This window comes from Nanorana parkeri, unplaced genomic scaffold (assembly GCF_000935625.1).
Source record: "Nanorana parkeri isolate BGI_ZX_2015 unplaced genomic scaffold, ASM93562v1 scaffold1134, whole genome shotgun sequence".
Taxonomy (NCBI): domain Eukaryota; kingdom Metazoa; phylum Chordata; class Amphibia; order Anura; family Dicroglossidae; genus Nanorana; species Nanorana parkeri.
The window spans coordinates 260,513-313,353 of NW_017307402.1; the positions used below are offsets into that span (position 1 = coordinate 260,513).

General features: G+C 44.0%; 2 protein-coding genes across 2 annotated transcripts; one reads left to right on the forward strand and one right to left on the reverse strand.

Annotated features, from left to right (window-relative positions):
* Positions 1-10,351: 10,351 nt before the first annotated feature.
* Positions 10,352-27,669, reverse strand: LYAR (Ly1 antibody reactive). Its single transcript, XM_018568070.1, is given in 8 exon segments — positions 10,352-10,519; positions 12,851-13,063; positions 18,245-18,558; positions 18,644-18,731; positions 21,006-21,113; positions 23,831-23,945; positions 25,014-25,174; positions 27,636-27,669. Coding segments are annotated over 7 exon segments (1,095 nt in total). The 5' UTR covers positions 25,136-25,174; positions 27,636-27,669; the 3' UTR covers positions 10,352-10,384.
* Positions 27,670-27,750: 81 nt separating this feature from the next.
* Positions 27,751-50,716, forward strand: ZBTB49 (zinc finger and BTB domain containing 49). The gene is made up of 8 exons (XM_018568065.1): positions 27,751-27,799; positions 34,754-34,927; positions 38,089-39,137; positions 40,044-40,090; positions 46,969-47,042; positions 47,890-47,972; positions 48,054-48,215; positions 50,057-50,716. The coding sequence occupies exons 2-8, from the start codon at positions 34,776-34,778 to the stop codon at positions 50,695-50,697; spliced, it is 2,208 nt and encodes a 735-aa protein (XP_018423567.1). The 5' UTR covers positions 27,751-27,799; positions 34,754-34,775; the 3' UTR covers positions 50,698-50,716.
* The last annotated feature ends 2,125 nt before the right edge of the window (positions 50,717-52,841 follow it).

Here is a 52,841-nt window from a genome sequence, read left to right on the forward strand (position 1 = left end):
ATATATATATATTCGGGTAAACCATTAAGTTCTTGTAGAATCTAAATTGATTTGAGATAATTTTTAACTGCAGTAGAAAATTGTGTCTGTCAATTTGGGGAGATATAAATAGATACAATTGTTATATACATTTGTATTATCTCCAAGAAACTGATTTCAGTTTCTAGTCAATGGTTTAGTCTGATATATATTGAATTAAAAATGGTGGTAATTTTTCTCTACTTTGACTGGTCTGGGATTATTGCCAGCCCTGTGCATGATGGGATAAATATCGCCCATGCGCTGTGAAAGTTAGAGTTGGTGAATATCTGTGCCGAGAGAAGTCACATGTCAATTCTGAGCCTTTCGTTTTCTTATTCTGTGAGATACTGAAAAGACACCCATTACATTTAAAAAGTTGTTTTATCTTGGTTACATTTATCTGTTGAATTAATATCCAGTGGTTACATTTTATGCATTACTTGTGTTATCAAATTGATTGATATTATCTGATCCATATTCTTTGTTTGTCACCAATTATATTTCATTATTATTTTGCACTGATTTTTGATAAATAAATATCTATATTTTGTATACTTTTGGTATTCCTCTTGTCTTCGAAGTCAGCGCAAATGAAAGAACTCGCGTAAATCTTGAATTATGGAAATACATTGGGAATCTCCTTAATCATAGATTTTCATTTGTTTCCATAAACAGTACTGTATATCAGAGCAGTATAAACATTCTGACACGCCTTACAAATTTGCTTCGGAGTGGCACCTGCCCTCTCAGCCCAGGATGTGGCCACTGCACTGGTGGCATGAGCATTAACTACGATAGGTGAAGAAACCCCCATCAATCCATAAACTGCTGCAATAGCTAGCCTAATCCATCTGGCAATCGATGCCTTAGATGCCCCACAACCCTTCGTTTTACCTGAAAAGAGTACGAACAAAACATCTGACTGTCTAAAGTCCCTGGTAGCCTCCAGGTAAGCTAAAACACAACACCGCACGTCTAGGCAGTGAAAAGATTCCTCCCCCTTATTCGAAGGATGGAACAAAAGGAAGGAACCACGATTTCCTGTGATCTGTGAAAATTCAAAGGGACCTTAGGTAGAAAAGCTGGGTCGGTCCTCAGTACACTTCTAACCAGAAAAAAGCTTTCTTCTCTAATAGAAAGCACCTGCAACTCACTCACCCTACGGGCGGATGTCACCGCCAACAACATAATTGTTTTAAATGTTAAGTTTTTTAATGAAGCTGAAGAAAGTGGCTCAAAAGGGGCTTTTAGAAGACCCTGCAAAACTATCAACAGGTCCCATTTGGGACAAGTGTTATTTCGCACTGGCCTCCCCCTAGACAAAGCTTTAAAGATTTTGGAAATTAGGGCATGTGTAGCAAGTGGAAAATCTAAGTATACCATGAGGGCTGCCACCTGCACTTTGAGGGAACTCACTGACAACCCCTTATCCGCCCCATCCTGTAAAAAATCTAGAATGACCGGTAAATCCTGCGTTCTGGATTTTGTCTCAAGCCAGGAGTTAAAAACCTTCCAAACCTTTGCATATATTTTCCTGGTTACTGGTTTCCTACTGCTTAGAAGCATGGAAATCACCCTGGAGGAAAGACCTTTAGATCTCAACATGTCTTCCTCAGATAAAAGGCTGTGAATCTGAATATCCCTATGTGAGGATGATGTACCGGGCCCTGGTGTACCAGATCCGATCTCTCTGGAAGGGGCCAGGGTGTCCGCACTGATAAGGACAGGAGGAGGGAAAACCAGATCCGCCTTGGCCAATAAGGGGCCACGAGGATCAACTCTGTCTCCTCCTGCAGGAACTTCTGGAGCACTCTCGGGCAGGAGCGGAATTGGAGGGAAAGCATAACAAAGCCGAAAAGGCCAGGGATTCGCCAATGCGTCTAACCCTACACCCAGATCTGCTGGATCCAGGGAATTGGTGATGGTAGCGAATAAGTCCACTTCTGGAAGCCCCCACCTGTTCACAATTAGAGAAAACACCTCGGCATTCAGGCACCATTCTTGCTGGCAAACCCGATGCCGGCTTAAAAAATCTGCCAGGACATTCTGAGTGCCCTTCAGGTGGACTGCCGACAGAGGCCAAATCCGTCTCCGCCAAATAAATAAATCTCTGCCGCCAGCTGCTGGAGGAGCGTGCTCCGAGTACCCCCTGCCTGTTTATGTAGGCTACCACCGTAGCATTGTCCGTGAGAATCTGAAGATGCACCCCCTGGACAGCTACCTGAAACGGGCCCAGGGAACAAAGGACTGCTCTGAGCTCCCTCCAACCCCTGCCTACTGTGGAAGGACGTCCGTCAACATCCCCCCCACCCGAAGCTGAGGGTCACAGGGGAATGGAGGGTTTAGATGGTGGGTTAAAGAGCACGCCCCCTCTACCCTTGCCTTTGTAACCCGTCCAGTGCTTCTTGGGGTGAACCTGTCCTGCCTCCTGACCCCTATCCTTGGGGGCCCAAAAAAAACGATTAAACTTTCTTTTTATCCGCTGTCCATTCCAGAGCAGACATTAACTCTGGACCGAAAAGCAGATCCCCTGTGAATGGTAAACCAGAGCTTCAGCGTGGAGGCTACATCCCCCCTCCCAAGCTTTAAGCCACAAAGCCCGACGGGATGAATTCATAAGGGCTGACGATCTAGCTGACATCTTCACTGATTCAGCCGATGCATCTGCAATGAACCCGACTGCTCTAAACAGTACAGGAATAGCATACAACAATTGATCTCTCGAGGTGCCTGCTAAAAGATGAGCCTTGAGCTGTGCAAGCCAAAACTGCAGGTTCCTAGCCAAGCATGTAGTTGCTAAGGCTGGCCTAATATTTGAAAGAGCTGAATCCCTAGCCCGCTTGAGATGCACATCCATTTTACGGTCTATTAGATCCTTTAGGTTGCCCATGTAATCAAATGCTAAATCTGATTTTTTTGAGATTTTTGCCAAGGGTGCATCTAACTTCGGATTTTTATACCTCCACATCTCACATGCTGTCCTGGTAGACCGGGAGGGAAAGCTAGTCTTGTAAACAGCCTCATATGAGAGCTTTACCATACGGTTTTCCAGCACCAAATGGAATGCCCTGGAGAGGAATAGAGACCAGACTGAAAGCACCTTAATATTCATATTTGTTATTTTCTCAAAAGTCCAACTAAAAATTGCTCACGTATCTGCCTGATATAAATGGGAACAATACCTGTTTCCTGAGCTGTCAGTACAAGGATGATGCCAGTGGTAATTCAACATACCAGCTGTTCTCTGGTTACAGGTTCAAATGATCATGAACAATTATTTCTAGTTGTGTCCAGGTGTATAAGCAGAACATTTAGGTGTACAAAGGGCCTGAGAATGTGACCTGACCCTTCCTGTCAACATTTACAATATTTTACAGTAACTGTGTACAGAGATTACATTACTGTTACTGATTATTCCTGGATTATTGTTTTCCATGTAACTGTGTTGCATAATTTGTAATACGTTAATGCCAATAATAAATAGCACAGCGGTTGTGAAAGATTCACAATGTTCTTCTAACAGATTAGATTGCAAAACAGAAGAGATTAAAATGTAATAATGGCTAGGTACACATTCAAACTTTGTTTAGGGTGTTTCAATGCTAAACGCGATGCATGTAGTAAGTCTTGATCCAGTGCAAGAAGGAGCTTATTAGCTGTCCTTATACTCGACTTGCACATACTTGATTCAAGTCATTTGGGCTGATTTACACAATAAATTGTGTTACTCTTCACTTCAATTATCCAATCGTGTGAAAAGCAAATTCCTTTTTACTTTGAATACCAATCATGTGCAGGTTAAATAAGTAAACATGAAATTACTTTTCACATGATTGGATAATATGAAGTGAAAATTAACACAATTTATTGTATGAAGATTCTCAACTTCTTTAGTAAATGAGCTTCATTGCTTAAGTAGTGAAGAAAGGGGTAAAGTTGACAATCATGGAGCATGCACTTATAAACAAGTCAACAATGTAAGCTCCCTTATTATCTCAGGTAGTCATGTAAATATGAAATATTGCATATAAATTTTCAGTCAGGAGGTGGAGGCACTGCTCTTTTCATGTCTACCTGTCTATTCTCAGCTGCTCTGCTGAAAAAAAAAAAAGAAGGTTGATGGAACTAAACAGTTTAAATTTAAGAAACTACGTGAGGCAGATAATCTGAACCTTCCCTATCTGGGCATGGAGCGTGTAAAGTTCAATGAGAGGGAGTCTAAGGGCGCATTCACACTTCAGTGTTCCCTTGTAGTGTGCACGTTAACATGCATAGTGTTATTAAGACAGCCCTCTAATTATAAATTGGCTGCCAAGACACTGCAATGGAAAATAAAAATGCAGTGTACCACAACGCACTGCATGTGTAGTGGCTGCTACTGTACAGTGTGTTGCCTGGCAGTTGCAAAGAATAGCACCTTAATGCATAGCAGATAGAGCCATGTGTTGCATTTTTGCAGGGTAAAAACACCTCTATATAGGACTTTACGCCTGAAGCTTGCATCAGATGAGGCTGCAACATCTACTTGGTTCAACTTCGAGAACATGTAAACAGACCAGGTGCCAGCAATGCAAATCTGGGAAACATGCTGGATACTGGAATTTCCAAGAATCACTTACAGATCTAGCAGTTTGCCCTGATAGGAAAGAGTGAAACCCGATCCTTCGAGACTGAATAAGGAACTGTCTCAGCCAGCTAAAGATGGTGGAACAAGAAGCCAGAGCACCCTTAAGGGGTCCATTTGGGATTACACAAACGGAATTTGTCTTCCTGAAAGAAGCAGTGGCTGAAAGAAACTCTAACAACCCTAATAGTAAATAAAAGTAATTCACCGGCACACACTTGAAGGGTTTTTAAAGTATTGATATGTTTATTCAATATCCAATGTCACATACTGTCATACGGTGCTGTATGACAGTATGTGACATTGGGTATTGAATAAACATATCAATACTTTAAAAACCTTTCAAGTGTGTGCCGGTGAATTACTTTTATTTACTATTCGTGTTTTGCACGGCGCCATCCGTGTGGTCACCTGGGCACCACATATACCTTGTGGTTTTGAGACCGTGGCAGTGCGAATGGGATTTGGACTTTACGCTAACAACCCTAACAACATCCAGACAATAGAGGGAAACTACCTTTCGGTGAATTGGAGCTGGGCAGATGGACAGAAGAACCATGTCCTGGTTTAGGTTAAAGGCAAGAACTACCTTAGGCAAAAAGGAAGTCATGGGCTTCAACACCACTTTGTCCCTATGCAAGACCGAAAAGAGTTCCTTGCAGGATGTTATGCTTTGCAAATAATTACAGATATTTGTTTATCTGATTCTTGTAGTAAAGTCAAGGAAACTGACCCAGTAGTATTTAATGCACTTTTACTATACAGTAAAATGAACTTTGCACGATATTCTAATTATTCGAGTTTCACATGTACAGGCTGCTAATACACATACACACACACACACACACTTCTCTAGCACATGCAATGGTTTCTAAGAGGATACACTAAAAAGTCACTTAGCTTCGGTTGTTGCTGGGAATCAGTGGTTCCTGCGGGTCCCGGCAGGGGTCCAGCCTGGAACCACCGGCTGCCTCTGACATCTGGCATACAAAACTAAGCCTGGGAGCTGTAATTAATACATACAAGTCACACTAATGTGATTATGTTAATTAGCACACTTTGATCATTATATTTTGGGGTACATATATGGGACTGCGCAAACTATGTTTGGAAAAATTAACCAAATTTAACAGTATTTATTCCCAATAAAAAAACAGGAAGTAAAGATATATGTATCGAAATATGCTACCAAAAAAATAAAACCGTACCCCGGCAAAAAAAAAAGATGTATAATACGTTAGGGTGAAGGGTACAAATGGGTGAAAGATAAAATATGCAGAAAACGCTCTGGGTCTCAGGGGGATTTAGGGAGAAAAAGGCCTCAAGTGGTTAACAGATAAGGAGAGAGACTTAAATCGTCTGTTCCTTGGCTTCTTCCACTGAAAAGGGCTTTTACCACTTATCGGTTGTATCCTTAAAGACAGGTGCTTCCTCTACTGGAACAGTATGTGCCCTGTTAGGGCAAGACACTGCTGGATCCACAGTGGGACTAGTCCATTTTTGCTCAAAATTCTCACTAAATGTATACAAAGCTAATGAGAGTACGGGGAGGGAGGGGAGAAACAGCTTGTTGGGATGTTTCTAATCTCCATTACGAAATAGTTGGAAAAGCAGGTCCAAAAGGGAAGCTCTTAAGAGTTTTAAATGATCCAAGACTGGAAGAAGCACCGGAAGAATCAACAGGTTTATCCAGGCTAATGCTCACATGTCCAGTCTAGCGAGTTCCAGATGTTGTACTCCAAAACCCAGGCTGATGGTGACCTTGCTGGAAAGCTGCATTTGAAGAATGCAGTCCTGGTACATAGGGATTGTCTGTCCAGAATCAGACATGTTGCAACCACATAGCCTTAAGACAATGTATAGACATAGGGTAGGAGACAAGGCTCTTTGCAAGCAGTAACAGCAGCAGGGAGATGCTTCAACTCTGACAGGAATGCACATGTGACACTCTACCCAGCAAGTGTTAAACCCTTCCATGCCAAAATCAGTAGAAAGGGGGAATAAAGGAACCCAGTGACCTAAGTGACTGAAGTATCCCGATGCTTGTCTCGACTGGCCTACTCACTAAATCTTCCGAGACAGGGCAACCTCTGATGCAATGCCAATACTTCTTGGCCTGGAAAGTGATCCACAGCTAACTAGGCAGCAGTACAACCTAAAAAATTTAAGACTGGCAGTGTCCATTAATAGATGAGACAAAATGAAGCCATTTGCGTTTAAGACCTAATCTCCTTCAAGCTCGTACAGACTGGTTTGCAACGTTCGGCCATTGTTACAGTGGAGTTTTGAATGTACACAGGTCTCTAGATATAAGCTGTTAAAGACTTCGGCAGATTAAGAGAAGAGTCATTACATTTTAGCTTGCATACAATGCAGAAGCAGAAAAGCAAAAGCAAAAATGATTCTAATGACAACCTAAAGTAAAACTCCAGATGCCACAATCTTTTAAATTTGTTTTATTTAAAAACATTATCACTTGTTATCCAAATGTTTACATCTTGACATTTTACACTGAAAACAACGATGCCCAAGAGTCATTCAGTATACATCCCCAGGAACATACAGAATACAATCCAGGCTTCTAAAACAGCTTATAGAATTTCAAACTCCCTGGCATCAAACCGTATGAGACAAGTGAAGTGATTTCAATGGAAAATGATTGATTTCACCTTAATGTTAATAAAACAAACATTTTCACTTTGCTAAACAGGTAAATCCCAGTTTTAATTTCGCCGACATTAACTCAAATTATTAGAGGATAACTTTTCCAACTTAGCTCATGCCTAATAAACCACAATATGCATCAACGCAGGCAACCAATCCAAAGCTTTGAGGAGAGTCATTGTTATAATTCATTGAAAGCTGAGATTTTTCTGAGCAATGCATTTTTCTGGACATCACGTCACTGATTCCGCCACTGATTTATACTGTCCAATTAGCATGGCTGATATCCAGAAGATATGCTTCATCAAGATGATAACTTTTTATTAGAACATTTATGTTGTTCGATAGCGTGGTCACTAGAAGAGAATGCTTAGGCTAGTTTTTAAAATGTGTCCGGAGTTGGCCAGAAGTAAAAAACTGGAATGCTGAAGACTAGCAAAACACACATGTGGACTTTTTCAATAAGAGTGTAGTAGCCAATAGTAAATCTTGTATTAGTCGCTCTCTGCAAAGTGAATTTTGATTGGTTGTTACTGGCTATTGTGCATAAGAGTAAGAATTTGTTACTGAACGAGGATGAAGATCGGATAACCATTGGCCTTGTCCATTAACATTTTCTAGGAAGTCTTTACAGACCACTGAAACTTTGGTAACACTATGGCAATAGACAGGCTTTCGTAGGTTTTGCGTCTAGTATGGTAAGGTGTTTTGCTATACTAGAGCAAAACGTGTACTTTACCATTGCAGTCAACAACAAAATAATCTGTCAGTTAACGTAGGTCGAACTAAATGGACCTGAGTATTTATTCAACCTTACCTACTATATAACATGTAGGAAACAGATCTAATTAAACCTGGGGGCATGTGCTGCATATTGTCAATGAATATCAATTTTAAAGGACACCCTCCCCCTATAGTAATAGGTAAAGCAGCAATCAAAAATGAGTTCTAGTAAAATAAGCGTGGTGGGGAACATCATGCACACCATACAGTTATCTTGGCACAATTATCTAGCGTGCATGCAGTCCTATGTACTTATTTCACATGAAGAGCAGCCATTCACCAGATAAGTAGACTATTAGCTATAAATATAGTGTTCAGTGACAATGTAAATATTACATACGGCTTCACTGCACTTACACTACGTACATCACAAATATTAGGAAATGTCCTTATTATTGTGATGCAACAATTACCTCAGTAAAAGTCTAAATGTTATGAAAATAACCACCGTTTCCTGCTGAATTTCAACAGCCCAGGTTTGTCATTACTTTCACAGAGCATACAATCAGGAATGAAAAAACAAAAGGACTGTGTTTAATGGCATAGATGTGGCTCTGCACACAAAGAATGTTGAGAAGGGAACTGACGGAAGCAAGCTAAATAAAAGATGAAACCCAGTTTGAATCAGACAAAACTTGTTCCATCTCCTGAAGAGCTCAAGATATCCAATCATGCTTATTGTGTATTATCTGCTTTTACTGCATTACATATCTGGTCACGTTAGTCTATGAGGCTTGTGTGTGTCATTTTGCCTACTAAAGTCCACCCACCTTGCTTTTCAAAAGTGGAAAACAGACATTATAAAGGACATTCACAGAGAACGTCCAGGGGAGCTTTAATATGCAAAAAGTGACTTTAGTTCCTGAAGTCATGAAGTGACCACCCAACACCAGAAAAGTAGCGAGGTGCTGAAAGCAGAGAGATAACTGGAGACATCAAAGTTGCTATTTGCACATTACAACACTTTAAGTTTTAAGGATGGTGCGGCACTCCGCAAGGTGTATTAACATGCAAGCAGGTACATTTAGGTGGCAGGTTTTAATTTCAGCATGCACCTCAGTAGATATAAATGAACATGAGAACAGGTTTATGTAGAACCAGGTGTGCAAATACTAGGGATGCACCGATACCGATTTTTCGGTTACGAGTACCGATATTTTTTTTTTCGGGACTTGCCGATACCAGTACTTCGGGTAGCATTCTGTTTGGCAGGCTCGATGCTGATTCGCTGGGAAGCCGGCTTCCCAGCCAATCGGCTTTGAGGCCGGCCAAACAGATCTGACACTATGGCGACACGACCACCACCCTGCAGACACCTCATTCCCCTCACATAGATCCTTAGCAGCAGTCATTACCGTACTAGTCCCTCGGCCAGCTGGGCAGACACAGCTCTCCAAGATCTGCCCACGACTCCTGTGTGTACAGCGCCCACGTGATCAGCTCTAAGCCTGCTACTGCGCAGACTGTCCAGCGCTCTCATTCAGAAATCATGTGCATGCGCAGTAGCAGGCTGAGGGCCAATCACGTGGGCGCTGTGCACACATGAGACGTGGGCAGATCCGAGAGTGGTGTCTGCCCAGCTGGCCGAAGGAATGGTACGGTAATGACTGCTGCTAAGGATCTATGTGAGGGGAATGATTTGTCTGCAGGGTGGGGGTCGTGTCGCCATATTATCAGATTTCTTTGCCCTGCTCGACACTGATTGGCTGGGAAGCCAGCTTCCCGGGCCAATCAGCGTCGAGCCGGCCAAACAGCATGGAGCCAGCTTCCCGGCTCCATGTTCCCTCACGGCACTGCCAGTCAGAGGAAACCTCCCTCTGACCAGAAGTTCCAGTATCGGGAAAGTTATAGGAGCATTTGTACCAGTACTCACCCAAATACTCGGTATCTGCACCGATACCAATACTAGTATCAGTGAATCCCTGGTAAATACCACCAGCCATTGAAGCTCTACAGTCCTGCACAGGTCTCACCTTCTCTACAATGCCACTAAAGAGACACTGCGGCTGATTTCCTAAAGGTTTTGAGAATCTTTATACAACCAATTGTGTGAATATTTACTTCATTTATCTAATGTAAACAACTAACTTTCTGTTCATGGATTACATCTGCACATGAAATGAATGAAGTGAATATTCACACAATTTATGGTATAACGATTCTCAACCCCTTTAGCAAATCTGATGCAGGTTTGCCTACGCTGGTAAAATTAACATTATCTTTTTAAAGGCACCCCCATGGCAAGTGAAAGTGTCTCTGTAACCTGCAGGATGTAGAAGAAAAGTATCTTTTTTATTTTAGGAGTTTTACTCTCTCTTTCAGTACTCTAAATTTTGGATTGCCGTGTATTTTCTTGTTGAAGGTACCAAGAAGCTCCTCTTCAGACTTGTGCCGGGCAGAGGATACTGTGTAATACTGAGCGATAACCTAAGAGGAGATGAAGAAAAAAAGGATATAATACAATAGTGTTTAATATGCAATTAAAGAAGAACTCCAGGGAATTTTTTTTAAACCCTTGCAACGGGGCTACCCGCGCACTGCAAGGGTTAAGTGCTTGTTTTGGTCTAGGGAGGAAAATAAGTTATACTGGAGTCTCCCTCCCCCTTTGCTGCAACGGTCTAAAGTCCTGTGAGTCGTAACGCCCCATACACTGTGTATTGGAAGTGAGACGTGCGGACGTCGAGGGACATACCAACGCTGCAGTGGAGGAGGAGGAGGAGGAGAAGGGCTGGAGGGAGCTGTGTCACAGCCTTTCGCTTTCCAAATAGCGATGCTTAAAGTGATGCCACAGATGGCGCTGTCTGTTTTCACAACATGGATGAAAGAAATCACCAGCACTCACTGGATGCAAAATGCGTCACATGCGTCAATCAAACGAACGTTTCGGGGGCCACGCAGAGTCCCTTCCTCAGGGTGACATAGTGACCATCACTACCCTACGTGGCCCAGCTTCCCGGCCAATCAGGAAGCCAGCGCCGCGTAATGAATCGCCACCCGGCTTCTGGATACCAGAAGTTCCGGTACCAGAATAAGCATCGGGAGTATATGGGCGAGTACGAGTACTCACCCAATTACTAAAACTAGTATTGGTGCCGACACTGAGTATCGGTGCATCCCTACATGAAAATGACCCCAAGTGGGAAGAACAAACCTGGAGTAATGATATGGTGACCCCATACGCAGATGTTAAATAAACGAGTAGCATACCTGACTATTATAAATCATTTTGGTATACTATTTAGTCACTTCGTACCACTGCAGAGGAGGCTCCTCTATTGGCCGGAGATGGGGGTGGCCTGTGAATCTTTGTGTCCCATGCACTGGCACATTTTCCCTGTCAGCAGTATGTCTGAGGATATCCATTGACCTAGGTATCTGCACCCCAGCTCAATGAACTGCTAACCATTTCTCAACTTGACTCCACTCCTAATAGTAGACAGGAAATGTAGGCCTCAATTAGGTGCGACAGATAAAATGACCTCAGATTAACAGGAACAATGATCCCAAACCCCCACCTCCTGCCTAACTCAATTGGCCTGAACTGCTGGTTATGGACAAACAGTGTAATTCTGTTCACTTAGCAAACTGTTGATTTTAAAAATGGAGAAGAAGAAGGTGAAGCTGAAGCCTTATTCCATTCCGACTGATTAAACACATTTTAAGGTCTACCACCTAGTATGAGTCTAATCTTTATGGGTATGTGGCTTGCGTTTCCTGTTTTGGGTAGCAGGAACTTTGTCTCCAGTTCCTGTCCTGGACAATGACTAGGGAAATGTCAATTTCTGGCAACAATTAGGAAATCAGCCTCAGATTGAATTGCAGAGGAATTTTTTCACATGAAAATTACAAAATGGCTTGTGTAACTGGAATGAGAAAAGGTATCTCAGTGAATCAAATTTTGGGACAACAATTTCAAAAAGAAAGGTATTACACATCAAAGTTTAAACCAGAATTTCCAATATTAAGGAGTTCAGCTCTAATTTTGGTTATGGCGATTCTACCTGTTTTTTTTTTTTCTGTACACATAGGCTGGATTCACACCTGGGCGTAGCATAGGCACGTTTTTTCCGCTTCTAGCACGTTTTTCCGTTCAGTGAAACACGCGTTTCACTAGCGGTATGATTTTTTTTTTTTTTTACATTTTCCTTTATTTTCTCTCTATATCTATATATACACTGTATATCTATATAGATATATCTAATATAGATATATCTATATATATTTTTTTACTTTCAAACTTCCCGCCGGTTCCGCCCCCCTGCGACGCGGCCGCTCGCAAGGGACGGAACACGGAAGACAGCACCCGCCAGAGGACACACCGGGGATCGCGGACAAGATAAGTCCTATGCTGTATTCCTGAGTGTGGCTCAGGGTTACCGCTTTGTTAACCCCGAGCCACACTTGGGAATACCAATGGAAACGCGCTGAAAAACGCCCCAAAGAAGCTCCTGTACTTGTTTGGGCTTAGGGCGTTTTTCAGCGCGTTTCCACGGGCTGAAATACTGAAATACGCCCAGGTGGGAACCTTGCCCATAGGGAAGTATGGGATTTCACTTCGATCAGCGCTGAAAAACGCCCAGGTGTGAACCCGGCCATAGGGAGAACTTTGAATACAGCCTCCTCATGGTAAGCATTTTAAAAAAGTGGTGAGGAAGAATTACAAGTCAATGTGAAAATCAAGACTGCACAGCAGAAATGTGAAGAGGTTAAGAATAAGATATGATTACCATATAATACAAATTTATGAGTATAGTTTACCTTCTTCTTCAGCTTTTTGATGGGTAGTTCATTGTCAGGAGCCTGCTTCAATAAGGCTTTGATAGTTCCCTTCCAGTTAAATTTAACTGCAAAATATAGGTGAGCAGTTTATCCAGCCTTATTTGAGCCGTCATCTTGCCAATCATTAATAATGCTTTGTTCTGGTAGAGAGGCACAGGATTTAGATGAGGAGGAATGGAGAGAGGCCTGGGACTATCCTTTCACACATTTGATTTCGGCTAGAGATAGACTAATACAGTATAAATCCTGCACAGGGTGTACTACACTCCCGCGAGACTGGCCTGGATATATAGCACAAGCTCAGCAACGTGTTGGAGGTGTACCTTTTCCCCTGCGGGGTTTAGTCATGGGGTTTTACACAGCTCTAGTTGAAGGGGGGTGGGGGAGGGAAAGGGATGGAGAGGGGGAGGGAGGGTATGATATATGGTGTTGTTGGAACAATGTTGTAAGTTGTGCCCCTGAGTGTTGGAACTCAGGTGATAACTGTGTATTATTGTACTGTTTGTTTCTATGAAAAATCTAATAAAAACAATTAAAAAAATTAAATAGTAAATAATGCTTTGTTCTGGCAAGGCTAAAGTTGACCATACACTGCTTTTTTTTTTTTTTCAACCCACGGGCTTAATGACAAAAAAAGAGCAGATCCCTCCATCATTGCTACGAGTGCACTGTATTTTCTGAATGCCGATAGCGGCCGCCCACTGCTGTCAGAATACGTGGACAGGGCCGGCTGATTGAGGGATGCCGGCGAAAAGGGTACCGACAGCGGCACCCACTGTGCGAATTTCGCAGTGTATGGCCACCTTAAGTCTGGTGACGTAAACGCAATGGTGTAATCATTGAAGCAAAAAAAAAAAAACAGACCTGTAAGCCTTTTATACATGACTAAGCCAGGATTACATGTGCAATGGGGTGTTTTTCCTCGTTGACACGTAAAGAGCCTTAAAATTATCTCAAAAAGATAACAACTAGTGACTAACAGGTTGTCAGATGTTCCTTGCAAAAAATACAAGGAAAGATAAGTGGTGTGCAGTATCCAAAAGGAAACAATCAAAATTCAGCCTTTATTAGCTTGTCTAATTTGAATTGCTTAAAAGCGGACTTCTGATTGGCTGCAATGTATTACTGCACAACATAACATAGACAGGGAGTAAATGGAGCAGCTAAAAAAGTTAAAATAGTATCCTGATTTTTAACCAGACTGAAGATTTCAGACCCCATTCACACTAAGCGACATGGATATTGCGCGTTTTTCCGCGCGATTTCGTGCTGAGCGGCTCAGAGCTACATTGCGCGATATTGAGTGACAGTGCACATTTTATCGCGCTACATAGCGTGTTTTTTGGGCAGGACTTTGTCGCTGCTACATTGGGCGGTAACCAATCAACAGCGATCTTGATGGGACATAATTCTTTCCTTCTGTAGACCCTTACAGAATTCTTTCCTTCTGTGACCATTCTGTAGCACGATATCGTGCGACAAAGTCGTGCAATATCGCCGGTAATGCGCAACACCATAGAGTCTATTGTAGCCGAATCGCGCGACATCTGCGGAAAAAGGGGTCATGTACGAGCGACAAGCTACAGGCGACATTGAGCTGTGAGATGTGAACAGCTCCATTGAAATGCATTTGACAGGCTACATAGAGCGATATCGCGCGATAAACCGCTCAGTGTGAACGGGGCCTTAAAGGAGAACTATGGGGTCAGTGTTTTTCCCCATAGTTCTCCTTGGGGTAACGGGAATGTTCAGAAACCAGTGCAGATACTTGACATTTTCACGAGAACTACCAGGGTTGCAGCGGATTCAGCTGGGATAGGGCCCTGGCGCTCCACCACTGTCCAAAAATCATTAGTCTGCATTGTTTTAGAAAAACGGTCACATGACAATAAACAAAAATGTAATATTTTAAGGTCTTTCTTTTCTGGTTCACAAGATTATTAAATCTATTCCTACAGCTATACTGAGGGGGAAAAAAGAAGGAAACCTAGTCTAGCAACATTTGTTTTTACCTTTGTTAGCACTATTCTCTTCATCTTTTTCCTCCACAGAGTTTTCTTCTTCTTGTTCTGCTTTGAATACAAATGTTAGTAAAGTAGACAGTTTCTGCTAACGTAGAGATGACAAAATGAAATGTTGGGACATTGCGAATACCGCTGCTGACCTCTCTTCCTGAAAATAGCAGTTGCCTGTCTGTTCTGCTTATCCAGAGACATCAATACTTTCAATGAATGATTCTGAACTTCAAAGAACGTAAATCGCAATTTCTAACTAAACCCTCCATTTACTTAGATTGCATAAAATAGGCGAGGTGCAGGTCTCACCTCTGACAAGTATGTTTTAGTTAAACAAAAAAAGTTTTTCGTTTTAGGTTGATTGGAAGGAGTGCTGTGTGTTCCCCTGGGGGTATATATGTTTGCTAAAAAAAATGTCAATAACAGCCAAATAATACTCTCTGGATGGTAAAGTTGAACCATTTTAAACAAGGGATTTCTAAGAAAATAAATGTACATCGTCTGTGGGTTCTTTTAGAGATGCAGCAGAGGGTACATGGCAAACACACTTGGCTTGAATAACCAAAGCATATACGTGTATGATTGGGCAAAGATCCCATTTGAGCAAGCAAATCCTATGTTCAATGAATTTATGAAATTACTGTTTTGCACATGAACAGGCTATAGTGAACATACGTGGGATTTTTTTTAAAGTGACACTAAACTCAGGATTTACATCTTAAAAATGCATTCAGGTACCTTAACTATTAACAAAACTGAACCTTATTTGTGCATCACTCCACTGTAGATCCTCAAATCATCTCTGAATTGGTGCTGACACTGTCCTTCCTACTGGAGGGTGGCTACTTTTGTTCCCCATGGTCCCTGTGTGTGATGTAAAGTAGACACCACTTCAACCTCGCTCCTGTGATGGACTACAATCTCACATTTAGTTTACTAATTTGGATTGAGATTGTAGTCCATCACAGGAGCGAGGTTGAAGTGGTGTCTACTTTACATCACACACAGGGACCATGGGGAACAAAAGTAGCCACCCTCCAGTAGGAAGGACAGTGTCAGCACCAATTCAGAGATGATTTGAGAATCTACAGCTGAGTGATACACAAATAAGATATGTTTTTGTTACTATTTAAGATACTTGAATGCATTTTAAAGATTTAAATTCTGAGTTTAGTGTCCCTTTAATGATGGTTTGCTGTAAAAATATATGCACAATCATCTATTCCAGCCTGCATATATTTTCATTAAGCTTACTGTAGAGTGCAACTGTGGCCGGGCTATGGACCATTAAATATTTACATATTCTTAAGTAGCAGTCAATCAGCTTTAAAACAATCCCACAGTGACCTATGTAGCTGCAAGCACTGTGGAATAGTGATGGGCTCGGGCGTGTTCGCAGCTCCACATGCCGAGCCCGCCAGGAAGCCAACAGCGACAATCACAGGTACTGAGACATTATCCCGGTCTCTGCAGCTGCGGACCGGGATGTCTTAGTACCTGTGTTTGGCGCTGTCAGCTTCCTGGCGGGCTCGGCACGTGGAGCTGCGAACACGCCCAAGCCCATCACTACTGTGGAATAATTTGATTCAAAGGAATATATTTAACTTTTATTGAAGCAGACTGCAGAGTAAAAACGTTAGGTTCGCTTACAAGTTGCCAAGATCTAAATTGAACCACTTACTACTGCTCTTGCAAACTTTGAGGATCATTGCTCCACAGTATCTGCAGCTACATAGGTCAGTGAGGGTTTGTTTTAAAGCTCATTTACTGCTTGTTCAACATATGTAAATAATTGAATGTGCATAGACTGGCCTCAGGTTCACTATAAGTTTATTTAGTTCAGCATGTTCTGTCAGCATTGGTTAGGAAACTGCACGATTCAGCTTAGAGAAGTAGTAGTGCAGACATATGCCTCTTTTTAACCCCTTCGTGACAGGAGACGTACAGTGTACGTCTTGTCACTTTGTGCCTATATGACTGGCCACGTACACTGTACGTGACGAGTTATATCAGGCTTTGTAATGCCGGTATTTGCTGATTCTCAGCATTTAACAGTCATTCATTAATGTCTCAGTATTGAGGCATTAATTAATGAAATAATTAAGCTTTTTGTAAAAGCTTCTTCCTTTCAGTAATGAAAGAATGAAGCCGTTACATGCAAATAGAGGACCGCAATTTGCGATCCCGTATTTGACAGCTCAAAATAGCAGAGAGGCAGCAGTGACTCACCTCACCTCTCTGCTATTTGTTTTGACAGCTCGAGAGCCCGATGTTTAGATACATTTCACTGAAAGGATACAATGTATATCTTTTGAGTGAAATGTATCATTTCTGATCGTCTAGGCACGATCAAAGAGCTTTTAGTGAGATCTGAATCTGACTAAAGTCAGGATCAGTCTCTAAGGTTATTATTAGCTGTTCCTAAGTTTGGATCAGCCTAATAGCCAAAAATAAAATAAAAAAGTTAATTTATCAAGCTGTCATAGTGATTGCTTGATATAAACTGACAAGAAAAAAAAAAGTTTTTTTATTTTATTTTTATTTTTTTTACAAAGTGTAAAAAAATTAAAATAAAGTGTAAAACAAAATTAGGAAAATATAAATTATATATAAATATATTTTTTATACTATAATTAATATAAAAAAATTCTAAAAAATAATAATAATCAAAACTTGTGAAAAAAGTGTTTTCTTCTAGTTTTTTTCCTCATTTTTTTTATTTTATTCAAACTAAGTGAGGGGTTAGGTACACATATGTGATATAATTATATAGCCCTATCTGTCCTCTAAAAAACAATATATAATATGTGTGGGTACATTTAGTAAGAAAGTATATTACTGCTGTGGAAGAATCACACAGCAAAAATGTAAAAAATGTGTCAGTCATTTATGAACAGAACCTGAAAACTAGCTCAGTCATGAAGGGGTTAATGGTGTGGGGATTTGGGTCAGAGCAGATGTATAGTAGCTCACTTCAGGTGGTGGATAACTGATTACCATGCTACGTTTACTGCATCCGACGTAATCTTGCTATAATGCAGAGCTGGCACATGGTTATTTGACATCAGATCAAAACGACCAATGCGGGGGAAGAATAGGGAAGCATCCCTGTGCCTTGAGCTGACCCTGCATCTTGCTGCTCTGCTATCCAGCACTCTGCCTAACCTTTTCTGCATTAAGGTAGGTTTCCAACAGGGCAGTGAGGCTGAGGCAGTAAAGAGTGGTCCAAAACTGCCAGCAATATTCTCACTTAACTACACTACAAGTAACTACACTACAGGAGGGGCCAAAAAACATCTAATGTCACCAAAGGAATACCTTGTGATTCTTCATGTTTCCTCTTCTTCTTTGCTCTTGCCTTTTCCACGCCATTCTCCTGCATCTCCTCACCATCATTTTCACGTTTCTTTTTCTTCTTGTCTGTTGTATCCTCATTATCACTATCCTGACACTCATCTTGCATTTTACGTTTCTTGCACTTTTTCTTTGTTTCGTTCTCGGTGGGTTCCTCCGAGTTTACATCTTTCTTTTCTTTCTTATTATTTTTCTGTCTTTCCTCCTTGCGTTCCCTCTTGCTCTTCTTCTTTGTTTCTTCCACTGTTCCTGAAGGTTGAGATGTTTCTTCTTCAGGAGCAGCTTTGTCAGCTGATTTTGGTGCATCTTTACCAGCTGCTTCTTTTGTCTGTAAAATGTTTCATTACCTTGTAAATGCCAGAGTAGCGCACGTACCATTCATTAACATTTAGCTGAATAATACTTACGGTGCTGGTGGCTTCAGAGAAAATCTCCCAAACTTGGTCTTGTATAACGTTATTGTGAATTTTTAAGCTGTTCTTCATCCAGTTCTGCAAAAACAGAAAAACAAAAACCAACCTAAAATAGCCGTTTTATCATCTCAGTTACATGCAACGGCAGACACCTACTTCTAGCTTTAACTGGCTCCCAGAGCTCCAGAAGATAAACTCTGACCTGTCCCCTCCTGCAGCCCACTACTGGTTAATAAGGAGGGAGAGGGTTGGTATATAGCAGGGGGAGGCAACCTTGGCTCTCCAGCTGTGCTGAAACTACAAATCCCATAAGGCATTGCAAGCCACAGGCATGACTCCCAGAGGCAGAAGAATTATGGGATTTGTAGTTTCAGCACAGCTGGAGAGCCAAGGTTGCATACCCCTGGTATAGAGTTTGACTTTAGCATTTTGTCATTATTTACATAATATAGACAATTGCATTCCAGGGCTCCAAGGGCACTATGGGCATCATGTGGGTGTGTGCAATTAAACTGAGGGTACTAATAACTATAGACACATTTGAAGCAGAACTGTAGCTGTCCACAATGAGGAGCTCCCTGCGCTGCCATTGCAAGACATGCCTCCATTTCCTGGTTTTAGGCAGCCCAAAGCAATCTGTGATTGAGATCCTGCCCTCCACATAGACTAACATTGACTATCAACCTATTCCCAGGATCTGACAGATGAGTGGAATGGAAGCGCAGGACTCTAGTTTCCCCTTTAAAAATAAAAACCAACCACATATTTGAGCAATACTTCAGCATTTGTAATACTATGAAAATACTAAAAGGTGCATTTCAAATACTGTTAGTGTAAGAAAAACATACATTAATGCCCTATGCACATCAGCAAGAAAGCCAAGAATAGGAAATCCTGCAATGTGAGCAAATCAGGCTCTATTGCAGTACACAATTTTATGATCTTTACATTTTTCGGAGACTGGTGTGATTTGTTTAGGCACAGCAGGCTTAGGAGGCGAGCACAGGGAGTCTCTGAGAGTGTGGTGATGTTCATGTAGTCTAAAGCAGTGGTTCTTAACCTGTGTAACCTCAGGACCCACATTTGTCCTTGGTCACTAAGTCACGACCCAAAAATAGTTTTGCGCTCACGGTGATACCCAACATGTGTGCAATCGTCATGTACGCACACATGCATGCCCCACACGCATGTTTATTCACATGCCGATGTCGGGGACAGCAGGGTTCGTTTGAATTTTTTCCATTTTTTTTTAAATTATTGTTAAGCTGAACAATCTGCTGTGCTGGGGAGGATTGATATCTGCTGCACTGAGGACGACAGTGCAGGCCGGAACTTAATTATCGGGAGCCGCGGCTCCTGATATTACTCCGCAGGTCGAAAGTGGTGAAATAGTCCCCTCTCTCCCGGGGCCCTATCACTTCAGCAGGAGGCCCGGGGGGAGAGGGGACTGTTTCACAATACATAGAAGTCTCCTGTACACTGCCCCTCTCTGTCTCCACATTGAATGGGGCACCAGGACTAGCTCTACATAGTAAGGGTGCAGTGACCCACTGAAAAAATTGAGAACAAAAGGGTCTAAAGTACAAGCTGGAACTGTAAAGGTGACATGGAAACTGCAGAGCTGTAAACCTGGAATAGTGATGCCACCATTATTATAATACAGGATTCATATAGCGCAAACACTTTGCACAGGGCTATTGAATATATAGGGAGACAATACAATTCAAGAAAATATGGTAAGGAGGCTCCAATATAGTGTTGGATGCACATGGGGGTACACAAGAGTAACTGAACAGACGTCAACTTCTGGCAAATAGAATTGTCACATTTACTGTATTTTGCGGTCTATAAGACGCTCCGGACGATAGGACGCAGGGCTTCTGTGACAGAAATTATGTCACAGAAGCTGCAGTTAGTGACCGCTGAGACAGGTGGCGCTGTCTCAGTAATCACACAGAGCAGACGAAGAACGACGTTCTTTGTCTTCTCAAGTGGCTCTATGGTGAGCTCCTATGGGGGACCGTGACGGGTCACTAAAAAAGGGCCTCAGTCATGAAGGGGTTAATACAAGGGATCTAATTAGATCCCCCAGTATTAAACGAGCAGCGGCTTCCAGTGTACATTCACCTCTGCTTGTCAGGAGCAGGGCTGAATGTACAAAAAGAAACTACTCGCCAGGCGCCCGAAACTGCATGTCCCGGCCGATAGGTCTTCGCTCCATAAGACGCAGGCACATTTTTCCCCTCCTTTTGGGGGAAAAAAAGTGCGTCTTATGGAGCGAAAAATACAGTAATTAAGATTTTAACAGCATGCAGAGCTATTTGAATGGCAACAAACTGGTCTTAGACTTACCTGGAATTTGGCTTTTTTCCTTGGAATGTTATCATATGTGCTAATCTGACTTAAGATGTTCTTCATGTTTGGAGTAATGCTAGGTTTATTCATCACTTCATGAATTTTCTGTTACAAGGAGAAAAAAAATGTATAGAAAGACTAAAATTTACAACATTATTGATGTTTTGTACTAATTATATTACAACTCTACTGCTTTAATTGTACAAATAGTCACTGGCTAATAAGGTGTGGGAAGTACAAGATTGTGCAGCAACCCGAGGCAACAAATGCCAACATTCACCAGTTTAGGCAGTAAGAAAAGTGAAACGGATAAATGCAGATTTGTTGCTATTAGTTTCTGTTCATTACCATTAAAACGTTATTATGGAACAAAAGAATGCTATTAAAACGCAATAATGCATGCAATGCTAAGGGTACATTTACTGCAATCTTTGGAAGTATTTACATCAGGCAAACAGCTAAATAGACACATTGACCACATATAAGGGAGCTGTTTTAACTGGCACACAATTTGTAATTTTGCATTTATGATGCAGATAAAAAAAAAAAAAACATGCTAAGAATAAGGTTTTTTTATAAAGGATTTTCATAGAACATAGAAAATTGCACATCAGGTACAGTAAACATTGAAGTACATCACTGTGTTGCAATAATACGGGCATATACATTCACTCAATTCAGATTGTCACTATAAAAAATGGCAAATAAACTTTGGAGACGTGATTGTTCTCCAGATCTGTTGTGCGCTCTGTGTCTGATCTGGGTAATAGTGAGGGAAGGATGTATGAGAGGTATGTTTTTATAGTATCCCAAAAGGTACAAGAAAAGAGAAAGAAGGGTGTTAGAGAAAAGAAAGAGGAAAGGGAGAAGAGGAAAGGAAACAGAACGGAGCTGAAAAAGAACAATTCTTAAGTGGCAGCTATCTAACAGAATGGAAAATATATGACTTGGAGTCACAAGGTTTTAGGCTCACAGAGCAGAGGGACGTAAACATAAATGGGCACCAGTTAAAAGACAAACCTTTGCTTCTGAGAATTCATATGACTTTGATGTCAGGAAATTACCTCCATCATTATTTTAATTGCTACCCAGGGCCCACATTGACCACCTAGGCTATGCTAACCCTTTCCTAACTTTTGAAGCATACACTGGGGTTGATGTGCTAAGTAGCGGCTGTTACCTTTGAAAAGTAAAGGATAATAAGTCCACCAGTGTATACTTTGGATACCCAACAATGTGCAAGGGAAACACAGGATAAAGTAGTACCTGTTGATCCTGCCAGAATTTAGGACTGCAACCAACCGATTAATCGATAATGAGAATCATTGTGAACTAGTTGGTTGGATCCCCTAGTTATCTACTCCACGCTTGGAGATGGCGTTTCATCGGCTCTGTGTCCCCTCTGATCCCCGCTGCTCCCAAAGCCAATAGCAGGCTGGCTATTGCACTTGCCCACTGCCTGCAGTGTTTACATTCAGCTGCTGGCTGCGGAATCTTGCCGCCGGAGCTGGCATTCCCTGACGATGTGTGCTTGTATAGATTCTTTGAAGTGGAAAGGTGACACTAGGGGTCTAATAAAGAAACTGTCACCTCCAATGTGCTATCATGTAAGGGGCTTGTAAACGCCATCCCCATGTGATGGCAATATAGTAAAATTGCCATCACACAGTAATGTAGTAAAAAATAAAAATATAAATACCCCCAAAAAATGGAAAGTCCCCCGCCCCCTGCAAGCATTCGAACGGAAACTAGCAGATTACAGCTTTTGAATAGCGGAGTTCAATATGGAGGCAACAGTTTGGATTCGATGGTAGAGGAGAAGTTCTTGTTTTACTTGAACGTCTTCTTTGTGTCTATTATACTGAATTGTTGAGCAGGTTGCAGACTGCAGTGCACTGTGCATTTTAGCATTATTATATTTCTTGGTAAGGCATTGACTACTTCCCTTTAAACTGTTCTCTCAGTAATTTGTATGCACTTTGTTTCCCCCTCTCCTTAGTAGACTATAGTAAATGTTAGAGGTGCACCGAAATGGATATTTTAAAACCGAAATAAAAATTTTCCCTTTTGAAAAAGAGATTTAGGACACAAAGTCCTCTATCTCTTTTTCTGTATCCCCTGTTATCAATGAACAGGAATGAGTGTTCCTGTTCATTGATAACATGAGAACATGGTTTGTGTTTACTAAACCTACAACTATGAATGACCAGAAGGTGATGCAGATCACTTCCCATTCATTCATAATTGAAGATATAGTTAACATACCATGTCCTCAATTATCTACAAACACTCAGCGATCACTGAGTGTTTGTGCTCGCTCTCCTCTCTGACGCGCTGTCACAGGAGGCTGATCGAGCGGAGCAGGGAGGTGAGCTCAGCCTCCTGTGACAGCACTGGCTGTCTCCGCCCCCACACCGCTCTCCCGGACTGTGATAGGCGGCTGAGCGATGTGGGAGGAGAGCTCAGCCTCCTGTGACAGCGCTGGCTGTCTCCGCCCACACTCCGCTCTGCCGGACTGTGATAGGCAGCTGAGCGGTGTGGGAGGAGAGACGCCGGCCGCTCACAGCGTTCTCGTCCTGCAGCGCTCGGCCGGCTGTCACTTTCTTTTCTCCCCGCTGGCACACAGAGCAGCGCCCAGCGGGGAGAACAGAAACCAGGGATGCGCCGATGTATCGGCCGAAACATGGCTCTTTCGGCATTATGCCAAAAGTGCCATTTTTGGCCGATATAGCGGTGCATCCCTAGTAAATGTGGTTTGTTTTCGTTCAGCTAAACATTAGAAACCCCAGCTTCCGTTGCCGGTCCGTGGGGGAGATATGTACCTGAATCCACTGCTGCTGCTTCACATCCCCCTTGTTGGCTTTTGCTTCGAAGGCCTTCCCACCATATTTCTGATCCTCACTGAGACACTTCAGATGATTTTTATAGTCCTCTCCCCTGGATTAAACAGAAAGTATAAAATACAGAACAGAGTATACATAGGCAGCAAGAAAGGGTAAACAGTCAACCCAAAGTAATATTAAATTAACCAATATTCAATTAGCCATTGAAAGACACCCCACCCCCCCATCAAACAATCACTTGTGTCAATTCTGGAATTTTCTTTATGCTTAATACCGTGGACCCATTTTCCTAAATGAGAATTCTAATTGCTTGACACATCATAGGTGGCTACAAATTCAAATTACAAAAAGGTACGTTTTATTAAAGGAATAGGAGCCATAATTGCTGACTTGTTTATAATGGTGCTCGCTTAATATGCATATACTGATGGATTAATAAGGATGACAGTGCAGGAAATTCAAAACTTGTACAAACAATATATGTCCAGACATTCATGACACTACTTATAAAACAGTAATACATGTATAACAGATGATTAAAGTGACACTAAACTCAGGAGTTAAATCTAAAAAAAAGCATTTCAGTACCCTAACTATTAACAAATATATATATAAGAGAACTATGAGATGAGTAATTTTCACTCACCTCATAGTTCTAGCCGACCTGTGACAATGAGACTGTCACAGGTCGGCTCAGTAGATCGGAAAGTGAGCAAACACATACTGGCGCTCGCACACTTCTCGATCCTGTCACTTCAGAGAGCCGTGACAAGGGAGGGACTGGATTCCCCCCTCCGATCCCCCAGCGCTGACTGGCGAAACGGACGGGGGACGGGGCGGGTACAGCTGGCTCTGCCTCTAGATAGGCAGAGCCAGCTGTCACTCACGCAGCTGGGTGGATCCAGACATAATTGTCGGTATCCATTTCAGCTGCGGCGTCTCAGTACACCGTGAGCTGTAGCTCGCGGTATACTGAGCTTAGGGTAACGGGGGGACGCTAGTTTGTGTCCTCCCGTTACCCTGAGGAGAACTATGGGGATAAAGCCTTAACCTCATAGTTCTCCTTTAAAGGTACTTGAATGCATTTTTAAGGTTTATCTCCTGAGTTTAGTGTGACTTGAAGTGATATCAATGTGAAACTTGTACTTAGCTGTAGACTTACCAGAAGTCCTTCCCGCAGTCAATACAAGAGAGGCATTGACAGTTCCTGCAAGCCGCTGTGTGCTTCTCCACTTGTCCTTTCTTCAGAGACTCTCCACAAGCATTGCAGGTAAAAAATACCATGGTGACCCCGGCAGGCACAGCACAGGGGATTCTAATGCCCTAAACAGATAAGAAAACATTACTCCAAGCTGATATTACCCAGAACGTCGTATTATGTCATTTCAAAATAATTCCAGAATTATCAGGGCTGGATGGAACTCCACTGTCCTTACAGAGGAACTCTGGGATTTTTAGAAATGAACCCTTGCAGTGAAGCTGCTCCCTGCACTGCAAGGGTTAAGTACTCGTTTTGATCTAGGGGAGCAAAAATAAAGAAGAAATGCTCCCCACATCTTCTTCCGCAGCCCTTATGGCTACATGTCTATTAGATATGAGGGACATACCACAGCCGAAGCAGAGGAAGAGAGAGGTGAGCGGTCACTGCCACAGGGCCGAGGATCAGATGAGTATTTCTTCTTTATTTTCCCCCCTAAAGCAAAACTAGCAGTTAACCCTTTCAGTGTGGGGGTTGCCCCACTGCAAGGGTTCATTTTTCCCAATCCCAGAATTCTTCCTTAATGGCTGCTGTATTGGTGGAAAGCTAACCGTGCACATTACAATCTGGATTGCAAATTCTCCTTTAAGCGTATGTTAAGGCACATTTAAAAATATATATATCTTTTTTGTATTTTGTAAATCTCTGTAATATACATATACATTTCCTCGTGACTTATCCTTTTAAGCAAACTGCAAGTATGGAAAAATAGCTGTTTATCTGCCATAAATATAATACGGTCCTAACTTCCTCTTTGACATGACAACACAGTTCTGAATTTCTAAGCACGTGGTGTCAGCCCTGTCTACCTATTTTCTGATGGATTACAAAGAACAAAGGGAGAGAGAGCACAGGATGTTATAAGGTCACAAGATTTCTACCAAAATCAACAAGCGCCTATTGTAGAACAGAACAACAACAAACTTTCAATGGTACATTTAGCTGACCAGTAGTCCTGTACTGCTGCTGTGCTGAGCATTCTCAGACTGGACAAGGGACAGTGATGTCACAGCACCAATGTGATACCTAAGGGTTCATTACCTCAAACTGATGGCACTGAGGGGTATAGGAAATTCCTACTCGTAAGTGCCATCTGATAGGGTGTAGTACATTCCTCTCTGCATAATGGTAGGATGCAGTGCATTCCCCTTTGCATTCTGGTGGGGTGCAGTGCATTCTCTTTTGCATACTGGTGGGGTGCAGTGCATTCACCTCTGCAACCTGACGGAGTGCAGTGCATTCACCTCGGCAACCTGGCAGAGTGCAGTGCATTTACCTCAGCATTGTGAAGGGATGCAGTGCATACACCTCTGCAACCTGGCGGAGTGCAGTGCATTAACCTCTGAAACCTGGCGGAGTGCATTCACCTCTGCAACCTGACGGAGTGCAGTGCATTAACCTCTGAAACCTGGCGGAGTGCAGTGCATTAACCTCTGAAGCCTGGCGGAGTGCAGTGCATTAACCTCTGAAACCTGGCGGAGTGCAGTGCATTAACCTCTGAAACCTGGCGGAGTGCATTCACCTCTGAAACCTGGCGGAGTGCAGTGCATTAACCTCTGAAACCTGGCAGAATGCATTGCATACACGTCGGTATAGTGGTGGGGTGCACTGCATTCACCTCTGCAACCTGGCGGAGTGCAGTGCATACACCTCTGAAACCTGGCGGTGTGCAGTGCATACACCTCTGCGTACGGGTGGGCAGCACTAGACGTCCGGCGGTCTCTGGAACCAGTATGAAGTCCCTGACCTGAAACAAGCATGTAGCCAGGAAAGTCCTCTCTACTGATCCGCATACATGTTCCGGCTCACTGACTCACAGAATTGAAGCAGTATACAACAACCAGGCAGTTGACATTTTCATACATAAAGGGGAATTTCTCGAAACTGGAGCAGACAAATTCTGGGGCAGTTGCCCGGGGCAACCAATCCGCTTCTCTCTTTCATTTTGAAAGCTTAACTGAACAAACTAAAAGAGAGATGCTGATTGGTTGCCATAGGTACCCAGATAGCAAGCAATTGAGTTGCAAGTTTGAAAATGACTTGCTAAACTATTGCAGACTTGCCAAGCTTCACAATTTTGTTGCACAATTACAGCAAGTCTGCATTGCAAGTCTCCAGATCAATGTGCTTTACAAAAGTGCTGTACACTTGCAGGACTCTTGCTGTAGACTTGCCAAGCAAATCTGCTACAAATTTAAAAAGTGTCAACTAGAACTTGTGCTGCGAGTGTTCTGCAAGTCTCCAACTGGCCAGGAATGTGTGCGGCAAGTTAACAAGAATTACAATTTAGCCCCGCCACAAGTTTGTGCAAGTTATCCTTGCTATCTGGGCAACTGCTCCAGATCCTGTCTGCTCCCGTTTTGAGAACTTCCCCCGTATTATTTCACTCCTTTAAAATGAAAGCCATGTGTTTACACTCAACAACACCCGAATACAAGCAGTAGTCTCATATTACTCCTGTGTAGCCGCCAACAAGCAGCCATACAACCTGCACACAGACCACATCACTCTGCTTATCATACTCACCTCCTATGAAACACGTGTCCTCCCTCAACAACGGCGATTACATGACGTCACTTCCCCTCCACCGGGTGTACAGCTGAATTGGCTTCACTCGGGGGCGGAAATGACGTAACGTACGGCGCAGACTCTAGTGTTGTTACCGGGTGACAGAAGGCGGGGAGCAGCGGGTGAGATGATCATGTCCTCCCTCTGTGTTGTTCTTTGTATAAACTGCACTGCGGTATCTGTGTCTGGCGGGGTGTGTGTGTGAGGCTACTAAAGGGGAACTCAGCTCAGAATAACAATAGGTGGACTTTCTTGTTGTGAGCTCCAGATACAACTGTGTCAAGTGTTGCCTCTTACTTCTCAGGAGATGTGTAGGCTCCCAGTTCAGACCTGGATTGAGGAGAATAGGGGAGAGAGGCATTGTTTAAAGCAGCATTGCATGCAATGGCTAGTTTGTTACCAGAGGTAACAGAAGCTGGTTGTTATGGATGAGCTGCATTCTGCCATCCCTGACAAAACAAACATTGGGGTTTTTTACAACCCATCCTTATAGTGTCCTACTGTCCTGGAGCCTTCCTTGAGGGCCCATTCACACGTATGCGTTCCATTGCGTTAATGCACATGTGTTGTGTTAAGCAACCTGTTCATTCCACGCACCACAGAAAAAACAGACATGACACATAAACAAAGCATGACACAATGCATGTGGTGCCCTGGGCTAAGTTGGATTCTACTGTATAGTGCATTGGGGTGCAGTTCATGGTGAATGTCATCAGAACACAGCACACATAGATAAGGTGCATCACCATTCACATTAACACAACATTGATCTCTAGAAGTGTCATGTCTCTGCAGCCTGTCACATTCTCCTACAGCATCTTCCTGTTCTCTGGTCACCTCCTGTATCATGTCCGCAGTCTATGACAGTCCTCTGTATCGTGTCCGCAGTCTATGACTGTCCTTTGTGTCGTGTCCGCAGTCTACGACAGTCCTCTGTACTGTGTCCGCAGTCTATGACAGGCCTCTGTATCGTGTCCGCAGTCTATGACTGTCCTTTGTGTCGTGTCCGCAGTCTACGACAGTCCTCTGTACTGTGTCCGCAGTCTATGACAGGCCTCTGTATCGTGTCCGCAGTCTATGACTGTCCTTTGTGTCGTGTCCGCAGTCTACGACAGTCCTCTGTACTGTGTCCGCAGTCTATGACAGGCCTCTGTATCGTGTCCGCAGTCTATGACTGTCCTTTGTGTCGTGTCCGCAGTCTACGACAGTCCTCTGTACTGTGTCCGCAGTCTATGACAGGCCTCTGTATCGTGTCCGCAGTCTATGACTGTCCTTTGTGTCGTGTCCGCAGTCTACGACAGTCCTCTGTACTGTGTCCGCAGTCTATGACAGGCCTCTGTATCGTGTCCGCAGTCTATGACTGTCCTTTGTGTCGTGTCCGCAGTCTACGACAGTCCTCTGTACTGTGTCCGCAGTCTATGACAGGCCTCTGTATCGTGTCCGCAGTCTATGACTGTCCTTTGTGTCGTGTCCGCAGTCTACGACAGTCCTCTGTACTGTGTCCGCAGTCTATGACAGGCCTCTGTATCGTGTCCGCAGTCTATGACTGTCCTTTGTGTCGTGTCCGCAGTCTACGACAGTCCTCTGTACTGTGTCCGCAGTCTATGACAGGCCTCTGTATCGTGTCCGCAGTCTATGACTGTCCTTTGTGTCGTGTCCGCAGTCTACGACAGTCCTCTGTACTGTGTCCGCAGTCTATGACAGGCCTCTGTATCGTGTCCGCAGTCTATGACTGTCCTTTGTGTCGTGTCCGCAGTCTACGACAGTCCTCTGTACTGTGTCCGCAGTCTATGACAGGCCTCTGTATCGTGTCCGCAGTCTATGACTGTCCTTTGTGTCGTGTCCGCAGTCTACGACAGTCCTCTGTACTGTGTCCGCAGTCTATGACAGGCCTCTGTATCGTGTCCGCAGTCTATGACTGTCCTTTGTGTCGTGTCCGCAGTCTACGACAGTCCTCTGTACTGTGTCCGCAGTCTATGACAGGCCTCTGTATCGTGTCCGCAGTCTATGACTGTCCTTTGTGTCGTGTCCGCAGTCTACGACAGTCCTCTGTACTGTGTCCGCAGTCTATGACAGGCCTCTGTATCGTGTCCGCAGTCTATGACTGTCCTTTGTGTCGTGTCCGCAGTCTACGACAGTCCTCTGTACTGTGTCCGCAGTCTATGACAGGCCTCTGTATCGTGTCCGCAGTCTATGACTGTCCTTTGTGTCGTGTCCGCAGTCTACGACAGTCCTCTGTACTGTGTCCGCAGTCTATGACAGGCCTCTGTATCGTGTCCGCAGTCTATGACTGTCCTTTGTGTCGTGTCCGCAGTCTACGACAGTCCTCTGTACTGTGTCCGCAGTCTATGACAGGCCTCTGTATCGTGTCCGCAGTCTATGACTGTCCTTTGTGTCGTGTCCGCAGTCTACGACAGTCCTCTGTACTGTGTCCGCAGTCTATGACAGGCCTCTGTATCGTGTCCGCAGTCTATGACTGTCCTTTGTGTCGTGTCCGCAGTCTACGACAGTCCTCTGTACTGTGTCCGCAGTCTATGACAGGCCTCTGTATCGTGTCCGCAGTCTATGACTGTCCTTTGTGTCGTGTCCGCAGTCTACGACAGTCCTCTGTACTGTGTCCGCAGTCTATGACAGGCCTCTGTATCGTGTCCGCAGTCTATGACTGTCCTTTGTGTCGTGTCCGCAGTCTACGACAGTCCTCTGTACTGTGTCCGCAGTCTATGACAGGCCTCTGTATCGTGTCCGCAGTCTATGACTGTCCTTTGTGTCGTGTCCGCAGTCTACGACAGTCCTCTGTACTGTGTCCGCAGTCTATGACAGGCCTCTGTATCGTGTCCGCAGTCTATGACTGTCCTTTGTGTCGTGTCCGCAGTCTACGACAGTCCTCTGTACTGTGTCCGCAGTCTATGACAGGCCTCTGTATCGTGTCCGCAGTCTATGACTGTCCTTTGTGTCGTGTCCGCAGTCTACGACAGTCCTCTGTACTGTGTCCGCAGTCTATGACAGGCCTCTGTATCGTGTCCGCAGTCTATGACTGTCCTTTGTGTCGTGTCCGCAGTCTACGACAGTCCTCTGTACTGTGTCCGCAGTCTATGACAGGCCTCTGTATCGTGTCCGCAGTCTATGACTGTCCTTTGTGTCGTGTCCGCAGTCTACGACAGTCCTCTGTACTGTGTCCGCAGTCTATGACAGGCCTCTGTATCGTGTCCGCAGTCTATGACTGTCCTTTGTGTCGTGTCCGCAGTCTACGACAGTCCTCTGTACTGTGTCCGCAGTCTATGACAGTCCTCTGTATCGTGTCCGCAGTCTATGACTGTCCTTTGTGTCGTGTCCGCAGTCTATGACAGTCCTCTGTGTCGTGTCCGCAGTCTATGACAGTCCTCTGTGTCGTGTCCGCAGTCTATGACAGTCCTCTGTGTCGTGTCCGCAGTCTATGACAGTCCTCTGTACCGTGTCCGCAGTCTACGACAGTCCTCTGTACTGTGTCCGCAGTCTATGACAGTCCTCTGTGTCGTGTCCGCAGTCTATGACAGTCCTCTGTGTCGTGTCCGCAGTCTATGACAGTCCTCTGTGTCGTGTCCGCAGTCTATGACAGTCCTCTGTGTCGTGTCTGCAGTCTATGACAGTCCTGTCTCCTGTCTGCTCCTGAATTCCATATTAATTTGTCCACCCCTAATTACTAAACTTCTAACCTTTATTAACACATTTCAATAATGCTGCTAACCTAACTAGTGTGTTAAATCTCCTGGTCCAAAGCAATCCTATGACAGTATTATGATAGACAGATATTGCGGCCTGAACATACCAGAAAATGGCACCAGAAACCCTCTCCAAAATGTCAGTGCTTAATGCAGCTGATTGAAGTGAGGAATGAATATGTAGCGGGGTGTCCTCAGAGTCCTTCTTCCATATGATTATACTCTCCAGACCTAGTTATTTGCCGCATTGGAATGACTTGTTTTACTGATTGTAGTATTTGAACCTTGTCTTCATTTATTTGATGACGAGAATCACTTTCCTTTCCATCATTGTAAGTTAGGCTTTTATATTCCCATCCAGAAGTCTGGCGCCATCAGTATTCATTATTTTCTTTATATCCTGCAATTTAAAGGCTGAATTGATTTGTTTTTCTGTCATACTAGATGCTTTTTTTTTTATCAGTATACACAGGCCCAACATTAATTTAATGTCCAAGGGAAATCACATCCTTTGTTACTAACATTATGTACTTTGAGTTTATGTAAACACAATATTATGTTTCAGTCAAGTGTGTCTGGTCATTTCATTCTTCATTTGCTTTTTCCGAGGCCCCTTTTATATAAATTCATCATTTTTTCTTCTTCTTTGGGAAGATATCACCTAAATGGTGGTTCTTTAAGTGGGACCCATTGGCCATCCATCCGATGGTCCATGTGTATATACAAGTTGGTCTTTATTGTTCTGACCTAGGCATCTTTGTTAGTGGGCAACCCAGAATGGGTACAGGGGGATCAAGTACAAGTGTTCACAGTAACTAGCCCTAGGCACCATTATCTCATTGTCTTTGAACTGGATAAATGGCGCTCAGAATTAGTGAGGAGATGTGTCCTTTGATCTGCACATTATGAAAGTTCCAGCAATCTCCCAAGTGAAACAAAATAATGTTCTTCTTGGTAAAAATGTATATCGCTCCCGTGATGGACTACAATCTCACGTTTAGTTTACTCATTTGTATTAATATTGTAGTCCATCACAGGAGCAAGCTTGGAGCGGTGACTACTTTACAACACACACAGGGACCATGGGGAACAAAAGTAGCCACCCTCCAGAAGGAAGGACAGTGTCAGCAGCAATTCAGAGATGATTTGAGGATCTACAGCCGAGTGATACACAAATAAGGTCCAGTATTGTTAATAGTTAAGGTCCTTGAATGTATTTTTAAGATTTAATTCCTGAGTTTATTGTCACTTTAAAGCTGAACTCCAGGAATAATGTTTTATGCATACTTACATTGGTCCAGCTTGGCTCAGTGTAAGTATCATATCTGATCCCTGGAGGGACTTTGGGGATTCTGAAAATCACTGTAATGGGCCACACTGGTCTCTTCCGGCTGCTTCCCCTCTGCACACTGAGCACACGGAGTCACCTCCTCAGCACCACAGCTATTCAGAGAGCGCCTTGTATTTTTGTTTTTCAGGTGTGGACGACTTCACAATCTCAACCTTGCCCAATCAGTGAACGGCTTGTGTTCATTGAAAAAAGAAAAATACAAGGCATTCTCTAAATGGCGGCATTCTGACGGAGTAAGTATGCATAAAACTTCATTCCTGGAGTTCAGCTTCAAGCCTTTTTTGTAATGAAAACTTTGTATATAAGGCCTCATTCACACACAACGCAAGCAAAATTGTATAATGCGTATATACGAGCGTCTATGCGCGCATATATGAGCCTAAATGCGTGCACTATTTGCATTCCCAGAATGCATTATTCCTAATGGAAATTTTAATGAACTGTGCGCGTATACGCGCAAACATGCGTATGCGCGTAAAATACGCAGAAATACGCTGCCCGGACGCATCTCGGTTCCATTCTGTTTTTGCGCATATATACGCTATGCAAATATACGGCACCAAACGCGGCTATGTGTATGGAGCCATTTATTTGCATATGTTGCATGTGGTACAATACGCACGCATGTACGCGCGCGACAGTGTGAATGAGGCCTAAATATATCTTTTTTTTTTTTCCATAGAAAACAATGTACCCTTTATTTAACTTGCTTTTGCATCTCAGTGTTGCTGATCACCTCTAGCCTCATTCGGCCATTTCCTGTTCACGTGCTATCTTTTCAGTCAGCTGCATATCATTGCTCTTGCCCGGCTTTTTTAAAATGAGAATTGTGGACCATACCTGAACAATGTTTGTCGGCAAGGCCACTACTAGTCTCGACCAAGGTCGCATGTGAGAGGGTGACATTGTAAGAAGATTGTTGTCACCTCATAACAGGATGTGCCTGAACAAGGACCTTCATGGCAGGATAAACCGTTCTTATTTTACTGAAAGTTGCTTATATTAAAAGACTGAAAACTACTTTCAAAACTACATTCACATATTAAAGCTTAAAGGAGAACTATGGGGTCAGTGTTTTTCCCCATAGTTAGGGTAACGGGAGGACACAAACGAGCTACAGCTCGCGGTACACTGAGATGCCGCAGCCGGAGCGGATCCCGACCTGGACGTCGGGATCCGCCCAGCTGCATGAGTGACAGCTGGCTCTGCCTATCTAGAGGCAGAGACAGCTGTACCCGCCCCCTCCCCCGACCGTTCTGCCAGTCAGCGCTGGCAGATCGGAGCGGGAAGAGGGGAATCCAGCCCCTCCCCTGTCACGGCAGAGAGCCGTGACAGGATCGAGAGGTGAGCGAACCCGGTATGTGTTCGCTCACCTCCCGATCCACTGAGCCGACCTGTGACAGCCTCATTGTCACAGGTCGGCTAGAACTATGAGGTGAGTGGAAATCACTCATCTCATAGTTCTCCTTTAAACTATATTTTAGGGCAGGTTCACACCATTTTCCGGACCTAGTCTGGCCCGGAAAATGGTGTGAACCTGCCACAGTTCCAGTGAATTCCAGACCAGACAAAATGAGACATGCAGTATTTTTCTGGTCTGGTCTGGTCTGGAACGGACTGCGCTGGTGTGAACAGAGGCCAGAAATAGTACAGTATAGGGATACATTAGGATGCATTTAGAGTCCGGAAACAATCTGGTCTGGAGATGATGTGGTGTGAATGGGCCCTAAGGGTTCATATCTACTTACTCCTCTTCTTCCCTTTTTTTAGCATTCTCATTTAAACTTGTCATTTTTTTAATCTTTGTAACATAAAACATACACTTAATATTACTCACCATATAAATAATAACAAAGTTATTGTGATATCAAGAGGCCGATATCTGAAATGTCTTTTGTCTGTTTGGGGTATACATGCAGTATGTGGGAGCTGAAGTTTGTAATAAGTTTATTGTAGAGTAACAAATGTGTATTGCATTGCTGGGATTGTGTATTGTGCCGCAGATAACCGCTCTCATCTTTTTCCAGGGCGAGTAAATGTTGCTCTACAATGGACCGGACTGCAAGTCACAGTTGCCATCTTCTACAGCAGCTGCACGAGCAAAGGATCCAGGGCTTGCTGTGCGACTGCATGCTGGTGGTGAAAGGAGTCTGCTTCAAAGCACATAAAAATGTGCTGGCAGCTTTCAGCCAGTATTTTAGGTATGGAGCGGTCTGATTTATCCGGTGTTGTGACTTTTTGCTATGTGCAATGCACCATTGTTTTTTATATTTTCCTGTGTTAAAAGAGAACTATGGGGCAACCTTTTTATCCCATAGTTCTCTTAAGGGTCACAGGAGGACATATACTAGTATACTCCCGTAACCCAAAGCTCAGTATATAGCGAGATACAGCTCGCTATATACTTAGAGCGCCGCAGCCGGGACAGATCCTGACAATGCTGTCGAGATCCACCCAGCTGCATGAGTGACAGCTGGCTCTGCCTATCTAGAGGCAGAGCCAGCTGTGCCCGCCCCCTCCCCATCTGTCAGTTGGAGGATCGGAGCGGGGAGATGAACAGAAAGTGAGCGAGCGACGGTATGCGTTCGCTCACTTCCCGATCTATAGAGTCGACCTGTGACAGTTTAATTTTCACACGTCGGTTTGAACTATGAGGTTGACTAAAATAATTTGGCTCATAGTTCTCCTTTTAAATAGTGTTATTTATTTTAGTTTTGGATAGAGGGTGGAAGCGTCAGCATCATCATTTTTTTGAAGTTCTATCACTTATAGGGCGATTTCCCTTTATTTCCTGCCCTGGTGATCACACAGTAAGGCCCCGTTCCCACTGCGCGATATGCAAATCGCGCGTTTGTCGCGCGATTTGCATATTGCGCAACATCGCAAGATTTGCCGTGCGATGTCGCGTTCAAGCTTGCATTGAGCAAGCTTGAATCGCGGCTAAATCCGCTCCAAAAAGGGTCCTGCTGTAGCGACACACGACGCGCGACAGCAGGACCCTTTGCCCCATTGGATTGCATTGGAGCGCGATATCGCGCGGTAATTTGCTGCGATATCGCGGGAATTACCGCGCGATAAATCGCTCAATGTGAACGGGGTCTAAGTGAAGGAAATCTTCCCAAAGGAATTGCAGACCACAGTATAATTCTGATAACGTGAATGAGATAGAACTTCTATCTAAAACGAAAAAAAAGTTTGGGCTGGAGTTCCTTTCTCAGCGCTTTACATAAGTATTCAACCACTTTGGACAATTTGTAGAGTTACTATGGGAAATTAAGGGGGATTCATCTGGGGTTTTATGTAATGTTAACCAAGGGAAAATTTTACTTTTCCAAATAAAAACATGGTTGCATAAATATTCAGCCACTTTTCAGTGAAACCTCTAAGAAGCTCTTGTACAGCCAGATGCCTACAGAGTGACCTATGTACACAGATTTTGTATGTGTCCGTACTGCTTCTCTACCCATACAAGTCAATGGATATGCCAAAGCAGCATGAAGCAGTTTAAGAAGAGGTCAAGTGCAACTCAGATGCACCTCTGATAGAACTCTAATGGAGTTCAGAACCATATCAGCCTGATGTCATCTAAAAGCACACAGCTTTTGCCAAGTCCTTATAGTTGATGTAAACTCTAACTGAATGGCATTTAGTTTGCTAAATCACCCTGTACTGTAAACATCTGCAATTTTTTTTATTGTTAGAAATGCTTTCACTTTTTTCCATCCATTGATGCATCTCCTACAGCCCCTTTAAATTAACTTCCTATCTACATGCACTCCAAGGACAATAGTAGAACACTGCTTAATGTTTGTTAAAGCTAGGGATGCACCGATACCGGTGTTTTGGTACCGAGTACGATCCGATTCGCCGATACCGAGTACCAGAAGTCCCATTCAGGAAGCCAGGCAGCGTGTAATGACTCGCCACCTGGCTTCCTGATTTGCCGGGAAGCCGGGCAGCGTGTAAAGACTCGCCACCCGGCTTCCCGATTAACAAGGAAGCCGTCCCATGTCACTATGTGACGAGAAAGCATGGAGCCGGCTTGCTGGCCAATCATGGAAGCCGGGCGCCGTGTAATGACGCGGTGCCCTGCTTCCTGAGATGACGAGGGAGCATAAAGCCGGCTTCCCGGACAATTAGAAAGCCGGGCGCTGCGTCATTACAAGGCGCCCGGCTTCCTGATTGGCCAGCTTCCTGATACAGGAAGTATCGGGCTAGGCATCGGAGCATTTGGGCGAGTACAAGTACTCACCCAAATACTCGGTACCGATACTAGTATCGGTGCATCCCTAGTTAAAACCAAAGTAAACCACTTAGGAGTTTTTTTTCTCTGTTTTTGCTGTGCATAATTGCACATTAGGGCACACTTATTGTACCTTAAAAGTGTGCCATTTCCCAACTCTGATGGATCAATCTTTGTTCCTCTGCGCTGTCCTCCGCTGCCATCATTTTTGCCACTGCCGCTTCTAAGGACTTGGAAGTCCTCTTTGGCCATTGGGAGGCCATTGATCATGGGTGGATATTGGGCGAAAGGAAGACTTCTTTTGGCAGAAGATATTTTGCGTGCCTCTTCTGCATACAAACCCATTGTCCCGGCATTTTTTAATTTTTTCCGCCCTTCTGCTTTAAAATAGGCCGTTGTAGGCTCTACAAATGTGTAGCCTGCGACTCTTATTTCCTATAGCAACTCCATACCCCTACAGGGGAAGCCTGTGTGACAACACAGGGATAGAGCCTTGTTACTGTATAACAAGAAGTGCCCCAACAAGAACCTTCATGACAGGATCACCAGCTATTTTAATGAAGACTGCCAATTTTCTAATATTAAAAATTATTGTAATCAATAGTACATTAACAAACACAAAATACATTAACGTGAAAGCTTATATCAGAGTTTGATGATTGACTTTACCTTTACTTTATTATGTCAATATTGAAAATATTATGGATGTGGCACCTTAACCCACGAAACAGTATCTAATAATTACTTTAGGTTGTCGTATAATAAGCTGAATGGAGTACACTTGTGTGCACATTAAAACATGAACCTAATACAGTTTATTACAAGGGCCCTGGACAGCAATGAGGTCTAGGCGGGGAGCAGAACCTACCCTGCTCTACCCAAAAAAAAAAACATCTCTCCATTTTTATAGGATCAACTCTTCAAATAAGCCCTTACTGGTGTAAAATCCTTGTGCCCTCGCTCTGCTAAGATATATCTGTTACCCTTCTGTATTAATTACAAATAATACAAAAAAATAAACTCTGCAACACAGATAACTAATGGCCAACGAATCTAGGGAGCTTGTAATACAAGTGCAATGTCTTGAACTTACACAATTCTTGTTTTGCTCTTCCACAGATCTCTGTTTCAGAATACCTCAGTCCAGAAAAATGACGTCTTTCACTTGGACATCAAGAATATTGGAGGCATAGGTCAAATCCTGGACTTTATGTACACCTCGCACCTTGACCTGAATAATGATAACATACAAGCCATGTTGGACATTGCACAGTGCCTCCAAGTACAAAACGTCTTGAATATGTGTTACAATTTCTTAAAACTAACCACAAATGTGGAGCCTGTGGCTCCCATTCCATGTAGCAACTCCGAACCCCTACAGGGGAATTACTCAGAGTTTACAAACTCTGTATCTGGCGAACAGCTAAGCACTCCGACACTTGAGGATCCTATAACTGAGGCCAGACATTCCCAGCCATTGTTGGCGGGTAAGGGCAGTGTTTCCTCAAATGAGGTTCCTAAACCCACATCTGTCACCGTCAACTCAAGTAATAAGGAAATCCAGTTAAAGCAGTATGGTCAGCCCTACAAACTGCGGGACTTTTACAGTAAACTCTTCTACAAGGAGAATGCAGACAAGGCAGCAGAGCAGGCTGCAACGGCCACCATTGAGTCTAATTTGACAGAATCACAACCATGGACTTTGACTCCTTCTGAGTCGATATTAGCCCCATCGGATTCTTTACCCCTGGAACCCTTGCCTGCGTTTTCTCATACCTTTGTTTCCTCCCAGGATCAAGAAGCACCACCACTACAGTTCCCTACAGAAATGCGACTTAAAAAAGCCATTCACCTCAAGAAATTGAACTTCCTCAGGTCTCAGAAGGCAGCAGAAGAGTCGGCTCCGCCAATTGAGGTCTTGCAGAACACTATAGAGGAAACAGTGTTCACAAATGAGGTATTAGACAATACAGAAAAGACCTTTCTAGAAAAAGAAGTTGACAGTGAAATACTCGAGAATGTTGCTGAGAATGTGGAGGTAGAAAGAGCGGAGAGCCCTAACTTGGAAGATTCGGGTGTACCGGTACCCAAGCACTGTGCATGTGACTTGTGTGGCAAGACCTTCAAACACCCCAGCAACCTGGGGCTGCACAAACGTTCTCACACAGGTACAGTGAGGTAATGGTTTGATGTTTACCACATGAAGGGAAAAAGTAGCAAGCAGTCCATCAAGGTACACAGTAGCGTATAAAGCTCTAAGTCAGACTTAGGCACTCTAGCTGTGATGAAACTACAAGTGCTATAATTCCTCTGGAAGTCATGCCAGTGACTGTCAGTCTTGCAATGCCTCATGGGACTTGTAGTTCTACAACAGCTGGAGTGGTTGCTTACCCCTGCACTAAGTGTTTATAATGGAGGCATGTAATAGTTTAGCAGGTTTAAATGAGGGCGAAATCATTTTTTTAAAAATTATTTTATTTCCAAGCTGTAGGAGCGTTATTTGAATGTATGAAATATTCCCTGAAATTCATAGAGTGTAGCTCATTAGAAATCTGTCTGTGCAACAAATGGCCCAACTTCTGACAGATTCATGTAACTGTCAGTAAGGTGTATACAAATCTGTTGCAGATTTTCCTCAGACAGAATTTTGTCTCCAACACAATACTTACACATACAACACAATTCACTCCGACATGGTAGAGTCTTATTACTGATATGACAGCATTTGCAGCCGTAGAGCCAGAATATAAAAGTGATTTACATTAGACTAACTAATTTCATCACATTAGAGTCCTCAGTCCTCCCCCTTCACATCAGAGTCCTCAGTGCCCTCCCTTCACATCAGAGTCCTCAGTGCCCTCCCTTCACATCACAGTCCTCAGACCTGGTGCCTCTGTGGGAAACTTTGGAGGTACCCAGGCTGCCATGCCACCCTAGTTTAGGAAGACTGGTATAAAAGTAATGTAAATATAGAAAGTTCTTATAATTAGATGTAAGCAAGAAATAGACATCTATAAACTGAAACTGATTTTTTGTCATTCCTTTGACTGACCATGTCATGTTTTTGTATGTAGGAGAGAAACCTTTTGAGTGTAGCGTTTGTGGCAAACACTTCTCACAGGTGAGATACTTTTCTTAATTCTATTGAAGTGTAATTCAAGGCAAATATTACAAAATCACCCTTTTAAGGCTTGTTCGCACCAGATGTGTTCAGGGTCGTTTTTCAAGCTCATTCTGGAAGCACGCACCTACCTTTCTACTCACCCGAGTTCCAATGCTTTCAAGAAAAATACATCATCATGCATTTCTCCAATCATTTTCCAGGACAGCAACCTGAGAGATGATTGGCTCCTCCCTCTACAGGAAACACAATTGAAACAGTTAGAAACCCCTCCCACTTCCTTCGTCCCTCAGTTTAGATTGATACTGTACAGGACTGTGTTCAGCACTCTGTTTCTTTTGCCTGACCGGTCGGCCTTGTGGTCGCGGGTCCCCCTTCTATGCAGTTCTGCTCTGTGTTCTTTTTACAGCCTGCGGCTTTGCTGTGGTTCAGAGGGTTTGTACTTAAAATTCCAGGTGCTTGACCTCTCCTTTCACAGGGAGGACAGCACCTGAAGCCCCTGGCAGTAGTGCCCTGTCCTTGTGTACTCCTGTGGATCAGGAGTGTTCCGGCATTGTGGCTGAACAGGCGCGCGGCGGTGGAACGCACGCGGCGGCGGGAAGTGTCTGTGCCCTCCTAACCTCGTTTTCGGAGCGTGTGATGTCATTTCCAGCAGCTGGCATTTACCTCACTTCCGCTGCGGGTTCTCTGCCGTTTTGACACGCCTGGATGGGGTCTCCAGTCCCGTGACCATTCCAGGAACAGGAAGTGGGGGGAAAAAGGCACCAATGCTGCTCTGATGGAGGAGGAGAGCAAGCCGGCGTGCACTGTCTCCAGGTCTAAGTGTGCAGTGAGTGTAAGCGGTCTCTTGTCCTACCTGCTACAAAACGAAACCGAAATAAAAAAAATTGTCAGACCGAAAATGTTTTTTTTATTTTAATTTTTTCACATTTTTTAAATATTTTATTTTTTTTAGAAACTTAATTTTTTTTAATATTTATTCATTTTTTATTACATTTTTTTTTTTTTACTTTACTTTTAGGGGCTTCGGGGAAATATTAGGGGTCTAAACAGATCCCTGATATTTCCCTAGTCCACAGAGTCCTCAATCTCTTTTTCTGTATCCCCTGTTATCAATGAACAGGAATCCTCTATACTGAGTGTTCCTGTTCATTCATAACATGAGAATATAGTATGTTTACTATAAGTACAATTATGAATGAACAGGTGGGGATGTAGATCCCTTCCCATTCATTCATAATTGAGGATATAGTAACCATACCATGCCCTCAATTATGTACAAACACTCGGTGATCGCTGAGTGTGTGTACCTTGCTCTCCTCTCTGACACGCTGTCACAGGAGGCTGATCGAGCGCTGTAGGGAGGAGAGCCCAGCCTCCTTTGACAGCACGGCCTGACTCCGCCCACACACCGCTTTGCCGGACTGTGATAGGAGGCTGAGCGGTGTGGGAGGAGATGCCGGCCGCTCACAGCGCTCTCCTCCCGCAGCACTTTGCCGGCTATCACAGTTTCTCTCCTCCCTGTTGGGACACAACGCAGCACCCAGCGGGGAGGAAAGAAATCAGGGATGCGGCGATGTATCGGCAGGAAAATTGCACTTTCGGCATTTAGCCAAAAGGGCCATTTTCGGGCGATATATCGGTGCATCCCTAGTGGCAATTGTAACGCTAAGCTTCCTGCTAGTTATGTAAAGCCCTTTTGTGATTTATGCATTCAAAAATTGTTAGCTAGCAAATCTTCTAATCTTATGAAGAGATTTTTGGATTCTGTGAGGACTGAGGTGGTAGCTACAGTACAGTATTTTTAAAGTGTTGTTGCTGAGATGTTGCCTGCTTCTTCTGCTCCCTCTTTGATTCTGGTCATACCTGGTCCTGCATTACAGTCTAAGTCAGTATCACTTCAGGAAGATTTGGATAGGAAGGATTCTGGTTCTGGCTCAGATAGTTCTTTGGAGGAAGAGCGACCTTAGATGATGATATGGAGTCTCGACCATCCAGACATTTATTCCCTTTAGAGGATATGGATTACTTATTGCAAGCCATATATGCTACTGAGCAGATCCCGGATCCACCAGGAGCAGTGTCAGTGCAGTAGAGTTAACAGAGGCCTTGTAGAACCAGACGGAAGAGTTTTTCCAATTATTCAGTCTTTGAAGGAGCTTGTTGCAGGAGAATTGAAGGAGCAAGAACGGAAATTTCTAGAATTTAGATCTTGGAAGAGAAGATTTCCCTTTTGGTAGAGAAAATATTTTAATTGTCCTAAGCTCGATGTGGCCTTAGCGCAGGTTTAAAAAAAAGCTGATCTTTCTTTTGAAGATGCAGGAAATATAAAAGATCAAATGGATCGTAAGGCGGAAGCTTTGCTGCCCAGGGCCTGGGATGCCAATGCCACTTCAATAGCCCCAGCCGTAGCAGCCACATGCGTTGCCAGGAATATGGATTTATGGCCGGGGAGAGCATCCATGCATATTCTCAGGGGGCCCCTGCGGAACAAGCTTTAGAATCCTTGTCTTGGTAAGTATTTGGTAAGGCAATGGCTTGCATAGCAGATGCTTCTGCAGAAGCAGTTAGAGCTGTGGATCAAAAGTCTTTCGGAGGATGTTTGCCGCGGGGAGGTTGGGAGGAGGCAGACTGTGGAATCAGGAAAAACCAATGCAGGTCACTACGGACGCATGTTCTTGGGTTTGGGAAGCCCACACGATGGGGCTTCATGCTCAGGGTCCCTGGCCTCAACAGATAGCGGCGCCGCCTCAAATTTGAGGGAGCTCTCAGCGGTGACGGAAGCGCTGATTGCTTTCCAGTCAATTATAATGGGAAATGTAAAGCAGATTTTCTCAGACAATTCCACCACAGTGGCTTACCTAAATCATCAGGGGGGTACCAAGTCAGTAACCCTGTTGAGGACAGCACAGGAAGTTTTTCTCTGGGCAGAGTCACAGATTCTTTCGCTTTCTGCGGTTCACATAGGAGGAGTGTTCAACAAAACAGCAGATTTTTTGAGTCGCAGACCAGTACATCAAAACGAATGGGAGCTTCATCAGGAAGTGTTTGCGCAAATAGTCTAGAGATGGGGTCAGCCACAAGTAGACTTATTTGCGAGGAGAACAAACAGAAGGGTGCAAGTCTTTGCGCAAGGAGGAGGGTTCCAAGGTAGATGCACTGGCTCAAGACTGGAATTTCAGTGTGGGATATGAATTTCCTCCCCTGGCCCTGCTTCCCCTGGTATTCTGCAGAAGCTAAGCAGTTCAGTTTGCAGTCTCATTCTTGTGGCCCAAGAGAACTTGGTTTTCGGAACTTTAAACTTGATCCATTCTACCCCCCTTGGGTTCTTCTTGTCAGGAGGGATCTTCTATTTCAAGGGCCAGTTCTGCATCTGAACCCGGATTTCTTTCACTTGACAGCCTGGCTCTTGAGAGGAGGATCTTAAAGAGAAAAGGGTGTTCAAATAGAGTGATTGACACCCTTCCTTCTAGTAGAAAGACTGTTACGAGAAAGATTTACAGTAAAGTTTGGAAAGTGTTTTCTTCTTGATATTTAGAAAAGTGTGGTCTCACCTTCGGTTCCTGAAATGTTAGATTTTTGACAGGAGGTCCTTGATAAAAATGTGGGGCTTAGCACTCTTGAGGTGCAGCTATTGGTTCTATCTGTATTTCCAGAGATAAAATTGCTGCAGGATCCATTGGTAAAGAAGATTCTGGTAGCTACAGAGTGTGTTTGTCCTTTGAAGTCCAAGGTGTTTCCTCCTTGGGATTTGTCCTTAGTGTTAAGGGGTCTGTCTAAACACCCTTATGAACTAATTTCAGAGGCATCCATTAGGTAGTTGTCACTAAAAATGGCTTTTCTTTTAGAGATCACCTCCGCTAGGAGAATTGGGGATCTGCAGTCTTTGACAGTTAAAGGAGAACTATGGGGTTAGGGCTTTTCCCCATAGTTCTCCTTAGGGTAACGGGAGGACACAAACTAGCGTCCTCCCGTCACCCAAAGCTCAGTATATCACGAGCTGTAGCTGGGGCGAATCTACTACTGTCGATATCCACCCAGCTGCGGGATTGAGAGCTGGCTCTGCCTATCTAGAGGCAGAGCCAGCTGTACCCGCCCCCTACCTCATCCGTTCTGCCAGTCAGCGCTGGAGGATCGGACAGGGGAGGGGGGGAATCCCTGCAGGGAGCCGTGAGTTAGTCACCTCTCACTGCACGGAGATGATCGAGAAGTGAGCGAGCGACGCTATGTGTTCGCTTACTTCCCGATCTATTGAGCCGACCTGTGACAGTTTCATTGTCACAGGTCGGCTAGAACTCTGAGGATGAGTGATTTTCACTCGCCTCATAGTTCTCTTTTAAGGACCGTTATTTAACTATTCTTTCTGATAGAGTTATTCTCAAACCAGACCCTTTGTGTTCGCCGAAGGTATCTTCACAATTTCATAGGTCCCAGGAGATTATTCTTCCTTCTTTCTGTGACAGCCCAAAAGATACCTTCCTCAGTTAAAGGAGAACTATGAGGTGAGTGCTTTTTGACTCACCTCATAGTTCTAGCCGACCTGTGACAATGAGACTGTCATGGGTCGGCTCAGTAGATCGGGAGGTGAGCGAACACATACCGGCATTCGCTCACCTCTCGATCCTGTCACGGCTCTCTGCCGTAACAGGGGAGGGGCTGGATTCCCCCCGCTCCGATCCACCAGCGCTGACTGGCGGAACGGACGGGTGAGGCGGCGGGGACAGCTGGCTCTGCCTCTAGATAGGCAGAGCCAGCTGTCAGTCACGCAGCTGGGCGGATCCCGGCATAATTGTCGGGATCCGCTTGAACTGCTGCGTCTCAGTATGCTGCTAGCGGTATATTGCGGCGTCTCGGTATACCGCGAGCAACAGCTCGCGGTATACTGAGCCTAGGGTGAAGGGAGGACGCTAGTTAGTGTCCTCCCGTTACCCTAAGGAGAACTATGGGGAAAAGCCTTAACCCCATAGTTCTACTTTATAGCACATTCTACCAGGTCATTAGCAATATCCTGGACAGAAAAGGCAGGGGCATCGGTATAACAGATCTGCAGAGCAGCTGTGTAGTCAAGACAAGACGCCTTCATCAAGCATTACCGAGTGGAAGTGTTGTCGTAACAAGACCTTGCTTTTGGTCAGGAGATGCTTCAAGCAGTTGTCCCACCCTAATGAGGTAGGCTTGCTTTTTAGTTTGTGCTTTCTTATCTTCTTAGGTTGCTGTCCTGGAAGATGATTGGAGAAATGCTGCGTTAGACTTACCGGTAAGTGTATTTCTAGGAATCCTCCAGGACAGCAAGCCTACTTCCCACCCTGGATTATGTATGCATCCTTTTATTGTTTATGGGTGTTTGTTTCCCTCGTTCTCTGGTGGAGGTAGTCTACGTTTACCTCAACTCAGGGAGGCGGGAGGGGTGTTTAACTGTTTCAATTGTGTTTCCTGTAGAGGGAGGAACCATTCATCTCTCAGGTTGCTGTCCTGGAAGATTCTTAGAAATATCGTTACCAGTAAGTCTAATTGAGCATGCTTTTAATGTGCATAAATGCGTGTAAACATGAGTGAAGAAGTAAAAAAAAGCGCTTTAAATTCGGTTCCTCAGGTTCTTTGTAGTAAAGGGGAAAAAACTAATTGCCAAAAAAAAAAGGCCCTGCTGTGATTACAAAGGTGTGAACACGCACTGAATGCAGGGATTCACTTGTATCTCCTGTACCGGGGAGAGTTAGCATGGCTGCACATAGGCATCAGATGCAAGTCTCTGTCCAGCATCATTGAATGCTTTCACTTTGCAGGCTGCAGGTGAGTTGTTTATTATCAGTCTGTGGCTGTGCATCTTGATTTTCTAACTTGGTGATATTTCTGATCAAGTCAGCACAGTGCAGATTTAAACATGCGTTTCTGGTGTGACTTTTATTAGGATGGTTGTTCACTGATCTGTTTTTCTTGCCAATCTCCCTCTACTGCTTTACTACGATCGCAAAATTCCATGCCATGGCGAGTCCGTACCAGCAGAGGGAGCACCTTGCTTACTGATGTGTAAGCCACATACTGTATATTGCCTAATTCTGCCACAAATTCCCTTTTACACTAATTGATAAAAACATTGACATGGAAAGTTGTGATGTCAAAGCCCAGTGCACAAAAAAAATGGGGAAATGAATAAGCACATCTTTCTGCCTTCTTAAGTCTCCCTCCACTGCAGACAACAAATCATGTTCGGTTTAGGTCACCATAAGTCTCACTCCAAAACAGACAGAATGTCTTTATAATCTGGCTTGCTGCATTGCTTTCATTATGGTGGAGCTATGGCGATAATAAATCGAGAAATTCCCCGGAACTAAAATTATGTCAGACAAAATCATTTAGGGCCAATTCACACCAGAGAATTGCAATAATTGCACGTTACCTTGCGTTTAGCACACACCATCACACAGCGCACCTAACATGCGTTACTATGCGCTAGGTGTGTTGCATTGCCATTCATTTGAATGGCACCCGAGTGCTCCTGCATTGAAGCACAATAGTGGGCAATGCGGTGAGATAAAGTAGCACATGCACGACTTTTACCCAACTGTGCTGCAACAGAAGGTATTGAGGTACTTTGCATGCGCTGCAACACACAGCTGCCGAGTGGTGCATTGGGGGGCCTTTCAAATGAATGGCAACGCAAAAAAGACACCCGGCGCATGCTACCAAATGCTAGATCAGGTGCATTGTGCCACAGCGATCACTAAATTAACTGCAACGTGCGATTAGCGCAAGGCTTCAGGGTGAAGGGGCCCTCAAATTGTATTGTTATAAAGACAAATTGTAAGCCTGCTATGAATAGAACTCTCAGTCTTTGACTTCGTATTTGCAGACTATGACACATGTCTTTTTTTTTGCAGGCTGGAAATCTTCAGACTCATTTACGAAGGCACTCTGGTGAAAAACCTTACATATGCGAAATTTGTGGCAAAAGGTATCAGCAGGGTATCTTCACATATTGAAATACTTTCTCTTCTTTTGCTTGCCCTATTCAATAAATCGTACAGCACATTCACATCCAGCCCGGTGCACTGTGGTGTGTGAAAAGAGACATAAAGACCAATCTTATTTGTTGCTTTACTTCTAAAGCCAAATCTTTTTTGTTGCTTTACTTCTCTTTTGGGCCACACTAGTAGTAGTAGTATATTCAGTAATGTCATCCTGCGACCCAAAGTCCGGCTACTGCCTGCTATATCATGGCATTGCAGAGCCGCACTGCAGCAGGGAAGGACCCTGACAATATTGTTGGGACCCCCCTCTCTAGAGCCAGCTGTGCCCGCCCCCTCCCCAGTCTGTCCCTCCAATAAGTAAATTTTACACTCCCAAAACGTCTCCTTTAAATGAGCTAACGTATGTTACTGCAATGGTTTAAATGGGCCGTAATTCCTTAAAGGTATCCCACGATTTTGTTACTAGAGTTTTGATGCAAACTTCACAAGTGGCGCTGGAGGTGAAATCTTTATATTTCCTATTTATATTTACCATTATACCAGAATACATAGTGCATTTGTATATTCATTCTTTATAAAGTTAAGGACTTAAGAAGTGACTTCATGCTTATGCCCACTCTACCTCCCTCAGTACAGCTCTAGCTCAGATTTATAGCAAGCAGCTTTTGCTGTGCTTACTCTTTAGAGAACCCATTGTGCTCTAGGAATCTCTTTTCACGGCCGTTCACGTCCTTCTGAATGAGCCCTCACAGTGCTTTCAGTACTTCATAAAAATAAAGTATGATCATATTAGTGACAAGATTCTTACCTCACCGTTCTCTGCTTTTCTAGGTTTGCAGTCTCTGGTGATGTGCAGCGCCACATTGTCATTCACACAGGGGAGAAACCACACTTGTGTGATATCTGCGGGAGAGGTAATGTGACTGATTACACATGATTGCCGACCTCCATTCTCAGTAAAGTAGGGTCAGCTTCTTTCCTCTTCACTTTGCTAGGTTTTAGTAATATCAGCAACTTGAAGGAACACGAGAAGACTCACGCCACAGACAAACTGTATACCTGTGATGACTGCGGTAAATCCTTCAACATGTACCGCAAGCTAATAAAGCACAGAATCCGCCACACAGGAGACCGACCGTACAGTTGTATGACATGTGGTGAGTGCTGATCCGTGTCCTCCAACATAGACCTTATGGAAATTCAAAGATTCCCTTATTTTACTGCTTGGGGGAAGAACTAATCTTGTGGAAATAGCAGAGGACACCGTAAGATCAAGTAATGGAGTCAGGAAGCATTTATTTTATTCTTTTATACAATGCTGGAAGTAAGCTGGCCATACACTGTGCAAAGTTCCACCGGTTCTTGATGAAGCAGCCGAAATTCGCACAGTGGGTGTCGCTGTCTGCACCCTTTTGGACAGCATCCCTTGATCAGCTGATCAGAGGAGCCGGTCGGAAAATCTTCGAACGAACAGAGTGGGCAGCCAATGAGCAGCTGCTGTCGGAATACAATGAAGACAGCGAGAGATTCCTTGAGCAACGCTAGTAAGCATTGATGGCGGAATCTGTTATATTTTCTGCGTTCAGCCCACAGGTTGAACCAAGAAAATATCACAGTGTATGGCCAGCTTTAGCAGCATCCATAGAATTGTTCACACAGTTCCCTGCCTCAAAGGAGCATATTTTGTTACTGCTCTGACTCATTGGGTCTGTGTATACATCTTAGTATTAGTTTTCTAAACCGTGGGCTTTTTCACCAAAGCATTTAGGGATAACCTAGACAGCGTGAAAAGAATCCTAGAGCTTCTCCTAGCTTGAATAAAAAATACAAAACAATCTATGAAATAAATATTTTTTAGTTCTTATTGTATTATTAAAACATATTGTATTCAAAAGCCCTACACATTACTTTTTTAAAGGAGAACTATGAGGTGAGTGCTTTCCACTCACCTCATAGTTCTAGCCGACCTGTGACAATGAGACTGTCACAGGTCGGCTCAGTAGATCGGGAGGTGAGCGAACACATAGCGGCGTTCGCTCAGCTCTCGATCCTGCCACGGCTCTCTGCCATGACAGGGGAGGGGCTGGATTCCCCCCTCCCCGCTCTGATCCTCCAGCGCTGACTGGCGGAACGGACGGGGGAGGGGGCGGGTACAGCTGGCTTTGCCTCTAGATAGGCAGAGCCAGCTGTCACTCACGCAGCTGGGCGGATCTCGACATCGATGTCGGGATCCGCTGCGGCGTCTCAGTATACCGCGATCTGTAGCTCGTGGTATACTGAGCTTAGGGTGACGGAAGGACGCTAGTTTGTGTCCTCCCGTTACCCTAAGGAAAACTATGGGGAAAAGCCCTGACCCCATAGTTCTCCTTTAAGTAGTTAGAGAAGAACTCCAGGGACAATTATTAACACTTGCAGTGCAGTGGAGCTGCCCCTGCACTGCAAGGGTTAACGACTCGTTTTGGTCTATGGAGGAAAATAACAAGGTTATACTTACACAATCCTCAAAGACGGATGGCTGTGGCAACGCTCCCTGCAGCCTGTCTCCTCTTATGCTCCAGCGATAAAATATCCCTCGTCGTCCTCCCATTCTATACACCGTATTGGACGAGATGACTCAACTCCTAGACCACTGGGGGACAGACAATCTAGGGACCACTCTAAGTGCCGGCCGGCTCGGTGGTATAACTTTTTTGTTTTTTGACATTAGGCAAACGAGCAGTTCAGCCTTGCAGTGCGGGCTAGCCCCACTGAAAGGGTTAATAAAATGTCTGCCCAAAGTTCTTCTTTAAAGTGAACCTGTTGTTTTGCTCTGCATATAACAAAGCACAGGTCCCCTGGAAGTCCTATGGTTGGATCTCTCAGGATAACACTTGACACCAATTTCTAAGTGTTTGTTTTAGTAATTGAGTTTACTTCTAGACAGATGATCTTTGCTTCCTTACGGATTCATGATTGGGCTGTTCACCTTTTCCGTTATATGTTTCTCCCTATTTTACAGGCAAGAGGTTCGGTGGCTCCGGAGACCTGCGCAGGCACGTCAGATCTCATACAGGGGAGAAGCCATACACATGCGATGTATGCAACAAAAGCTTCTCCCGCTCAGCTGTTCTCAGACGTCACAAAAAGATGCACTGCAAGGCTGGAGATGGCGATCAGGTCACAGAAGAGGAGTTTCCCGATCCGGCAGAATCTTCCAATCTGGACAAAGCACAAAATGTAGATTCCGTCACACAAAACATTTCTGTCGCTTTTATACAAGAACATTCTGTGGAGAATACAAGGAATGACTATGAGGGAAGCACAGCAAACCCCTACTGCAAATTACAAAGCATGATTCAGCAAGATACCGGCCAGGACAAGAATATCTCCGAGCGTACAAAAACCACAAAGCCTCACTTAGCAGACACAGGCGAGGCCTATACATTCACAGAGGTGGAGGTATCGGAGGACAGTGTACACACGGACATATCTATGATACGTTCCTCATTGGTGACTTTAGAGAATAACTGCAACGAGCCACTAAATAACCGAGCCTCATCCAATGGATACAGAGGCTCCGATGGCCCCTTCTTCTCTAGTATGTCTCTATGGGGGCTCGCTATGAAGACGCTGCAGAATGAAACTGACATGGAACAGTGATTGTAGTGCAAATCTCTAGAGTGCATTTAAAAAGAGTATTGTTCATCAGGGTTCTTAATGCATTATTTTTCTAATTTAATAAATCTAAAATATGTATTTCTGGATTTTTCTGATACAACAGACCTTGTGATCTGTAGACTTCTAACAAACTTTTGTTCTCCAAGGGCTTCTTATCAGCTATGGCCAAAAAATAAAAACTATTGGCTTAAAGTGATATTAAACCCAGCTTTTAAGCGATTTCAAATATCCAAGCTAGTAAATGGCCAGCTGCTGGAGAATGCTCTGTACTGGACAGGAAGCTCAGGGAAGTAGAGCTGAGAGAGTTGGGGCTGTTGTGAAACATGACGATTGTAAGTGCTGGGACAAAAATGTCCAAGAAATACTTTGCTGGGCAATGTGTATTTGTTTGATCTGGATTCATTATTGAAAAAAGTTTGATAGTTTAAAGGGGTTCTAAACCCTCCCGTTTTTTTTCCCTATGTCTCCTGCTAGCAAGCAGTAGATATAGGGAAACCGTTTAAAAAAATAAAAAAAAACGCTTTAACAGCGGTTTAAACTTGTCTTATTTTTACTCCGCGCTCCTGCCCGAGGAAACGAAACTGCTCGGGCGGCCGCAAAGCATCTTGGGGCGGGCGCAGTTTGGATTTTCGGCCGGGAGACGAGCAGAGACACAAGGTAAGTCTATGGACGCCTGCAGACACCGTGGGATCGGAAGTGCCAGCAAGCAGAGAGGAGTCAGCGCAGGATCGGAGAGCCGCCGCACCGCTGGAGGGACAGATGAAAACATCAGGAAAGAAGAAGAAGATTGGAATAGGAGACATTTAAGGTAAGTGCTAACATTAACATTGGGGGGAGGGGAAAAAAATGTATCCTTTAATGTCACTTTAATACTACTTTAAGATATCTATAAATATGCAATTCAGGGCACAGTTATATGACCGTAGACCGAATGTGACCTCTAGGTGCCCCCTGACCAACTGATCTCGGGAATAATTATTCTGAAATAGATTTTTCCATCCAGTCACTATTGTTGCGTTGGTTGATGTTCAGGCATTTTACAGGAGAGGCAGAGCATAGGCAGGACTTTATGGTGATGCTTGATTATAGTCCAGCAGCAGACTGAAGGTGAAAGATGACATTGCATGGAGCAGAGTTGCCAGGTCTATGTCTATATTGTGTCTTATCATGACTGGAGATTAGGGATGTACTGTTATTACCATCTGTATTGGTACTGATACTGAGTATTTGGGCGAGTACTTATACTCGCCCAAATTCACCCGGTTGCGATCCTGATACCAGAACTTCCGGTATCAGAAGCCGTGCGGCGAGCCATTACACGCCACTCAGCTTCCTAATTGGCTGGGAAGCCGGCTCCATGCTCCCTCGTCACCAGGGAGCATTGAGCTGGCTTCCCGGCCAAGCAGGAAGGCAGGTAATGACTCGCCCGCCGGCTTCCCGGCAAATCAGGAAGCCGGGCAGCATGTAATGACTCACCGCCCAGCTTCCTGATTGGTCAGGAAGCTGGGCGGACGAGTCATTACCTGCCCCCCGGCTTCCTGATTGGCCAGAAAGCCGGTTTCATGCTCCATCACCTGGTGACAAGGGAGCATGGAGACGGCTCCCCTGCTTATCAGGAAGCCGGGTGGCGAGTCATTATATGCTAATCCGGCTTCCTTGATGGGACTTTCGGTATCGGAGAGTACTGGGAAAAAAAAGATCAGTAGTCGTGCTCAATACCGAAAAAAAACCGGTGCCTATCAGTGCATCCCTACTGGATATGCAGCATTGCAGAGGAATGTGAATGACAAGATTGGACACATTTACATATTCTTTGGCCGATATAACAATTCACATGTGAGGATGTAATGTGTGCTATAGGAAAACGTTCTTGTTACCACAGCAACCAATCCGCTTACAACTCTCATTTCTGCAGTCTAGAATGGAAGGAAATCTTGTTATGAGAGTGTTGGCTGACCTCTCTTTCTGCAAATGCTAATTGCCCGGCTGTCAAACTGATCCAGTTGGTTCAATACTTTAATATTTTCAATGCTTCTCTGGTCTGCCATAAGTATAAAGAGAAGGATTTTTCCTTCTTTTAGGTTTCTTTGTCTTGGCTCATTGACTAAAATGACTAAAGCTCTGGG

Excerpts from the sequence above, each read along its gene's own strand:
- ZBTB49 (XM_018568065.1), top strand. The coding sequence starts at position 34,776 with ATGGACCGGACTGCAAGTCACAGTTGCCATCTTCTACAGCAGCTGCAC. Across the intron at positions 34,928-38,088 it reads GCTTTCAGCCAGTATTTTAG|ATCTCTGTTTCAGAATACCT; the intron begins GTATGGAGCGGT and ends GCTCTTCCACAG. Across the intron at positions 40,091-46,968 it reads GTGGCAAACACTTCTCACAG|GCTGGAAATCTTCAGACTCA; the intron begins GTGAGATACTTT and ends TTTTTTTTGCAG.